Source organism: Phodopus roborovskii, unplaced genomic scaffold, assembly GCF_943737965.1.
Source record: "Phodopus roborovskii unplaced genomic scaffold, PHOROB, whole genome shotgun sequence".
NCBI classification, from domain to species: Eukaryota; Metazoa; Chordata; class Mammalia; order Rodentia; family Cricetidae; genus Phodopus; species Phodopus roborovskii.
The window spans coordinates 975711-1047799 of record NW_026126599.1 but is presented as its reverse complement, the minus strand read 5'-3'; the positions used below and the strand labels follow the sequence as shown (position 1 = coordinate 1047799).

The following is a 72089-nucleotide window of genomic DNA, read 5'->3' as shown; positions in this document are numbered from 1 at the left end:
CATAATAAAAAGTCACTGCATCATTATTTGGGAGCTGGTAGTCCAACAAAAGTCCAATACACACCTATACCATAAAGGCTACTGCCTATATTTTCTCCTAAAGTATCAGAATTTCAGGTTTCACATTGAGATCTTTGATCTATTTGGAGTTGGTTGTTTGCAAGGTGATAAATACAGGTCTCATTTCATTCTTCTGTATGTATATATCCAGTTTTCCTAGTACCATTGTTGAAGATGCTGTCTTTCCTCTAGTGAGTACTTTTGATGACTGTATTTACAGATGCTCATATTTGGATTATTTTGTTCCATTGATCTATATGTCTGTTGTTGTTGTTGTTGTTGTTACGTTGTTACCATTGCTCTGTATTACAGCTTCAAATCTGGTATTGTAAGCCTTCCAGCACTGATGCTTTTGGTCAGGTTGCTTTGTTTCTCTTGGGTTTTTTGTGCTCCCTTGTGAATTTTAGGATTTTTTTTTCTGTTTCAGTGAAAAAATGTCATTGGGATTTTGGTATGGATTGCATTAAATCTGTACATTGCTTTTGGTAAAATCATCATTTCAAAATATTCATTCTACCAATCGATAAGCACATGAGGTCTTTGTTTTTTATAGTGTCTTTCTTCATAAATTTAAAGATTTCATTGTTTCGGTCTTTAACTCCCTTGGTTATATTTATTCCTAGATATATTTTAAGCCAGTGTAAATGGGAATGTTTCCATGATCCCTCTCTTGGCATGCTTGTGATTGGTGTATAGACTTTACTGATTATTTCCTTTCCTTTTCTTTCTTTCTTCCTTCCTTTCTTTTTTTTTCTTCCTTCCTTCCTTCCTTTCTTTCTTTCTTTTTTCTTTTTCTTTTCTTTTTCTTTTTGGTTTTTAGAGATAGGTTTTCTCTGTATTGCTTTGGAGCCTGTCCTAGATCTAGCACTGTAGACCAGGCTGGCTTCAAACTCACAGAGATCCGCCTGCCTCTGGCTCCCTAGTACTGGGACTAAAGGCATGTGCCACCAATGCCTGGCTTACTACTGATTTTTGTAGCTCTATTTTTGGACTCTACCCTCCAATAGTCACTCCATTTACAGACATCACTTTCTATTATATTATTTCTCTTTCACACTTTATACAACCCCATTCTATTTTTCTATCTTTCAAAGTCCCTTTCTGTGGAAAACCTTTCTTCCCATGAGCACTTAAATAATTTTTTGACTTCTCTTTGAACTCCCAACAAGGCACAAACATCTAAACATTCAAAGATAACACAAACAAGAGAAAACATGTAGGTCTGTGTTGCCTCATTTAGTATGAGTGTTTCTAGTTTCGTCAATTTACCTGTGATTTTCATAATTTCATTTTTCTTAAAAGCTGAATAATATTTGATTCCATTTGTTGATAGATATCTAGGTTGTTTTTCTTTTCATCTGAATAATGTGAATAGAGCAGCAAAGAACATGAGTGAATATTTTTACTTATAAAATATTTCTAAGATAGAGAAGCAACTAGAAACACTAATTTTGTTAAACACAAAAAATACATTAGACATGAAGACATGTAGTATATATTGCATGGTTTTGTATCAAAGGATTATAGATTAGTGTCTTGTAGAAAAGATGAATATTAAAACATGGATTTATAAGTTTCTCTCTCCTAAACACAATGAGAAAGCTTTGGAACACGTTGGACCCAGAAAAGATAAATATACTAATCATAAACTAGAGAAAACTTTAATTGGAGGTGTTTGTTCTGAGCTAGAGTTTTAGATCTCTGGACACCAGGAGATTCCATGGAGAAGTAACAACAGCAACAAATGATTCACATGGCAATAACCAGGTGTCTTGGGGAGAAGGGAATCAGCAGGAAACAAATTGGTTTCTATTAAGAATCACACCCCATGGGGAAATGATTGGTGGAATGGTGGAATAATCAGATGGATGTACCTAATGAGCAGATATGTTCCTTAGTGTATACAGTTTTGGTTTGCACATGGCGTGGTTATTTCTTTTAATGTCCTCAACATTTCAGGATCCGAGGATTGACTTGCTGTCATCCATTACACAGTGTCAGACTCCTCTGTTTAGACAACTCATCCAGGTGAGTCTCAAAGACACCACAGCAAAAACAGAGAAGACAAGAGTATTTGCCTAAAGACACTGAGAGTCAGTCCAGCCAAGCTGATCTGATGGATAGCTCAGAGGTGGCTATGTGGGTTTTCTTGCTTCTTCAAGGAAATCACAAATTCTTGTAACTCATATTCTAGGAACAGATGGGAACCTTTAAGTCAGCAATTCAGGGTTATTGTTGACTGTAAAGTGGTGTCAATGGGAGGCAATTGAGGGGCTTGAGGGAATTTCATGTAAGCAAGTCATAGGTCAAGGATTCTTGTGGGTCATTAGGTAGAAAGGAGAAATTTCTCATTACATACAGTGACTAAGAGGAGGAAGTTAGAGCATTTCTTAATTCTGAGTTCCAGTCCAGTACTGGTCTGAGTTGCTTATTATTGCTATCCTACAACTATTTCCTACTTAAAAGCATATCAGTAGAATTTTGTTTTTACTATTTATATATTTTTGTAGTTGCTATTTTGATCATATGTACTGAAAACAAATTCTTAAGTAAAATATGTCTATGTTTTTTTCTTCTGAGTTTTTCATCTCATCTAGTTCACCCATGAACTTTAGATTTTAATTAATTTATTCATGATTTTAAAACTCAACTAAAACATGTTCTTGACTTGTGATAAATGTCCACAAATAGCATTGCCAGTGCAGCTTCAGTGGGTCAAATTATTAGAAGGTCATTGTTCATTGAGTCTTTTAGTGTAGATTATTGCTAAGTAATAGGAAACAGATGGATGAATGAATAGATAGATAGATAAGATAGATGATAGATAGATAACATTCATTTATTGGTAATTTATTTTTATTTAATTCTTGCTGATGACCCTGAATCTATAAGGTACAATTGTTTGAAACTCTTTCACTTTGTCTATAACCCCTGACATTCTTTGCATGCCACAAATGATAATTTTCTTTTTCTCACTGTTGTTGTTCTCTACAATGCATACATATTCACTACCACTGTGAAGGTGCGAAAGTGAGCAAAGGAAGTGAGGTCTACTCAGAGATCTTGCACCTCAATGTCCAGTCTTAGGATACAGTGTGTGTGTGTGTGTGTGTGTGTGTGTGTGTGTGTGTGTGTGTGTGTGTGATGTGATGGCAGCAAGGATTATCATGTACAAAATTGAATTAAGTGTGAAGGAGAGGTTTTCTGGTGAGTGCAGGATTTCAGAGAACATGTTGTTGGAAGGTTTTTGCATACTGGAGGAAACAAGAAGCAGAGCTGGAATAGTCTTATTGGATTTTGTAAAGATTTCAAAATGAAAGTTTCAGGATAACATTGGAAGCACGACTATAGTGTGACTGAGACAAGAAGCACATGATGTCAATAAGAGACCAAGAACCACATGAGAGCATGAGACTTGCTTTGTGACTTGTTTTCAAAAAGTATGTGCATTGATGTGTGTGTTGTGTATGTGTGTGAACGTGCGTGCACGCGCACGTGTGTGTGTGTGTGTGTGTGTGTGTGTGTGTGTGTGTGTGTGTGTGTGTGTGTAGTCTATCTGACTGTGAGAGCAGAAGTAGATTTGATAGGACAGTATATTCCAAAATATGACACATAGACACATATAATAGATGCCAGAACACACAAAAAAAGTGACTTATGTAAATAGCAAACAGGCAATTTCAATTGACAAAACACCTTTTCAGACACAGTAAGATGAAAATGAAACTAGTGATCAGAGTCACTACTGGTATCCTTATGTCTCAGTAGCATCAAGGGTTCTTTGCTTCTCATCATTTTCCCCTGCCACAAGTTCTGATCATTTGTGACTTTGAAAGACTCTATTTTTAAAAAATATTTTAAAATGTTTTATGCAATATACTTTCATCCTATTCTTTCCTCTCTCATATATTCATCCCCTCTCTACCCACCTTACTCCACATTCTTCTCCGTCTTTCATTCTCCTGGCTAAAAGCTTAAAACATCTGCAATCTCTTCCTTGTTTTTCTTCATGAGTTGTTCTTTAGAAAAATACATCACCAATTGTGGTACAGGGCATGTGGAATAACAAGACACTGAGTCATGGTTGATTTGGTCCTGGCCTTTTTACCTTCCTTGTTTAAAGCCTTCCTGTAAATGTAATGGAAGATAGCATCTTCTTTATAGAGACTAGAAAGGTTTTGGATTCTCCTACCAATTTTGGCCCCTGTTTCCTTATACAAGAATCACCTTCCCATTGAGTTGGCAAAAACATATCAATCACCAATCCAGACAATACCCTAAAGGCTTGCCAACAGGTCAATCTATGGAGGCTTCTTCTTTTTTTTTTCCTTTTTCAATCAAGATTCTCTTCCCAGAAACATCTAGTTTTGTGTCAAGTTGAAATCCCCATCCAGCAAACGGGTAAATGTTTAAATATTTACATTTGTAACTTATTGAGAAAAGGCTGCGAATGAGTGAAGATTTGCACATCAGAGATGGTTAGGGTGAGGAGTATGTAAGACTAGACTTATGTGCAAAACACAAGAATTCAGGGGTTGATTGTAGAATATGATAGTGTATCTACATTGTTACATAATTATATCATTACATTTTTTTCTATTTTTTTTTATTTTTAGTAACGCAAACCACATGGAGCCAAAGAATGACACACAAATTTTACAATTTCTTCTTCTGGGAATTTCAGAGGACCCAAGGTTGCAGCCTGTCCTCTTTGGACTGTTCCTGGCCATGTACCTGGTCACAGTGATAGGCAACCTGCTCATAATCCTGATCACTTTCTCAGACTCTCACCTGCACACACCCATGTACTTCTTCCTCTCCAACTTGTCATTTGTGGACATCTGCTTCAGCTCCACAACTGTACCAAAGATGCTAGTGAACCTCCAGTCACATTGTAAGTTCATAGTGTATGAAGACTGCATCACCCAAATGCTTTCCTTCATATTCTTTTCAGGACTGGACATCTTACTGCTTACCGTAATGGCTTATGACAGATATGTGGCCATTTGTCACCCCCTGCATTACACAGTCACCATGAATCCCAGACTCTGTGTGCTGATGGTTCTGGTATCCTGGATAGTAAATGCCCTGCATATCTCATCACAAGGCTCCATGGTGCTACAGTTATCCTTCTGCACAGAGTTGAAAATTTACCACTTTTTCTGTGAACTGAATCAGGTGTTACAACTCACCTGTTCTGGCAATTTTGTTGCTGTTCTAGCCATGTATCTTTTACCTGTGTTGATGGCAGCTGGATCCCTTATTGCCATCCTCTGCTCTTACTACAAAATAATTTCCTGCATTCATGCCATTTCATCAGCTCAAGGGAAGTACAAAGCATTTTCCACATGTGCATCTCACCTCTCAGTTGTATCTTTATTTTATTGCACAGGAATAGGTCTTTATCTGAGTTCTGTTGTAACAGAAAACTCACAGTCAACTGCAAGAGCTTCAGTTTTATACAGCGTGGTCACACCTATGCTGAACCCCTTCATCTATTGTCTGAGGAATAAAGACATTAAAAGTGCTGTAAAAAGAGTTTTGGAGATAGAAACGAAATTACACCTGTTGAGCCTCAAGAAATCCCCATGACTGCTGGACAGATCTGAGATGTATTGATCTTATTGTAGAAGTAGAATATGCTCCTTCTATTGTATTCTTGGAAGCTCTCTTTAACTGGGTGTATCTTCACTCCTCATTTTATAATCCTATTTATCATACTTCATTATCACTGAAATATGAACTATCCCCATGTAGTAATTTTCTGTGTTTTGTCAACAAATACTTCAACATATTCAAAGACCTGATACAGCATGTTTAAGTATAATTTAAACTCAAATGACATATATAACAAACTTTCTCTTCTTTAAAATACTAAAAAAAATTTTTTTACTTTTAAGGAAAATTGTACTTGGCGCACAGAGCTCTGTATATAAATTCATGGTGAAGTAAAATCAGAAACTTTGGTTTTTCAATATGTTTCCTTCATCTCACAGTGTATGATGAGCTAATTGCACTTTCTTGTAATATAATATTAGTATGTTATGGCTGAAAATTATATTTTATTCTTATGTTTAAAATTCCATGTCTATTTCAGCTCACTGTCCTGTGTATACCATCGTGTCATCCAATCCAGTGTTTGAAGTCCTAGCTACAATAATGAGACAATTTGGTAGCTTCTATGTACACTAATAAAGAACTTGGTAGAGCAACAAATTGGGGAAATTATCACATTCATGATAGGTACAAAAATAATGTACTTAAGAATAATCATATCCAAAGAAGAGAAAGATCTCTAGAACAAAAACTTTAAGACACGGAAAAAAGAAAATAGAGATAGAAATAAGACCTTCAATGATCTAGGGTTGACAGAATTAATATTGTGAATATTGCCAAAAATCTAATGCAATTTCCATCAACATTACAGTACTATCCCTCACAAAAATAGAAGAAATTCAAACTACACATGAAAATACAGAGTCACATAGACAAAGCTATTCTAAGCAGAGAATACTGCCCAAGATACCACAATATGTGACCTCAAACTATACTATAAAGCCATAATAAAAAGACAGAATTTGACAGCATTGGCCAGGCAGTGGTGGTGCATGCCTTTAATCTCAGCACTCAGAAGGCAGAGGCAGGCAGATCTCTGTGAGTTCGAGATTAGCCTGGTCTACAAGAGCTAGTTCCAGGACAGCCTCCAAATCCACAGAGAAACCCTGTCCCTAAAAACAAACAAACAAACAAAAAACAGACAGCATTGTATTGGCACAAAATGTACATATAGAGTAATGAATCACCATAGTTGCTTAAATGAGAATATCCTCATAGGCTTTGACATTTGAACTATTTCATTCCAAGTTGGTTATGCAGTTTGAAGAGGCTTAAGATGTATGGCCTTGCTGGAGGAAATATATCATTGGCTGTAAGCTCTTGGGTTTAAAAGCCTTGTGTTCTCCCCAATTTGCTCTCTGCTTCTTGCTTCAGGATGTGACCATTCCTGGTTCAGTATGTGAGCATTCTGCTTCTGTTCCTGACACAAGGCCTGCCACCTGCTGCCTTCATGAAATCTTAAACTATCTAGAATTACATGACAAATAAAATCTTCTCTCTCCAGGTTGCTTTGGTGATGCTGTTTATCACAGCAATAAAAACATAACTAATATAAATAGAACAGAGGCTCTCCTTTTGTTGTCTTATTGCCTTAGCTAGAACTTCAAGTACAGTATTGAAGAGATATGGAGAGAGTGGACAGACAGCCTTTACTTGTTCCTAATTTTAGAGGAATCACATTGAGTTTCTCTCCATTTATTTTGATGTTGACTGTTGGTTTACTGTAAATTGCTTTTATCATGTTTAGATATTTTCCTGTTATCCCTGAGCTCTCTAAGACCTTTACCATGAAGGGATATTGCATTTTGTTGAAGGCTTTTTCAGAATCTTGTGAGCTGATCATGTGGCTTTTTCTTTTTCAGTTTGTTTATGTGGTGGATTACATTGCTGGATTTTTGTATGTTGAACCATCCCTGCATCTCTGGGATGAAGCCTACTTGACCATGGATGATGATTTTTTTCTGATGTGTTTGTGGATTCCATTTGCCAGTATTTTACTGAGTGTTTTTGCATCAATGCTCATAAGGGAGATTGGGTTGTAGTTCTCTATCTTAGTTGTGTCTTTTTGTGGGTTGGGTACAAAGGTAATTTTAGCCTCTCCAAAAGAGTTTGGAAATGACATTTCTGCTTCTATTGTGTGGAACACTTTGAAGAGTATTGATATTACCTCTTCTTTGAATTTCTGGTAGAATTCTGCACTAAAACCATCTGGCCCTGGGCTTTATTTTTATTTTTTGGTTGGGAACCTTTTTTTTTTTTTTGTTTTGACAATATTTTTTTATTTAATTTTATATAACAAAGTCCAATTAAATGAAAACAAACATTTATTCACAATATTTGGGAATTTGGATGTCGTTCTTTTCAAACTACTTCCTGCTGGTAAGGGGCACTGTCTTCGGGGGATTCGAAGAAGATTCAGATATGGTTGGGAACCTTTTAATGAATGCTATTCCATTAGGGTTATAGATCTATTTAAGTTGCTTATCTATCCTTGATTTAATTTTGTTAAACAATATCTATCCAGAAAAAAGTGTCCATTTCTTTTAAATTTTCCAACTCAGTACTCCTTAAGTTATTCCTCACAGGAGATTCATTGCCAAACTCTTTTTTACAACGCTGCAATTATGTTGGTACCCAAGCCACAAAAAGACACAGCTAAGCAAGAAAACTACAGGCAAGTCTTCCTCAAGAAAATTGATGCAAAAATACTCAATAAAATACTGGCAAATCGAATTCAAGAACACATCAGAAAAATCCAAGGGGTACAGGAATGGTTCAACATATGAAAATATATCAATGTAATCCACCATATAAATAAATAAAAAAGAAAAACTGTATGATCATCTCACTAGGAGCTGAAAAGCCTTTGACAAAATCCAGCACCCTTCATGATTAAGGTCTTGGATAACAGGGATAACAGGAATATATCTAAATATAATAAAAGTAATATAGAGTAAACCAACAGCCAACCTCAAAAATAAATGGAGTGAAAATTAATGCGATTCCTCTAAATTAAAAAACAAGAATATGTTGTCCACTCTCTCCATATCTCTTTAATATTGTAGTTGAGGTAGTACCTAGAGCAATAAGACAAGAAAGAGTGATCAAGGTGATACAAATTGGAAAGGAAGAAGTCAAAATTTCACTATTTGAAGATGATATGATAGTGTACATAAGTGACCCAAAAATTCTGCCATGGAGCTCCTACAGCTGATAAGCATCTTAAGCAAAGTGGCAGGATACAAGATTAACAACAACAACAACAACAAATCAGTAGTCCCACTATATACAGACCATAACGGGGCTGAAAAAGAAATCAGAGAAACATCACCCTTTACAATAGCCAGAAACAACATAAAATATCTTGGGATAACACTAACCAAACAAGTAAAAGACCTATATAGCAAGCACTTTACATCTTTAAAAAAATAAATTAAAGAAGATCACAGAAAATGGAAAGATCTCCCATCCCCTTGGATAGGCAGTAAAAATAGCTATCTTGCCAAAAGTAATCCACAGATTCAATGCAATCACCATCAAAATCTCAGCACAATTCTTCAGACCTTGAAAGAACAGTACTTAACCCTATATGGAAAAACAAAAGACCCAGGATAGCTAAAACAACCCTGTACAATAAAAAAACTTTCAGAGGCATCACCATCCCTGACTTCAAGCTCTACTATAGAGCCATAGTAATGAAAACAGTTTGGTATTGGCACAAAAATAGACAGGTAGACCAATGGAATTGAATTGAAAACCCTGATATTAATCCACATATCTAGAAATACCTGATATTTGACAAAGAAGCTAAAATTATACAACGGAAAAAGAACCTTCAACAAATAATGCTAGCATAACTGGATGCTCGAATGTAGAAGATTGCATATAGATCCATGTCTATTGCCATGCACAAAACTTAAGTCCAAATGGATCAAAGTCCTCAACATTAAATCCAGCCACACTGAACCTCTTAGAAAAGAAAGTGGTAGGTGCTCCTGAACAAACTGGTACAGGAGACTGCTTCCTGAACCTAACACCAGTAGCACAGACACTAAGATCAACAGTTAATAAATGAGATCTCTTGCAAGTGACAAGGTTCCTCCTTGTATCCTAGTTTCTCTGGTGGTGTTAATTATAGGCTGGTGATCCTTTGCTCTAGGGCTAAAATCCATATATAAGTGAGTACATACCATGTTCCTCTTTTTGTGACTGGGTTACCTCATTCAGGATGGTTTCTTCAGTTCCATCCATTTGCCAGCAAATTTCAAAATTCCATTTTTATTTTTTTCCACAGAGTAGTATTTCATTGTATAAATGTGCCACATCTTCTTTATCCATTCTTCAGTTGAGGGGTATCTAGGTTGCTTCCAGATTCTGGCTATTACAGGTAATGCTGCTATGAACATAGTTGAACCGATGACTTTGTTGCATAGATGTGAATCATCTGGGTATATTCCTAAGAGTGGGATTGTGAGGTCCTGTGGGAGACCGATTCCCATTTTCCTGAGGAACCGCCACTCCCACCAGCAGTGTAGGAATGTTCCCCTTTCTCCACATCTCTTCAGCATAAGTTGTCATTGTCAGCAGTAAGATGGTATCTCAGTTGTTTTGATTTGCATTTCCCAGATAGCTAAGGATGTTGAGCATTTTCTTAAGTGTCTTTCAGCCTTTTTGATTACCTCTATTGAGAATTCTCTCTCCAGTTCTGTACCCATTTTTTAATAGTGTTATTTGGTGTTTTAGTCATCATTGTTTGTGCTACTTAAAGTTATGTTCAGGAAGTGGTCTCTTCTACCAATTTGTTGAAGGGTACCTCCCACTTTCTCTTCTAAGAGGTTCAGTGTGGCTGTATTTTATCGCGGTTAAATAAGAATCAGGATAAACAAATAGGCCGAATAGATGTTTATTCAGGGAGAAATAACTTACAACCTAGACAGATGAACACCAGGAAATTCAACCTGATGCTCTCCTGTCCGAGTCACGCCAACAAGAGAGCTTTTCCCGGCTCTCTCTCCGACCTCCTTCCACAGGTCACTTCCGCCCATGGCTCCACCCCCCAATGGGCGTGGTCAGTGCCACAGAAGGACTATCTCACTACAGTATTTATGTTGAGGTCTTTGATCCATTTGGACTTGAGTTTTGTGCATGGCAATAGGCATGGGTCTATCTGCAGTCTTCTACACGCCGTCATCCAATTGTGCCAGCATCATTTGTTGAAGATGCTTTCCTCCTCCCATTGTATACTTTTAGGTGGATAGGTTAGTTGTTGATCTCACTATCTGGGAAGGGCATTTATGGTAGCCTTTCCACGGTTGCTCAATCTTGTAGGTCTCTAGACCTTTCTTTAGGTTCAGTTTTCTCTTCAAACCAATAATGGCTCCCTCTTTTATGTTTGTTTTCTCTGTGTGTGTCTCTGTCTCTGTCTCTCTCTCTAAATCCCTACTGTCCTTTACAAGAAGTCTTCATTCAAATATTAGGCATCGGAACTTTATCTCAGGTAAAACAGAATGTAGAGAGAAATAGGTGTATGAGGCCTGAAGGCCAGAGATATTAAAACCTGATTAAAGATCTATTCACACTCTAAAGGAGATGCTTGTTAAACAAAAGAGGGATACGAGGACCCCAAGGATAGACTACATAATGATCTACTAACTTGAAAATGTTTAAACACTAATGAAACAGGGACAACAGCTGCTGAAAGATACTTGATTGTGGAAAAAAATTGCTGAATTAGGTCATCCTATGTAAAACCAGGGAAAGTGTTAAGGGGCCGAGGGTAAGCTTATGTTTCTACAAGAGATCAAAGGTTATGGATACCATCAAAATTGATAAAAATCTGTCATGAGAAGAGGAATCTCTCAGATGCTTCTGCTGCTGAGATGCCTCTGGGAAGGTAAAGATACAGAAGGACTTTGGGGCAGAAAGTGAATCCATCAACCTGAAGACAGCTTAAGAATTTGTGTGACAAAGGGGAGGCAATAATTCAAATGACCCAGTAACCTTTAAATTCTTAGTCCGTTGCTATGGTATAGGTGGTATCTGGGCAGGTTATGTACTGATCATAGTTATTGGGCCTATACCCCCAATCGTCCAATTAACTCAGCAGCAATTCGGGTGGTTAATGAATTTTTTTGGCTACCTTGTCCTGATGACACCTGAGGTCCTGCTCAGCCAATCAAGGAGGGTATAGAGATTTAAAATTATACTGTGGAAGTACAAGGAATTCTCACTTGTAAGGGAAATGGAATTTAATGTCTAAATAAAAATTCGCAAATATGACTATCTATAGTCAATACTAGCTAATACTATCCTACTAAGTTTTATATGCTTAATGCATCTGGCTTTAAAGGACAGGAGATTAATGCTACTAGTTCCATAAATCTACCCTTCTGTTATATGTGGGTTACCAGCAAGGAATCTGACTGAGTACATTAGCAACAATGTAAGAGTGAGAAACCTCGAGTGCTTATCAATATCTCCCATGGAGAAGTCATTCACTGGAGCCCTTGTGGCTTCCCTTGAGGAAAGTGTTCTCACTCTGAATTAAGATGGAAGTGGTAAGATTTGAAAGGATCTGTGGAAATTAGTTCTTCTGTTATTGATCCTATCAATTGTCACGGAGTTAGGATGTAAAGTCCTCTCCTGAAGTTTTGCAATTCTGTTCAGACTAACTTATGGCAATTAGCAAATGCCTTCTACCCTTTCAAAGCATGGGAAGGAAATGTAAGCATTATGGATGATAAATATACTTTGTCTTGTAGACTAACTTGAAGCCATCCTTTTATAGTATGCATACCATTACCTAACTTGCTACTGAAGAGCCTGTAAAATGGCACCCTAATAATTACAACACTACTTGAAAATGCTGTGCCTTTCATACCTGAATTAGTTCTAGTATGCCTCTAAATTTAACTTCTGCAAATTTATGCATTCTCAGAGCAAGGTAAGCAATCTGAATAAAGGTGAAGTTGTTGAGGCCATCCCAAAACTCAACAGAAGCTTGCTGAAAGAATATTAAGAACATGTAGAATGGTTGAACTGTAATAATGGGAATTATTGCATTGACTGCTAGTGCTGCGCCAACCAGGGTGGCCCATCACTAAGAAATACAAGCTGCTGAGTTCATTAGAGACTAAACTAAACATTTTACAGAACTTTGGATGGAACAAAGTAAATTAGATAGTGAGATAGTTAATGAATTAGCTGATTTGAGTCAAGCTATTATACTGTTGGGAGATCAGTTAGAAATATTGAAGGAGCAGATAAAATTAAAATGAGATTAGAATGCTACACCCTATGTATCACACCTTTAAAGTTCAACAATATCAAGTATGACTAGGAGATAATAAAAGTACACTTGATTTATCATCCTACTCCTCAAATTATTTATAGCCAGAAATTAAAGAAATTTTTATCAAAAAATTTAACTTTTACGATAATAATGGATGTTACAGAAAACATTTCAGATACAATAGCCTCATTCATGCCTTTGAATCATTTTAATAGATTTCTTATTTTAGCAAGTGTTACTCTTGTGCTAGCAATAGCGACCATATTGGCTTTAAAATGTATTTTCACTTACTTATATAAGATCATAAAACAAAGGTTGTATTTGCTGTAAAGCTACAAAACCCCCAGCATAATTAATTGTTACATATACAAAAGGGGGACATATGACAGGCACTCCTGCAGATTTTTGCACTTGGTTTGATTCCGGATTGTCAGCATTTAGCTTTGATCTGCTTTTCTTGACAGCTACCTTTTGTCCTCTGTACCTTCTGTTTAAACCATGCAAATCTTAGCTGAGTGTTGTGAGAACTCATTCAGCCAATAGTCTATGAAGTATCAGCCCATTTTGGCCAGGGTCTCAGGTTCTACTTGTAAACTGGGAGCAAGTTCTCCTTCTCCCCCCTCCCCCTTTTCCAGTGGTGGTCATGGAGCAAATGGCAGCTTCCAGCACCTAAAGGCAGAAAAATTTCATTGTGTGAATGTTCCCCAACTAACATTTGTTATTCTTTTATTTGGTTATTCCTGGGCTTCCTTAATTCACCCACACCTGAGAGCATCCTAAGGGCATAAATCGTATGCAAAACTTGGGAAAAAATGCAGTATTCTTTAAGTGAGACTATGCATTTGGCATGGTCCCTTTGAAAAACTTAAATAAGAGGTTTTGGTATATGGAAATTAACTTGATAAAGATGTAAATTGAATAAAGAAAAAGCCTTTTGCTAAGTGTCAGTTCATGAGAAGCTATTTACCCCTGTATCTGGAAAGGTCATAAAATCATCCTTAGATCCATCTGTGAGTTCTTTCCATGGACCCCTGTGAACCCACACTTGTTACAAGAGCCAAGTAACATGGTTGCTTCCATCTTGATGAGGATCATATGGGTCATCAACCAGGTCATATTTCTGTTCAAGTTGAACTCAGCTACTGAATAAAGCTGATGAATAAAGCTACTGAATAAAGTAACCATATCCACCATCAGGGCATTCAAGGTTGACGTGTAATCCACTTTGCTAGGGAGGTTCCATGATCTTCCTAAGATCACCCAGTCATTGTGCTCTTCCTTGTACATCTCTAAGAGAAAGAGATGGCAATGGGACAGATGAAAGATTGTTCAAAGAACTGTGCTTGGGTGGGGGATGTTTAAACCTCTCTCAGTGCAGATCCTAATGTTGCTTTAGGATTGATTCATGCAACTCAGGTAGATGTCTCCATGAGCATCATTGGTCCTTAATTAGAACATCTGAAAGGCTGCAGTCTCTCCACCCATGTACAGACAGAGTTGGTGTGGTGTGGATGCCTTGAGGTGTTATAGTACAGAATGGGGGAGACTTTAAGAATGAAATTTTCTATATGCTGCTTATTTCACTAAAACGTCAAAGAATTAGGGGGTTTTGTATGTGTTTCTACTTACCAGAAGATTCCATGTGTGATATGAGTTAACTTTCCTGTCCAGAAATTTTTGATCCATCCAGGCTTTTATGTAATAAGGTCACCACTTACTATGATTGTTGGCATTCAAATTACAACCATTATCATGATGGCAAAGATTATTTTTGTAGCTATGTAACATAGAAAGTATAAAAGCCATTGTATCATACTGTAAGAACATGTGAGGCCCCATCATAAATATTAATAATTCTCTGTAGGTTCAAGGCAAGGAGCTACCAGGTTTCTTTGGCCTTCATATTTGCCATTGAGGAAATCAACAGAAACACTCACATTTTACCTAACACATCTCTAGGTTTTGATCTCTATAATGTCAACAGCAATCAATGGAATACTCTGGAGGCACCTTTCATTTGCCTCACAGGCATGGGAACAATGATTCCCAATTACACATGTAGAAGGCAGAAGAAGGCTGCTGCTTTACTGACAGGGATATCATGGGCAACATCTGCACATATTGGGAGACTGCTGAATCTCTACAAATATCCACAGGTGAAGGACAAGGTTGTTAGGAAACAAAAAACCTGTATTAAAAATATCAAAATATACAGAAGTTAGTATATGTCATTCATCAATCAAAGTGAATTAACCAGGAATTTGGTTATATAGCCTCACATACTTTGCTGGAGATGGAGGATAGGAAGAGTTTGGAGCCTATTTTTGGTGTTTAGAAAGTGCTACGTCTTGTGAGACAAGATAGGAGATTAAAACATCATGAGCAGATGTTAATCTTTACTATTCCAAAGTGCTGCCTCAGGTTCAAGATTGTATTTTATGTTTCCTATTTGAAATTTCCTGCAGGTTACTTTTGGCCAATTTGACACTATCCTGAGTGACAGAAGACAGTTCTCTTCTCTCTACCAGACAGCATCCAAGGAAACATCTCTGTCACATGTCATTGTCCTTTTGATGCTTCATTTCAGCTGGACATGGGTGGGGCTGGTTCTTGTAGATGATCATAATGGTGCTGAAGTTCTCTCAGACTTGAGAAAAGAGATGGACAGGAACAGAATGTGTATAGCTTTTGTAGAAATGATTCCAGACAATGTAGTTCCCTTCTACTATAATTCTTTAAGGACTTTCAAGGAGACCATGAAATCAACTGCATATGTGGTTATCATTCATGGTGACACTGAATCTTTAACTGGTATATTTCTGTACATAGGGGAACATTTGGTGAACTGGAAAGTCCGGGTCATGAAGTCACAATGGGATCTGAGTACTGTTTCTTTTTATTTCATGTGGGAGTCTGATTTTCACACCTCACCATGTTAAGATTTCTGAATTAAGAAGTTTATCTGGGCATATAATCCTTCTAAATACCCAGATGACCATTATCTTGCTCATATTTGGAATGAACACTTCAATTGCTCTTTTTCTGGACCTGATTGTAAAATACTGTGTAACTGTCCACTCAATGTTTCCTTGAAAATGTTGCCTAGAGATATTTGGGAAATGGACATGACTGAAGAGAGTTACAATATATATAATTCTGTGTATGCTGTGGCTCACAGTCTCCATGAGATGACTATCAACCAAGTACAAAATTACCCCCATGGAAATGGGGAGGTAAATACTTACCCTTGGGAGGTAATTTCTCTCCTTGTATATTTTAACAATAGCATTGTGAGTTATGAGGATATTTAAAAGCACTCAATACATGATTATGCACTCTGCAAATTTTACCAAAAGGCACCTAAGATATTGTATGTCACTTATCATCTAGAATTTGCTGCAGACATATATGTCATTGTTCCTGATGAAGGGAGGACAAGAAAATGTTTAAATGTGTAAATGTCATTATCTACTTTGTGTTACAATTAACTTTATAATCTACTCATTATAATGAAATAAGTTTGAAAACTCATTATCTCTAAGTATATTTCAGAGCTGAAATAGGAGAAGTAGATACTAAATGCTCAAATTTTGCTAAATCATTAAAGTTCAAATTCTGAAGTTATGTTTGTTACCTAACAGTATCTGACCATTATCATTAAGTTTAGGCATTAAACACCCTTGCTTACAAGTTAAAGCATTGAGTGGTGGCTAACACTTCAAGAAGTTGGGCATTTGTCTGAATCAACAATCACTGATTAAGGTTTAGTGTGTGTGTGTGTGAGAGAGAGAGAGAGAGAGAGAGAGAGAGGAAGGGAGAGAGAGAGAGAGAGAGAGAATTATTTCTTCTGAAACTGATGTCAGTCTAGAAATATGATATGTTCATTCTTGGTCTTCATCCAATAAAATGTTGATATGTTGACATAGTTTGCAATTAATGTCAGGAAATTGATATAGTGAGACACATTGTTTTATGATGTTGTGTTTAAATTTTCTGGGAATGAATTCAACATCAGATTTTACATCTCGTTAGCTTCACCATTTTCTCAAAAATACCCATTTCAAAAATGCTTCTGGAAACCTTGTAGTTTTGAAGTCACAAAGGAAATTAGATACACAATATGATATTCTCAACTTCTGGAATTTTCCCCTTGGTCTCAGACAAAAGATGAAGGTTGGAACATTTTCTCCAAAAAGCCCCACAGGGCCAAGAACTGCTTTTGTCTGATCATATGATCCAGTGGGCCACAGGATTTACAGAGGTGGGTTGAATCTTACATCATTGCATTGATCTCTTTCAATAAACAGTTGTTTGTGGATGTAATGGTTGTTGACACCTTACTCAGTGACAATCTGTATGCACAAAGCTACTATCATCTGTGGAACTTTTTGTTCCTTCCTCTGAGTAATGGAATTTTTTTTTCAATGGGCATTTATTTCCAGTTATAAAATCAGTGACTATTTATAATGATTTCATCCTTGTGCTGAAACTACCTGAGAAGACATTAATTTGACTCCCAGATTAGAAAATTTCAGTGCATGTTCAATTGGCTTTTGGGCACCTGGCAATATGTAATATCATTGAGGGCACATAAATGTGGGCATATTACATGTCTTCCTGCTGAGAAGGGAACCAATTGTCAAAAAAAGGGTGGGGGGAACATAACTTTACATAGACTTCTGGTCACACTTGGTGTGTGTTTCAATAACTATGTAGGCAAGAGCCTGAAAAAAAGAGTATCTTCAGTCAGGTACTACATGCTGATGAACACTGCTCTCTGTTTCCCCTTTTGCTTTTCATTCAGTCCATAACAAAAGAAAATGAAAAGGTGCTACTTTCTTATAGAATATGTTTTCACTTCATGTAACATACTGTCCATTATTTTTAACAGACAGTCACAAAGAACAGTTTATTTGGTAAATCTGAATCTTTCAAACTCGAAATGTAAATTAAGCATCACCATTGGGAAACAAAGCTGCTCACTCCAGCTGTCAGGAAGTTCACAATAGGATCACTATAGCATTACAGTTGCCCTTTTAGACATGTACTTAGTGACCTAACATTTTTTCTTATTTTGCCCTACCTCTAACATTTCCAGAACTGTTCATAATTCTGTTGTTTTGCATCATTGATTAAATACATTGAACTTCATAATTCTTATTCTATATTGAAATTAGAAGCTATGTGTCAAAACAAAGATCTACAATTAATAAATATAATAACTTGCCATCTTCTTGTTGGAAAATAATATTTTTATTGTCTTACAACTGTCCACTCCTGAGTATTTTCACCATGTATTTGATTCTCAGCTTCCTCACTCTGTGTGCAGTGAGAGCTGTTTTCCTGGATTCAGAAAATCTTCCCAGGAAGGGAGGCCTGCCTGTTGCTATGATTGCACTCGATGACCAGATAATGCGATTTCCAATGTCACAGGTAAGTGTTGGACTCACTGGGGAATTTCCTACCTCTCTACAGTTTTTGGTAATGTCTAAACTGATGAAATGATTCTGTGAAGGAACAGTAGAGTCCTGTTCTTTTATCAGTTAGAAGTAAAAATATTTTGGTTCATTTTATCATCATTTAACTAATGCTTTGTCCATTGAAACTCATACTTGATTTATGTTGTTGATCCTCTACAGCCACTGATACTTTCATAGACCGGCTTTACCCATTGTGGAATATTCTGCTTTATTTCTCCCTAGCATTTAATGCACACACACACACACACACACACACACACACACACACACACACACACTATAAATTACTGACTTCTCTTGTATTTCATAGCATATTTAGTTCATAGTTAACACACATTTAAGAGCTGGATCCTTATGGTCCTTAGTTGCATATTTTCAGTCATGGTTCTAGCTTCATCAGAGGTGGTTAGAAACGTATTTTATTGACTCATGGACATATTATAAAATGTTTTATTTTACATGTTTGTCATTTTATCTGTGAGTGTTTTGCCTGCAATGTATGTACCCTTTGTTTACAGTGTGCCCATCAAAGTGAGATTAGAGTATCAGATTTCCTGAAAGTGTACTACAGACACCATAGGGGGCTTTTAACTGAACCCAGTTACCTGAAGTGTAACAGGTTCACTGTTTTCTTCCATCTTTACATGAGTACCAGAAACATCATAGCTATGTAACTTCCAAGGAGAGGGACATCCTTAAATCACATAGATATGAAATAGTTAATACATGTTTAGATCCAGAAAACATCCACTAGGGTGATACATCAAAAACCTCTTGTGAGAGTTTCATTGAACACAAATATTTTTAAATCAATTGTTGCTATGGTTCATTAACTTAAATACATATGTGTATTTCTTTTGAGTTATTTTATTAATGTAAGCTAATTAATGTGGTAAATAGTCATTGTATACAAATGACTATTTTCTAAAAGAAGTTAATGGAAAAAATATTAAACATAGAAGAAGAAAATTATGGAATAATTTTGTGACGACTAGGTGAAAATGGCATATGACCACTTCCATTAATGATAATACTGTGAATAAGTCAGACATATATACAAATGTTTATACAATAAGGAAGGACACTGCTTTTAAAGTATCGTCTTTTCCAGGCAACTGGGAACATAGTTAGGAACCTTATGTAGTTGCTAGATTTTTACTCTTTGGCTCTTTGAGTGCCTGCTACCCAACTCCCAAATAATTACATGAAGGCTTCTTTTTTTTTTTTTTTTTTTTTTTTTTTTTTTAACAAATGTTGGGCCTTAGCTTGACTTTTTTTTCTAGCCAGCTTCTCTTAACTAAAATTGTCATGTCTACCTTATGCCTCTGAGTGTTGATTTTCTCAAGTGTACACATCTTTTAAAAATTCTTTCTCCCTGGCTTGCTGTGTAGCATGGTGGCTGGTTCCCTATGTCCTCCTCTTTTTCTCCTTCTTTTGCTCCTTGGTTCTTGTCTCCAAGATTTCTTCTCCTAATTATTCTTTCTACCTGAAAGCCCTCTCTAACCATTCTCTTTCTGCTATTGGTCATTCAACACTTTATTAGACCAATCAGGTATTTTAGAGATGAAAAGGAATACGACCATACCATAAAAGAATGCAACATACCTTTGTATCATGAAACAAATGTTCCACAGTATAAACAAATGTAACACATACTCATCTAATATTCCACAAAAATATTATGTCAAAATATATCTAAGGAATAGAAAGTAGGCATGAGACAATTGAAAAAAGCGAATTGAAGGAGCACACTTAGACAAAATATTGAATATTGAGAGAAAATCAAAGAGGATTCCTTAACCTTAATATTAATGTCTAAGGAGATTCTTCATATATTAATTGGAATGTTTTCAACAACATATGGCTTCCCTGAACACTCAGATGTGATAACATTACTTCATAAGGAGAGAAAGTTTTAAAGTTTTGGTGAGTTTAATTTGCCTAATTTTAAAATGTGCATATTGAGACCTCCTATACACATAGCCAAAGACTTAATGTGAATATAGAGACTTTGTGTATATTGAGCCATGCTATGTTCATGTTAAATATATTCACTAGGGGTAACTAGAACCATCAATAATCATCAATATCAAACACTGCATGGTTGAAGTTTAAGGAGACATTTCAAAATTTATTTAGTAAGAAAAAAGAAATTAAAATATAAATACCAAATATTTCAAAACAGTAGTCTCATACTGCAAAACATATAGGATGACATGTGAATATCTTTATATTATTTTCAATTGATAAAAAAGTATTTGTCATGACATATGCAGCCTGTGCTTTTAATAAGGAATTTAAAGGATTATGATTCTGAAGCATTCATGCTCAGTTAAAATCCATAGAAGTAAACACAGATAAAATAGAAGAGACAGGATTGCCTTGAGAGTGACAGGGTATTATGAGTAAATAACAAATAAAATGCTGATAATGGTAATAAATGACACAGTAGGCAGTAACAAAATGATTAATGCAAATTATCAACAAAAACCAAATTTAAATGTCTACTTTGCAAAAATACTGAATATTTTTAATTGGATGAAAATATGGTATTAATATAGTTATTTATAACTTTTGAATTGAAGATGAAAATCTAAAATTTAAAGTAATAAAGTATCACATAATTACTCCATGATCAACTACAACTAAATAAGAGTTTTATAGCTATCTGTTAAGTTGATCATTTCTCCCTGGAAGTGACTAATCAGTTTCACAAAAAGAAGTTTTTCAAGCTTTGAAGAATTTAATAGTTCTCATTCCCATACACACTATCAGAGAAGGAAAATGCAGGAGAATTCATTCAATAAAAACTATAGAAATAGATAGATTTGGGTGTGATACCTGAGAATATTACAAGAAAATCCTAAAAATTACAAACCCCTTATACTGAACTCACAGGACAAAGTCACACAAGGGAAATCAGAATGAGGTGATCTTATGATCATATATTAGATTTATAGAAATTAAATTGGTAATTTGTAAGTATAATATAAATATTAAATTATTACTTAATTGAAGATGTATTTAAGCACACTAATATAAAATAGACTGGTTAATTTTATGTCCTATAAAAAAGATCAATCTAGAATGATTAATTGGAGAGCATTTGGGAATTTGCACTATTGAGCACTGATTTACTTGAGTCTGAAACAAAAAAGGAAATGTGGGCAACACCAGAGAGCTGGTAATGCAAAGTGGCTTCCTGAGCAGAGACTCACAATAACTTTAATTCCCGAGTAAATATGGATCATTGTGTGAGGTGTCCAGAAAGTCACTATGCAAACACAGAGCAGAGCCACTGCCTCCAGAAAGCAGTGACCTTTCTGTCCCATGAAGACCCTTTGGGGATGGCACTCACCTCCTTGGCCCTGGGCTTCTCTGCACTGACAGCTGTTGTTCTTGGTGTCTTGGTGAAGTACCACCACACTCCCATCGTCAAGGCCAACAATCGGTCTCTCACTTACATCCTGCTCATCACTCTGACCTTCTGTTTTCTCTGCCCCTTGCTCTTCATTGGCCGTCCCAACACAGCCACCTGTGTCCTGCAGCAGAGCACATTTGCAGTTCTGTTCACAGTGGCTTTCTCCACAGTCTTGGCCAAAACTATAACTGTGGTTCTGGCTTTCCAGATCACAATCCCAGGGAGACTGATAAGGTGGATAATGATATCAAGGGCTCCTAACTTCATCATTCCCATCTGTACCCTTATCCAACTTGTGCTCTGTGGAATTTGGCTAAGCGCCTCTCCTCCCTTTGTTGACTCAGATGCTCACACTGAACATGGACACATAATTATTATATGCAACAAGGGCTCCACTATTGCCTTCCACTCTGGTCTGGGATACCTCTGCTCCCTGGCACTTGGTAGCTACACCATGGCTTACCTGTCCAGGAACCTGCCTGACACATTCAATGAAGCCAAATTCTTCTCTTTCAGCATGTTGGTTTATTTCAGTGTTTGGGTCACTTTCCTTCCTGTCTACCACAGCACCAAGGGGAAACTTGTGATGGCCATGGAAGTCTTTTCCATCCTGGCTTCCAGTGCAGGCCTCCTAGGTTGCATCTTTGTCTCCAAGTGCTATATTATTTTGTTTAGACCACATAGGGATGTGCTTAAGTATGTCAAGAACCAAAGCACACTCTAGAAGAAAAGTTGATTATAAAGCTTAGTCCATGTTTTTCTAAATTATATAGATGCCTTCAAGCCTATACAATTGACAGAGATAATATAGCAATTAAAGATTTTATATTTATTAGATTTATTTAGTAATAAATCCGTTTTTATTTCCTCATCTTTACTTATTTCTCTAATTGGGAAGCTGACTTTCATGAATATTCATTGTATCTCTCAAATAATATTAAAGAAAAGATTAATGAGATATGTAGCCATTCTTCACTTCTTCAACATTGTATAATTCTGCATTTATATTACTAAAAGTTTTCCTGTTTATCCACTTGTTTTTGATGCTGGTGGTATGTTTTCTGGATTCCTTGTACTTACATTTCATGTAAGTTTGCTATGAAGGAAAGCACGTTTTTATAATGAATATGAATTTGACATAAAGGAATTACTTCGCCAAAAGATTACTAGAGAACAATGAAGACAAATTTATCTTATAATAAAAACACCAGACTGATAGCTGGGAGGCCAGCATGGGACTGACTCAGGCCCCCCTGAATATGGGTCTCAGCCAGAAGGACTGAGCAGTCTAAGGGACCTCAGACAATGTAGCCAGGATGTATGCCTGATGCACAAAAGGATGCCAACACATCCCCCCATGGAGGAATAACTGCCTTAATCTAGAGACAGGAGAGAAGCCCTAGTCCCTACTTCACATGACCTGTCAGATCTACATGACCACAACTGGATGGCATTCCCCTACATATGGAATTGGGGTGGGGGATGGGAGGGGAGGGTGGTTAGAGTGTATGAGAGAGGGCAAAGAGGGTAAAAGGGAATGAAGGAGGAAAGGAGGGAGGGAGGGAGGGAGGGAGGGAGAGGGAATTGGGATGGACATGTAAAATAATAAATTAAATAAAAAAATGCTTTGACTCCAAAATTTAAGTTCAAGGACAAGTTACTGGGGGAAAGGATTTCTATTCTTGTTTCCACAGAAAATGAAAAGATGTGGATTCCTTCCAGACTAATATGGTTTGATCAAGCCAGACCACCTGAAACAGAGTACCAGGTGATTCTACATTCAAAACAGGCGGACAAAGCAGTCTTACAGATTACAGCCAGGATTTCTGCATTTTCTTAGAATCCCCCATGACAGCGCCCCTTACCAGCATGAAGTAGTTTGGAAAGAACGACACCCAATTTCCCAAATATTGTCTATAAATGTTTGTTTTCATTTAAATGGACTTGGTTATATAAAATAAATGAATAAATAAAATTTTAAAAAAATGAAAAAACAGTGGCTAGCTTTTTCTGAGAGTCATATTGTGCAAACTATCAGTCCTGGTTTCCATGTTTTCATTCATGGTGATCTATCTTTCCAACATCATCAGGTCCAAAAATGAAGACCTTATCCATATTGATCACCTCATAAAATAACCCATTTTTAATCAGAGTCACAGGTAGCAGAGATTAATTACCTAACAGAAACATCTGGGAGAAACAAGACTTGAGTCACTCTATCAAGAAAAAGAATCAGAAGACCCCTGTGATAGTCATTAAGTGGAATTGTATTCAGAAGTTTCTCCTTTATACACAGGAGATGTATAGTGGATGTGTGTAGCAGTGCTCAGATTAGAAGCTATCTGATATACTCAACTTTGCCACTTAGAGTAGGTAAACAAATAAAATGGAGCTTATGTAAAACTGTGGCTGAGATTTAGTTATTTGTGCACTTGTGAAATTGTTCAAACCCTAAATGTACTGTAATGACACTTTCAGTTCTTCAGAATAACTTCATTTAAAGGATTCTGAATGAACATTTAATAGTCATGTGTGGAGTATATAAGCCCTTATTTATTTTATTTGAGGAAAACGTAAGGGGAGCTTTCAATAGTTCATAGTAGAAGAAAAGCATATAAAGTGCCTGAAATCTCATTGTCTGGATATAGGAGGGATCAGGATCTTATATTAAATGGGTGATTTGTGACACAATAGCCCAGTAGGTTAGGCTTCAAAAAGCAAACAGAATTCCTCATCTCATCATGGATTGAGCCATTGATTTGGAATTCATAAATTATCACGTCAGTTCCCAAGGAATGAGAAAGAAAATATTTTGTGCTACAGAGAGACATGAAAGAAATATTGGTGTGCAGACAAGCAAGGTTTTTACATAAAATGTTTTCAGACTCTTCAAGTTAGATTGGCATAAGCAATAATAAGTTTTAAGGAGCAAGGTTTCCTACTGATTTTCACTGGGCCAACCTGGTTGGAACTATTTCAGGGTGTTTTCCCTGTCCCTTGGCATCCTCCCTTGTGAGGACCTTGCATCATCCTGATTCAACATTTTGTGGTAAAGAACTCTGGGCAGGTCAATTCAAGATGAGTCGTCCCTTGGGTCTTGCTGTCTGTCCTCTTAGATGAAATCATGGGACCTGTGATTCAAGAAGGTCCCAAATGTCTTTTGAAGCTTGTTTTCATCTTGAATTCTGGGGCCCAGATGGGAAGTCTAAGGGAGAATAGTTTGCCAAAATTCTCCATAGAGTGTAGATGAGGCTTGTCAAAAACTCCCCCCTCCAAAAAAAAAAAAACAGAACAAAACAAAACAAATTGTAAGTGACTAGAATGATGACTTCAGTCAGCAAAAAACATTACAAACCCTTGTGTTCATAAATGAGCTCTATATGTAGCTGCTGAACACATTGGGACCAATGTCTTCCATCCTTATAACTGTGGTAGACAGTTCTTTTTTCCAATGATGTTCTCTTGGATTTTTCTTTTCTGGTTGCTGCAGAATCCGGTTCCTTTTTACTCCTTTAATTCTTTACAATGCAATTCAAAAGAACAAAAGCATTTATATCATGATGGAAATGTGGTGATTGCTGTATTTTTTCCATTTCTTAGTTATGCTCTTGAGCAGAACATTGATTTTACAAGTAAAATAGGTCCTTTCATGCAATAAGTGCTTTGTTTTCATTTTTAAAATTTATTTTTCTTATTTTACATACTGATCCAAGTTTCCTCTTCATCTCTCCCTCCCTCTCTTCCACCTTCCCATGCCCCCCCCACTCCTGTTCACCCTCCATCCTATCCCTCCCACTCCACAGGTAGGGTGATGCCTTCCTGGAGGAGTCAACTAAATCTGTCAAGTCATTTGGAGTAGGTACTAGGCCCTCCCTCCTGCCTTTAGGTTAATGGAGTATCTCTCCGTGGGAAATGTGCTCCCAAATTTCTTTTGTGCACCAGGGACACATCCTGGTTCTACTGTCAGAGGTCCCTTAGACTGCCCAGGGCTTCTAACTGAGACCCACATTCAGGGGGTCAGAATTTGCCCAATGCTGATTTTCCAGTTATCAATTGGGTCTCCATTAGCTTCCCCTTGTTCAAGTCAGCTGTCTCTGTTGGGTTTCTGTAGCCTGGCCTTGTCCTCCGTCTCTGCATCTGGATTCCAGTTCTGCTCAGTGTTTAGTTGTGGGTGTTTGATTCTGTTTCCATCAGCTACTAGAAAAGGGCTCTATGATGGTGGGTAAGTTAGTAATCAATCTCATTATCAGGGAAGGGCATTTAAGGTAGCCCTTCCACTGTTGCTCAAATTGTTAGTTGGGGGTCAGTCTTGTAGGTCTATGGACATTTCTCTAAGTTCAGTTTTCTCTTCAAACCTGTAATGGCTCCCTCTTTTATGGTATTTCTCTCTTTTTCTCTTGTCTATTCCTTCCCTGACTCAATCTTCCTAGTCCCATGTGCTTTCCTCTCCTCCCCTTCTCTTTCTCTTAGCCCCCTTTCCACTCACTGCCCCCTTCACCCCCCATATGCTCAAGAGATCTTTTTCCTTTCCTCTTCTGTGAGGGATCTTGAATGAATCTTTTAGAATACTCCTTGTATCCTAGTTTCTTTGGAGATGTGAATTATAGGCTACTGATCCTTTGTTCTATGTCTAAAATCCATATATGAGTGAGTACATACTATGTTGCTCTTTTTGAGTTACCTCATTCAGGATGGTTTCTTCAAGTTTCATCCATTTGCCTGAGAATTTCAAGATACCCTAGATTTTTTTTTTTTTTTTTGGCTTGGTTTGGTTTTTTTGTTTTGTTTTGTTTTGTTTTGTTTCCCGAAGAGTAGTATTCCATTGTGTAAATATGCCACATCTTTATCTAATCTTCAGTTGAGGGGCATCTAGGTTGCTTCCAGGTTCTTGCTATTACAAATACTGCTGCTATGAACATAGTTGAACAGATGTCTTTGTTGCATTGGATGCGGATCATTTGGGTATGTGCCTAACAGTGGGATTGCCGGGACCTGAGGTAAACTAATTCCCATTTTCCTGAGGAACTGTCATACTGATCTCCAAAATGGCTGTCCAAGTTTGCACTCCCACCAGCAGAGTAGGAGTGTTCCCCCTTTCTCCACATCCTCTCCAGCATAAGTTGGTAAGTGCTTTTAACACATTTCTTTTCACTACTCACATTTCATTGTTCTCAAGTAAGTTTTGATTGACATAAATTTAATTTTATTTCCATCTTGGTGTTCCCACTCTTGTACTCACAAACCTCTTTTTCAGGGGTGTCTTCCCATTCCTTTTTTCTTCTCTCAAAGAAAAAGTATTCCTTTAAGCTCATGTTATTGTACACATTTGATATTCTGAATCTCTCTATGTTCCTCTACATTGCTCTCTGCTGTCCGGGATCGGGACATTTTTCACGATTTTCTCTGCAGATGAAATATCTTAAAATTTCACATATTGCTTTGGGCCATTTTCAAAGTGTAGTTGTTCTCCATTCAGAAGAAATGATGCCAGTGATCACAGTGACTCCGGAGTCCCTATGTGTTGATGGTAGAGTGACAGGGACTGCCTGTGCTATCTGCTGCTCATTATGAAATCAACTATGAGAATTTTAACTTTGGGGCTCTTCTTTTAAAATGCTTTTAAGATGATTGACAATTTTGATCTATAGTTTTGATTAGTAATCTTATAGGTTCTGTCAATTTTGCTCCTTTTGTTCCCTATCATTTCTGTGTTTCTAATTATTAAAATTGGTATGGATGTATCTTGGAGGTACATGGGTGTTGATGATGAACTCTGAGTGAAGTATTTCAGTTTTACCTTTCATTTTAGAGGACAGTGGCAGTCAGGTTACTAGATGGTCATGGGATACACTGTAGGAAAATGCCAACACAGAATTCATTGTGAAGGAAGTAAGTCCTCTTTTATTAGATGCAAACTCTTCTGTAGCTGTAAGATCCATGAGACCTGAGACTGATGAAAAGATCTTTTACTCTGTTTAGTACAATGATGGAAAAATGGAAGTGCAGGAGCAAAGTTCAAGTAGAGAGTCAGTACACAGTCAAGTAGAAGTGAAGATGAATTTAGGACTTTGTGAGACGATTGTGTTTCTACTGAAACCTGGATGAAGTATTCAGCTAAATCTTCAGCACAGGGAATGTAGAATAGGAGACATGATCAGAGAGGAAATGTTGATACATACATGTATCTTTTAGACAACTTAGTCTGAAACAGACTCAGCAAATATAGTGACAGAAATCCAAGAATGTGCCTATGTGACTATATGTGGAAAAAAAATTTGTTGTTGTTGTTTGCTCTCTCACTTGATTTTTCTCACATTTTGATTGGGTTCACATATGCATGTTCTTTCTGATAATTAATCAAAAATGGATATGGAATGTGTGTCCAGCAATATATTCCATTATAATATTTTTCTTAATCTCTAAGTTTATTTGATATTTGTGAGATCATAATTTAACACATGATAATAAAGCATCATATATATAATATACCTATTATATATTTATTATAGGCATATTCACATATACATTACATACATATATTTATCAAAACTATGACCTGTGAGATTGATTCTGGTTTACATATATTAGCAGGATGGTTCATATTCCTCCTTGTTACTTAGTTTGTCTGTGTTTGTGACTTGTAGCATAGTTAGACTTTGTGACTAATATCCACCTATAAGTTAGCCCATACTGCTTTATTTCTGGGTCCAGGTGACCACACACAACAACATGATCTTTTCTAGTCCCATCCATTTGCTAGCAAATTTCATGATGTTTTCATTTTTAACAGCCAAGTAACATTTCACTGTGTTAATGAACCTTATTTTCTTTATCAATTCTTCAGTTGAAGGGGCTCTATGTTGTTTCCAGTTCATGACTACTATGAATAAAACAATTATGAATGTAGATGAACAAGTCTCCTTGTCATAGAGTAGAGTGTCCTTTGGGTGTATTTCTAGTCACAACTGGGTCTTGAGGTAGATCTATTCCTAAGTTTCTAAAAAACCATTAAAAAGATTTCCAAAACTGTTGAACAAGTTTGCATTCCCCACAACAATCAAAAAATGTTCCCCTTGCTTTACATCCTCCCCAGCTGGAGCTGTCACTCAAATATTTGATCTTAGCCACTCTGACAATTTAAGATGGAATACCAATATTGTTTTCATTTATGTTTCCCTGATGGCTAAAAGTGTTCAACATTTCTCTAAAAGATACTCAGCCTTTTTGATTCTTCTGTTGAGACTTTTTGTTGAGGTCTTTTGGTCATTTTTAATAGCATCATTTGGCATTTTGATATGTAGATTCCTAGGATTTCATATAATTTCGATATAAACGCTGTGTAGAATGTGGAGTTAGTGAAGAGCATTTCCTATTGTATAGGCAGCTATTTTGTCATTTTGATGATGTCCTTTGCCATACAGAAGATTTTCAGATTCATGGAGAATGTATTCCTTGAAAATTAGGGCTTCACCATGTTTCCAATGAAATACTTTGTTCCTAAAACTACATGGTTCATGTTAAAGGACATAACATTTCCTTGGCAGTTATTCTAAAAATTCTTACAATTTTATCTTGATTTTTCTTTCATTATTATTATTATTATTCTAATTTTTAAAAGTTTATTTTATATAACCAAGTCCATTTAAATGAAAACAAACATTTATAGACAATATTTGGGAATTTGGGCGTTGTTCTTTCCAAACTACTTCCTGCTGGCAAGTGGCGCTGTCATGGGGGATTCTAAGAAGATGCAGAAATCCTGGCTGTAGTCTGTAAGGCTGCTTTGTCCAGCTGTTTTGAATGTAGGATCACCTTGTACTCTGTTTCAGGTGGTCTGGCTTGATCAAACCACATTAGTCTGGAAGGAATTCACAGCTTTTCATTTTTTGTGTGTGTAATTTTGATAGGTCTGCCTTTATATTTACCTGTCCTTTTTCCTTCACTGCTCCTAATATTCTTTCTTTATTATGTATGCTAGGTGTTTTGATTATTATATGTTGAGGGGTCGTTTTTCTTTGGTCCAGCCTATTTGGGGTTCGGTATGCTTCTTGTACTTTCATGGGCATGCCCTTCTTCAGATTGGGAAAGTTTTCCTCGATGATTTTGTTGAATATGTTTTCGGCACCTTTGAGCTGGGCTTCCTCACCTTCCTCTATGCCTATTATTCTTAGGTTTGGCCTTTTCATGGTGTCCCACATTTCCTGGATGTTTTGTGTTAAGGATTTGTTGGATTTATGATTTTCTTTGGTCGATGAATCTATTTCTTCTAGTTTATCTTCTGCGCCTGAGATTCTCTCTTCCATCTCTTGAATTCTGTTGGTTATGCTTGTGTCCATAGTTGCTGATTTTTTGCCCAGCTTTTCAATTTCCAGCATTCCTTCCATTTGTGTTGCCTTTATTTTCTCTATTTCAGTTTTCAAGTCTTGAACTGTTTCCTTCTCCTGCTTAATTGTTTTTTCTTGGCTTTCTGTACTTTCCTTAAGGAATTTGTTCATTTCTTCCACTTTTTTGTTTGTTTTTCCTCCATTTCTTTATGGGATTTTCTCACATCTTCTTTGAGGGCCTCTATCATTTTTATGATGGTAATTTTAAAGTCGTACCCTTCTGCTTCCTCTGCTTTGTTGTTCCATTCTAGTTGGTGTAGATTCCCTAGATTCTGGTGGTGTCATGCTTGTCTTTCTGTTGTTAGGTCTTCTCTTGTATTGCCTTCTTCCCATAGCTTCTTCCAGTAGGTGTTGGTGGGGTCTCCCCCTCTCTCTATGGTACTTCCCTGATGGGCTTATGTGGGTCTGAGATTCAATATCTGTAGCTCTATGTGGTCCAAGCTCTTTAGGAGGTTTCTCCGCAGACAGGGATCCAGGGATGGGGTCAAGGATGAGGATCCAGAAGAAGATGCCAGCAGGTACTCAATAGTGGTCCTCTGGCCAATAGCTCTGGCCAATAGCTGGCAGAAGAGGGCAAGGGCTGGGCTGGAACTTGAGAAGGTTTTGCAGGATAGTCGGATCTCACTGGAAACTGGCATTCTCCAGCTGAGACCTCTTTCTTTGGCAGAGGCCAGGATTTGGGGCTCAAGGATCTTGCCAGCAGGAACTCAGAGTGCACCCCCAGAGATAGGCAGATCTCTGGGAGGGGCCCGGGACTCCAGCAGAGGACTGGAGGCGGGGTCAGAGACCAAGCTGGTGGAAATTACAGGTGGTCCCACATGGATAGTCAGGTCTCCTTTGTTCAGAGTTGCTCCGAGAAGTCTCCGAAGTAGGGTGGACTGTTGGCTCCACCCTCTGTCCCTGTGCTCAACCAGAGCTGCAGGACCATGAGTGGGGTAGGGCACAGGGTAGGGGGGGTAGGCTGGCAGTGGGGATGGGTGGGGGTGTATAAGAGCTCCAAGGGTGCTCTCGATGGGGACTGGAGACAGGAGCAGCAGGATTGTTAATTCTTGTTGTTTTGAATTTTTTGGTAGGGGTGGTATTATGTGTGGATTTCCCCCTCATTTTATTTTGGCTTTTGGTAAAGTGGGATTATATATTGCCTATGTTTTTGTAACTGTAGTTAATTCCTTATGTAGAACTTTTGCTTCCAATACTTTCTGTAGGTCTAGATTAGTGGATATGTATTGTTTAAATATGGGCTTGTCATGGAATATCTTGGCTTCACCATTTATAGTGATTGAAAGCTTTGCTGGGTATAGTCGTCTGGTCATGTCCTTTTCGTCTGCATCTGGATTCTGGTTTGACTCAGTGTTTGGGCATGGATGTTTGCTTCTGTTTCCAACAGGTATTAGATGAAGACTCCATGGATAAGTCAGTTGTTGATCTCACTATTGTTAGTTGGCGACAGTCTTGTAGGTCTCTAGACCTTTCTTTAGGTTCAGTTTTCTCTTCAAACCAATAATAGCTGCTTCTTTTATGTTCTCTCTTTCTCTCTCTCTCTCCCCCCCTCTCTCTGTTCCTACCCTGCCTCAATCTCCCTAGTTGCACGTGCAGTCCTCTCTTCCCCTTCTCTTTCTCCTACTTCTCTCTCCATTCACTGCCCCCCTGCCACTTCCCCTGTGCTCTGGGGGACTTGTTCCTTCCCAGTTCTGTGAGGGGCTTTATATGAATCTCTTAGAATACACCTTGTATCCTAGTTCCTCTGGTAGTGTGAATTATAGGCTGGTGATCCTTTGATCTAGGTCTAAAATCTATATATGAGTGAGTACATACCATGTTCCTCTTTTTGTGACTGAGTTACCTCATTCAGGATGGTTTCTTCAAGTGCCATCCACTTGCCTGCGAATTCCAAGATACCATTATTTTTTTCTGCAGAGTAGTATTCCATTGTGTAAATGTGCCACATCTTCTTTATCCATTCCTCAATTGAGAGGCATCTAGGTTGATTCCAGGTTCTTCCTATTACAAATAATGCTGCTATGAACATAGATGAACAGATGTCTTTGCTTGCAAAATGATTGACAATTTTGATCTATAGTTTTGATTAGTAATCTTTTAGATTCTGTCAATTTAGCACCATTTGTTCCATATCATTTCTGTATTTCTAATTATTAAAATTGGTAGGATGTGTTCTGGATGTCACAGGGTTATTGATGGTGAAGTCTGAGGGAAGTATTTCAGTTATGTGTAAGGTGTATGGTTTTTTTCTGCCTGCCACCACTGGTCTTGTCCCACCGCCGCGCCTGCCCCAATTAACACACAGAGACTCTGTATTTGATATAATCCTGTTGGCCAGTTACTAGTTTCTTATCGGCTAGCTCTGTCTTAATTATTAACCCATTTCTATGTACTTCCACGTGGTCTTACCGAGAGTGGAGGAATGGCGGTTCAGTTCTCTCCAGGCTCTCCATGCTGACTCCTCCTTTCTCCTTCCTATTTCCTCCTTGTCTCCTAGTCCCTCCTATCTTTCCTTCCTATTGGCCAACAGTGCTTTATTATTAACCACTATGAGAAACTTATATACATAATGGCATCTCCCATCAGTTATGTGCCTTTCATATTAGAGGGCAGTGGCTATCAGGTTAGTAGACGGTCTTGAAATGCCAACATGGAATTCTTTGAGAAGGAAGAAAGATCTATTTTACTAGATGCAAACTCTTCTATAGCTGTAATATCCATGAGACCTGAGACAGGCTCAAAGATCTTTTACAATGGAAATGCAGGGGGAAGTTTCAAGTAGATGTAAAGATAAATTTAGGTCCTGGTGATATCATTCTGTTTGTGATGAAACCTGGATGAAGGACTAAGTCCTCAGCACAGGGAATGTAGTGCCAGAAAAAATGATCAGAGAGGAAAAGTTGATGCATATGTGTATCTTTCAGACAACTTAGTCTGAAACAGGTTCAGCAAATATGTTGACCAAAATCCATTTACAGGAATGTGCCTATGTGACTACCTATGGAAAATGGGTTTTATTTTGTTTTGGCCTCTTGATTTTCCTCACATTTTTGATTCAATTCTCATATGCATGTTCTCTCTGATAATCATTAAAAAAAGGGCATGGAATGTGTGGGCAGCAATATATTCCATTATAATATTTTTCTTAATCTCTAAATTTGACATTCATTAGATCATAATTTAAAATATGGTAAGTAAACATCATTTATATACACCTATATAGTGTTTTATATATATATAGATACATAATATGTATATTAATATATTACAATGTATACATATATTTATGAAAAATAAAACCTGTCAGATCAATTATGGTTTACATATATTAGCAGGATGGCTCATTTCCTGGTAAGGTGCATTTTAAGTTCTTTTTGAATGGATGTTAATATCTCCTGCAAGAGATTACAAATCTAGGTATTACATAATCTAGATTACATAATCTAGGTATTCATATCTGAGTATCATTTTTTCACATTTACTTAAAGGTACAGTTGATACAACAAGTTCATGTGCCACTATAACCATACAATTACAAGTATATCCGTTGTGTTCAGAGCATGAAACATAAGGATGCTTCCCTCCACCTTGATTCCTCCTTATTAATTAGCCTGACTGTGTCTATGGTTTGTAGCATAATATTATTTATAATATCCACCTGTAAGTTAGCCCATACTGTGTTTTATTTCTGGGTCCAGGTGACCTCACACAACATGATGTTTTCTAATGCCATCCATTTGCCAGCAAATTTTACGGTATTTTTGTTTTTAGCAGCCAAGTAACATTTCATTGTTTCACTGTAGCTTATTTTTTTGGAATTCTTCAGTTGAAGGGCATCCATGTTGTTTTAGTTCCTGGCCACTATGATTAAAGCTTATATGAATGTAGATAAACATTTGTCATTGTTATTTGGTGGAGTTCCAGGTATAGCTGCGTCTTGAGGTAGATCTATTCCTAAGTTTCTGAGAAACCATCACAATGATTTCCAAAATTGTGGTGCAATTTTGAATTGCCACAGCAGTGAAGGAGTTTTTCCCATCCTCCAAATCCTCACCAAAGTTTCTGATCTTAGTCATTGTGACAGTTTAGGATGGAATACCAATATTTTCTTGATTTGTGTTTCCCTGATGGCTAAGAATATTGAACATTTCCCTAAGAGATACACAGCATTTTAGATTCTTCTGTTGAGGATTTCTATTGAAATCTGTACCCCATTTTAATTGAATTATTTGGGGTTTTACTGATTTGCAGTTTCCTAGGATTTTATTCAACTTGTACATAAGCCTTCTGTAGGATGTGAAGTTAGTGAAGAGCCTTTCCCATTCTGTAGGCTACTGTTTGTTTCATTTTGATTGTGTTTTGCCTTATGGAAGGGCATTTATGGTAGCCTTTGATATTAAGGGATATTAAAAACCAATTATTGTTAATACCTGTTTTTATTTTATTTTTTATATTTTGGTAGTAGAGTGTTTATGTCTCCCCTTGATAATTTTCAGGTATGGGATTATCTATTGCCTGTGATTTCATTTGTACAGCTAACTACCTTGGAATGGAGGTTTCTGTCTACTGATTTCTGTAGGTCTTATTGGTAAATACTCCAACTATCACTATATAGCCTTCATCTAGTAACTGATGGAACCAGATGCAGAGATCCACAATGAAGCACCAAGCTCTGTTCCAGGAATCTAGGCAAGAGAGAGATGAGGGGAAATGTGAGTAAAGGATGTCAAGATCAACAGAGACAGCTGAACCAAGGTTGTGGAAGCACGTAACTATACAACAACAGCTATGAAGACTACATGAGATCAAATTAGGCCCTCAATATGCAGGAGACAATTTTCAATCTTGGACTATCTGGAAGGCCCTGGAAGTAGGAACAGTATCTATCCCTGGTGCATGAGATTGGACCTTCCCAAACTTAATGTACCAGACTTTTTTGATACAACAAGGGTGCCCTTGATGTCCTTACCCTTTGGGACAAGTGTGTGGGTGGGGGTGGGAAACTATTAGGGAAAGAGAAGAGAGACATCAGGTGGCAGGGTCATGGAGAGAACTGTACTTGGAATGTAAAATGAAATTAGAATGAATAAATTTGAAAACACATTTTCCTGTAGAATATGTTTGTTCTCCCCCATCTCTTCCAAGTTTCTCCTCCTTAAATGACCACCTATCAAATGTCACAACTTCTTTTTCTCTCTCTTTTAGGAAATAAGCAGAAAAACCACAAAACCAAAGCAAAAAAAGTAAAACAAACTGAAAAAAAAAGGATGAAGGTTAAATGAAAACACAGACATAAACATACACACACACACACACACACACACACACACACACACACACACACACACTTACACACATGGTAGTCCAGCATACAACAAAATCTAGGGTACATTGGCACAGAACTTTGAGGAGTAACCAAAGACCATCAAATTGAATTTATTTTTATATATATTTATTATTTTTTCTTATTTCACATATTAATCCAAGTTCCTTCTCCGCCCCTTCCATTCCATTTATCTCTGACTCCATAGAGAGGATGATGCCTTACAAGAGGGATCACCAAAATCATTTGGACTATGGGCTAGGACTTTCCTTCTGCCTCTAGGCTAAGGGAGTATACCTCCATGAGGAATGTGCTCCCAAAGTTCTTCTGTGCACCAGGGATACATCCTGGTTTAACTCTCACAGGACCCTTAGACTGCCCAGGTCTCCTAAATGAGACCCATATTAAAGGGGTCTGAGTTAGTACAATGCTGGTTTCGCAGCTATCAGACTGGGGGGTCCATGACCTCCCCCTGGTTCACGTCAGTTGTCTCTGTGGGTTTACATAGCCTGGTCTTGACCCATGTTTTTTCTTATCACTCCTCCATCTCTGCACCTGTATTCCAGGAGTTAAGCTCAGTGTTTAGCTGTGGGTGTCTGCTTATGTTTCCATCAGCTACTAGATGAGAGCTCTATGATGCCATATAAGTCATAAATCTCATTATCACGGAGGACAATTAAATTAGCCTTTCCACTGTTGTTCAAATTGTTAGTTGGAGTCATCATTGTTGGGCTTTGGATTTCTCTAACACCAGTTTTCTCTTCAAACCTATAAGGACTCCCTCTATTATGGTATCTCTCTTTTTTTCTTACTCTTGTCTATCATCCCCTGACTCAAGCTTCCTAGTCCCACATGCTCTTTTTCATCCCCTTCTTTCTCTCCTAACACACTCTCCACTCACTGCCCTCTACCCACTCCCAATATGCTCAGGAAATCTTGTTCTTTTCCCCTTCTGTGAGGGACTTTGTATGAATCTCTTAGGTTCCTCCTTGTATTCTAGTTTCTCTGGCAGTGTGCATTATAGGCTGGTGATCCTTTGCTCAATGTGTAAAATCCATATATAAGTGAGTACATACCATGTTCTTCTTTTTGTGACTGGTTTACCTCACTCAGACTGGAACTTCAAGTTCAATCCATTTGCTGGAGAATTTCAAAACTCCATCCCCCCTCCCCGAGTAGATTTCCATTGTGTAAATGTGCCACATCTTCTTTATCCATTCTTCAGCTGATGGGCATGTAGGTTCTTGATATTACAAATACTGCCTCTATGATCATAGGTGAACAGATATCCTTGTTGCATGGATGTCGATAATTTGAGTATATGTCTAAGAGTGGGTTTGCAGGGTCCTGTGGTAGAATGATTCCTGCTTTCCTGAGGCAGAGCCATACTGATCTCCAAAATGGCAGAACAAGTTTGCACTCCTACCAGCAGTGGAAGAGTATTCCTCTTTCTCAAGATCCTCTCCAGCATAAGTTGTCATTGGTGTTTCTAATTTTAGACATCCTGATAGGAATAAGATGGTATTTCAGAGTTGTTTTGATATGCATTTCTCTGATGGCTAAAGATGTTTTCCATATAAAGTTGAATATTATCCTTCCAGGATCAGTGAAGTGTTGTGCTTGGATTTTAATGGGGATTGGATTGAATCTATAGATTGCTTTTGGCAAGGTTGCCATTTTTACTATGTTTATCCTACCTGTCTAAGAGCATGGGATTTCTTTCCATTTTCTGGTATCTTCTGTAATTTATTTATTTAAAGACACAAAGTTGTTGCTATATATGTCTTTCACTTGTTTGGTAGGCATTACCCAAGATACTTTATATTGTCTGTGGCTATTGTAAAGGGTGATGTTTCTCTGATTTCTTTCTCAGCCCCTTTGTCATCTGTATATAGTAGGGCTAGTGATTTATTTTTAGTTTCTCTTGTATACTGCTAATTTCCTGAAGGTCTTTATCAGCTGTAGGAGTTTTCTGGTAGAGGTTTTGGGGTCCCTTATGTTAACTATCATATCATCTGCAAATAGTGACAGTTTGACTTCTTCCTTTCCAATTTGTATACCCTTGATCTCCTTTTGTTTTCTTATTGCTTTAGCATGAAATTCAAGTATAATACAGAAGAGATATTTAGAGACTGAGAAGCCTTGTCTTGTTCTTGATTTTAGAGGAATTGCCTTCAGCTTCTCTCCATTCAGTTTGATTACGGGTGGTCCCAGGTGGATAGGAAGGTCTAGTGTGCTCAGAGCAGCTCCAGGAAGTTCCACAGAAGTGAAGGGGTTGTTTGTTGAACCTGCACTCTGGCCCAATGCTCAACCTGAGCAGTGGAGCAGCTGGCCCTGTAGGCCAAAGGTGTGGGGAGGGCAGTTCAGAAATATCCATTCTAATATAACATCATTTCTCTGCATCAAAATCTTTGAAGGATATTCTCTAGATGGTAATATAGCCAGAATACAGTCTAGTTTAGGATCCACACAGTCCACATGTGCCTCTAGTATCCTCTTTTCTACCCATTCTAATTCTTTCTCAGCTTCAGCTGATCGTATTCATGGATTATTTAAGTCCTTATACCATTTTAGGGCCATTTTCAAGTTTTTCAAATCATGCCCTTCTACTCCAGTAATGGACTGTGGTTGAGCAATCTCTCCTAGTAATTTTTGAAGATCATTAAGAGTCTGTCTGGTGATCTATCCTAATCTGTACTTTTTCTGGTCTAATTTTCCTTAAGCTAATCTTATATCCTATGTACTTGATAGAATCTCCTTTGTATTTTTTTTTTCAGGAACAATTTGGAATCCCCAGTAAGGTAAACTTCCTTTAATTCCTCAAATATTTTTTTCTAATGTTTCTACTTTAGAATCTGCCAACAATAATATATCATCCATTTTGTGGTAAATTATGGATTGTGGAAACTGTTTACAAATTACAAAAATATTGGCACAAGGTAGGGCTATTTAGCATTCCCTGTGGTAAAAACTTTCCACTGATACCTCTTGACCAGCTGAGAATTATTGTAATTTAGTACCTTGAAGGCAAATTTTTCTTTATCTTTTTCTTGTAAAGGTATAGTGAGGAAGCAATCTTTTAAATCAATGATGATAATAGGCCATTCTGTACGTGTCAGAGAAGGCAAGGTCATTCCAGGCTGTAAAGAACCCATAGGTTGGATAACTTTATTGTTAGCTCTCAGGTCTGCAAGCACTCTCCATTTCCAGATTTCATTTTTTAACCCTTCATAACAAAATATTTGTTTCAGAAGACTAAAGAGATATCTGAGGTGTTAAGCATTAAAAATTACACTTAATCATTGGGAAACAGTAAGTTTTCTTTTCTAGCTCTTTAAAGCTATTTTAACCCTGCAGAATCAACACAGTGTACTCTAGCACAATAATAAATTGTTCCCTCAGGTTAACTGGCTTTCATTAAGTTACAGGGTGCAATAGTTATTAAACACAATAGTTATAAAAAAATCTAAAGGATGTCTAAATATATTCTTTTAGAAACAATATACAGAAGTTAGCAACAGAAACTATTGCTCTTTATACTTGTGTGGCATAGCTCTGCTATGCAGTTACAGAATTATGAAACAATCTTAAACTATCATACACATCCAGAAACTGGTTACAGTTTATACCATATACACATGGTGTTTGCAGTAACAAACATGCAAAGCATTGGGTAGTTCACAGTAGAGCTGAATAGAGTACAGAGAAGGTCCAGTGACTCCTAGAGGATTGGAGCCCGTGACAAGAAAACCCACCTCTTTATGAGAATCACATCCATTTCACTAAAATATTTGAAATATAGGAGATCCAATAACTATCTTTTTTTCCCTCCTCTGGCAACACAAAGGATAAACCAGTATGTCGATTAGGAAACAAATAAAAACTTTTTATAAAAGCTTAATTGAAAACTTACCCAAGGACATAGCATTCTGCTCAGTTGTTTCTCACTTTGTAATTTCTCTCATTGCATTGGTTTACTCTGTGTGTGTGCATATGCACGAGTGGGCATGCATGAGAGTACCAGGATGCACTTGTGGAGGCCGAAAGGAAACTGGCAAAAATCAGCTCTCTCCTGGCATCCTACAGCTTACAGGGATCAAACTCGGGTTGTCAGGATTAGTAGCAAGCACCATTACCCACTGAGCTATCTCTCTGGCCCTTACTATATTCTTAGTTTTAATGCCATGAAATACTATGCAGACATCTAGATAGTGTGGGAGACAGAAACTCCATTTGCTACCTATTACCGAGTCATCTTAATAACCCTGATTGTCTGCACATAAAGAGAATTTAATTTGGTACTGATCGTTTGATTAATTCCATTGGCCTTATTTAAATGTCATTGTGGAACTCACAGTTCACAGAGAGTATTAATGGGTCTACTTCTACACCAATTGCTGAGTGCCTCGGCACAGAGTACCCAGCTCATCCTTACAGGGGCCATCTTGGAGGCCAAGACTTATTATTTAAAATGGTCATGTCAATGTCAGTGTCCACGATCCTCTCTACCAGTCTGTTATTCATCTTAGCTCTCAATCTAGGTCTTTGACAGTTTATTGAAGTCTGCCAAAATATACATTTTGTGTTTCCTTCATTTATGTTTGATTCACCTTCCATAGCTAATTTGTCATCCAGAGCAGTATGAATTTCTTTTTACAGTAGGCACTAGATTTTCTAATTATCCTAGGGAAGATTGTCCTCTGTGGTGACTTGGAATGCCTGGACCACCTTTGACACAGGGTATTTGAGAGCCCCCCAAGGAGTTTCCTGATTGTAAAGGGTTTCCTTGCTTGTCTCTGGTCAATCTACATTCATTGGTTCAGTGTTGGCCTTTGCCACATCTTCTAAATATCCAGAAGGCTGAGGCATTCTGTCTGATTCATTCCTAGGCGTGTTATTCCTAGGAATGCTTTGCCTACAATTTCTTCTTAGATGTCCTAGCCTACCACAATTAAAATATCCTAAGTTTTGATGACTTTTCAAACCTTTGGAGATTGGTTCTCCTACCCAAGCTTCAGTGCCATGGTCATTATACTCAATGTTGGCTGTATACAGGATCCATTCATCCAATGGTGCTGATCTGAATTTTAAGGGCCAAAGCACTTATTTGCATTGTGGATTCACATTCTCATAAGCTAATGATTCTATGAGTATTCACCTAGAATCTGGGTCTGCTGCCTCTAATTATATTGCACTAGACAATCTTTGTAGAAATATGGTAAATCATTCTCTCAGTCCCTTCCTCTCCCCTGGTTCATGAACCTTATCCCAAGTATTCAAAGGTGCTGTAATGCATAGAGACAAGATGTGATCATCATATGCAGCCTGAGTTTCTGGATCAGCATGAAGACTGTCACCAAGAATTTTATCTTGGGGAGCTTTATAACCTTTCTTTAAGCCCTGAAGTTCAAAAGCTTTTGCTTCTTTCCACAAAGCGCTCCATTGTAACTGAGACACGTTTTCAAACACAGCTGATATTAATTGATACCAATCCTTAGGGGGTTAAATTTTTATTCCTTGCCCATGATTCTACTAATTGCTTTACATATGGTGAGTGCATGGCATAAGGGACTACTGTTTCCTTTATTCCTTTTAAATCTTTCATACTTATTGGTTCCCACTGATAAGCAATGAAACCTTTCGATGTTTTTTCATTGTTGGATTTTCAGTACGAGATACAGCAAAAGCCATTGGAATTGACAAATTGACCTTAGGCAAGTCTCCCATGACACTGAAATGTGTAGGAAATTTTAAATCTTTTTCATGCCCTGTTACCTGTACCTCTTCTTCTGGTGTATCAGACTGAAAGTCTTCTAAGGCCTGTAATCTATTCACCATTGTTTCTTTGAGTGTTTAGCTATTATTTAGAGTTTGTTTTAATCATTTTGTAAATGACTGCCATGTGGGATTGTGTGGTATGCCTGTAACATGCTTTAAATTAAAATAAGTAAACAATGTCTCCTTTTCTTTGAGGCATATGCAGAAACATTGTCAGCTTTTTTTGTCCATGTATACCAATGATGGAAATAACTTCTAGCAAATGTGTAAGTACTGAATCAAAGAAAGCAGGAAAATAAAAAGGAACCAGAGCAGATATGAAGAAATGGAGAGAGAAAGAACAAAACACCAGTTTTCACAAGAGAAAATGACAAGATGAAATGGGAAGGCTGTATTTGGGGTGGAGAGGGAGGTAAATACAGGACAGAGAGGAAGGAGAACTAATTGAAATGATGTGTAACAACTTCAAAAGTAATCATACTAGTAACTGTCTATATAAAAATACTTGTAATGCATGAAAGTCAAAGCATAAATATACATGAACGGTTCATTAGTATTTAAGTCCCTGCCACCAGAAAGAACATGGATTTTGAAATTGTGCCCAGACACACCTAAGTTAAAAACATTTTAAAAAATTGTTCTTCCCTGAAGTCTTGCTTCAGTGTAAGAGAAGATGTAATGTAAAGAAAAAAGGAGAAATGTTATGTTAAGGACTTCTGGTAGCAGAAGAAATCTCTCCCCTGGAAAAGAGCACACAACTTTACAGAAAGAATCTAAAACAGGACATATTTAAAATGGAAGGTGCTAGGTATGGTGGAGCAGAAGAGTATTCCAAGGTTGTGAAAAGACTCCTCCTTACTACTTCTTCTTTCCTCCTTGTGTCCTAGTCCCTCCTATCTTCCTTTCCTATTGGCTAAGAGTGCTTTATTCATTAACCAGTATGAGAAACATATATACAGAATGACATCTCCCATCACTGGGGTGAAGAACTAAAAAGAGAATACTTAATAGATGACTGAAAAACACTTAAAAACCCTTAAGAAAACACTCAACATCTTCAGCCATCAGGGAATTGCAAATCAAAACAACTCTGAGATACCATCTTACACATGTCAGAATGGCTAAAATCAAAAACCCCAGTGACATTTTATGTTCGATAGGATGTGGAGAAAGAGGAACAGCCCTCCACTGCTGGTGAGAATGTAAACTGGTACAGCCACTTTGGAAATAGGTTTGACAGTTCCTCAAGAAAATGCAAATTAATCTACTACTCTTAGGCGTATACCCAAAATATGCACATCTATGCAACAAAGACTTCTATTCAACTATGTTCACAGGAGCATTATTTGTAATAGCTAGAACCTGGAAACAACCTAGATGGCCCACATCTCAAAAATGGCTAAAGAAAATGTGGTACATTTAAACAATAGAGTACTACACAGTGGAAAAAACAATGGAATCTTGAAATTTTCAGGCAAATGGATGGAACTAGAAGAAATCATCCTGAGTGAGGTAACCCAGCCACTAAAAGATGGACATGGTATATACTCATTCATATATAAATTTTAGACATAGAGCAAAGGAACACAAGCCTACAATCCACACCTTTAGAGAAGGTAAAAAACAAGGAGGACCCTAAGAGAGACATGCATATTCACCCACAAAAGGGGAAAGGGACAAGATCTCCTGAGAAAATTGGGGGTAGGGGTGTGAGGTAATAGGGAGTTAGGAGAAAGAAAGGGGAGAAGAGGAAGGGAGAGTAGAACATGAGAAAGCAGGGTGATTGAGTAGGAGAAAGAATTGGGGAGAGCAAGAAAAGAGATACCATAACAAAGGGAGCCATTACAGGTTCAAAGAGAAATCTGGCACAATGGAAATGCCCAAAGACCCACAAGGATGACTCCAACTAACAATACAGCAATAGCAGAGAGGATACCTTAAATGCCCTTCCCCAATAATGAGATTGATGACTACCCTATACAACATCCTAGTGCCTTCATCCAGTAGCTGATGGAAGCAGAAACAGATACTCACAGCTAAACACTGAGCAAAACTCCTGGAATGAAGTTGCACAGAGGGAGAAGTGATGAGCAAAGGGGTTGAGAACAGCCTCTAGAAACTCACAAAAACAGCTGACCTGAACAAAGGGGAGCCCATGGACCCCAGACTGATAGCTGGGAAACCAGCATACGAACTTTCGAGTATCCGTCACTAAACTAATAAACGCAAATAGAATATAAGTCAGCTATATAGAGCAATTGTATGGCTAATTTTGAATTGCCTAGGAGACTATTTGCTAGAAAAGATTTGCACCCAGTCCACCTATATTTTTCTGGTACTGCTACAACACAAAACCAAAAAGGAGAGTTTTAAAACATGAGGATTCTATTATCCCACAATTCTAAACAGATGAATGCAAATTGAATGTTTCCCTGGCCTTGTTAATATCTGTACCTCTGAATAATTATGAGCTTATTCTGAGAGTCAGATAATGAAAATATCAGTCCTGGATTCCATGTTTTCTGTCTTGGTGATCAGTCTTTCCAACTACATCAGGTCAAAAATAGACTTTATGCATACTGATCGTTTCATAATATAACCCATTATCAATCACAATCACAGATATCAGAGCTTAATGGCTTAACAGATAAATCAGGAAGACACAGGTCTTGAGTCACTTATGAGCTCAATCAAGATAAAGTTCAGGACCCAGTGACAGTCATTAAGTAGAAGAGTATTCAGAACTTTCTCCTTTATACACAGAAGATGTATATTAGACATGTGTGGCAGTGATCAGGTAAGAAGCTATCTGATATATTTAACTTTTCAACTCAGAGTAAACAAGTAAAATGGAACTTAAGTGAAACTATGGGTGAGTTTTAGTATTATGTGCCCATGTTCAAACTTTAAATTAACTATCATGGCCCATTCTTCTCTTCAAATTAAATTAATTTAAAGTATTCAGAATGAACATCTTGTACTTTATGGATTGAGGGTATAAGACCTTACTTATTTTATTGGAGGAAAGTGTAAGGGGAGCTTTCAATTCTTTATATTAGAAGAAAAGCATATATACTGCCTTAAACCTCATTGTTTGGATAAGAGAGGGGTCATGATTTTATATTAAATGGATGATTTATTATTGATAAGTAACACAATAGCCTAGTAGGTCAGAACTCATAAAGCAAACAGAAACCCTCTTCTCATCATGGATTGGGCCATTGATTTGGAATTCATGAATTATCCTGTCAGTTTCAAAAGAATGAGAAAAATGTGTTGGACTACACTGAGACATGAGAGAAGTATTGGTATGAGCACATGCAAGATTTGTGCAAAATAATGGTTTCAGACTCCTCCACGCCATTGACAAGTTAGATTGGCATAGGCAATAATCACTTTTAAAGAGCATGGTTTGCAACTGATTTTCACTGGCCCAGTCTGGTTGGAAGTATTTCAGGATGTTTTCCCTCTCATCTCCCTTGGTGTCCTTGCTTGCAAGGTCCTTGCGTCATCCTGATTCAATGTCTCATGTAACTTTAGTGGTAAAGAGCTCTAGGCAAGTCTATCCAAGAGGAGTCATCCCTGGGGTCTGGCTGTGTGTCCTCTTAGATGAAATCAATAGCTTTGTGGTTCAAGAAAATCCCAAATGTTTTTGAAACTTGTTTTATCTTGAATGCAGGATCTCAGAAGTGAAGTCTCAGGAAGGAACGTTTTTGCAAAATTGTCCTTGGAGTGCAGATGAGGCTTGTCAAAAGAATCATGTGATAAGAGTGATTAATTCAGTCACCAACAATATTACCAACCCTTGTGTTCACTAACAATTGAGCTCTATATGTAGCTGCTGAACACATTTTGATCTCTGTCCTCCATACTTACACTGTGATAGACAGTTTTTTTTTTTTTTTTATGATGTTCTCTTGGATTTTTCTTTTCTTGCTCTTGCAGAATCTTGTTCCTTTTTACTCTGTTGATTCTTCTCAATGCAATACAAAAAAACAAAAGCATTTATATCGTGATGGAAATGTGATCATTGCTGTGTTTGTTCCATTTTTCAGTTATTTTCGTCAGAAGACCATTAATTTTACAGGCGAAAAAAGTATTTACATCCAGTAAGTGCTTTTAAATTTTAATTCTTTTCACTGCTCACATTTTGTTGTTCTCAAGTAAATTTTGATTGACATAAACTTAATTTTAATTCCCATTTTGGCATACCCATTCTTCGACTCACAAATCTCTTTCAGGTGTATCTTCCCACTGCCTTTTTTGTTCTGCCAGAGAAAAAGTGTTTGTTTGAACTTATGTCATTTTACACATTTGTTATCCTGGCTTTCTCTGTGTTCCCCTGAAGTGCTGGCAGGTATCTGGGGCTGGATCATTTTCATGATTTTCCATGCAGGTGGAATAGCTTACTATTTGACATGTTGTTTTGGGGCACTTTCGAAGTGTAGTTCTTCATTCAGCAGAAATGATGCCAGTGATCACAGTGACTATAGAGTCCCTATGTGATGATGGCAGAGAGACAGGGACTGTCTTGCTATCTGCTGCTCATTATGGAAACCAATGTGAGAATTTTAACTGTGGGAATCTTCTTTTTAAAATGCTTTCAAAATTATTTACAGTTTTTCCCTAATTTTAATTAGTAATCTTTTAAGGTATGTCAATTTTGCATCATTTTTCCAATTCATTACTATATTTCTAATTATTAAAACTGACATGGATGTGTTCTGGATGTCACATGGATGTTGATGGTGAAGCATGGGAGTAGTATCTTAGTTTTGTGCCTTTTATATTAGAGGAAAGTTGCAGTAAAATTACTAGAAACACTTGGACAATGCTATAGAGAATTCATTGTGAAGGAAGTAAGATCTATTTTATTACATGCAAACTCTTCTGTAGCTGTAAGATTCATGGGACCTGGGATTGAAGAAAATATCCTGTATTCAGGTTTAATACAATGGTTGAAAATGGAAATGCAGAGGCAAGTTTCAAGTGGAGAGTCAGCACACAGTCAAGTAGAGGTGAAGATGAATTTAGGTCCTTGTGATATGATTGTGTTTGTGATGAAACCTGGGTTAAGTGCCAAGTCCTCTGCACAGGGAAAGTAGAGTAGGAGAAATGATCAGATAGGGACAGTTGACACACATAAGTATCTTTTGACAACTTAGTCTGAAATAGAAGCAGTAAACATGGTGACAGATTTCCATTTACAGGAATGTGCCTACGTGACTATATGAGGAAAATGGGTTAATTTTGTTGTTTGCACTGTTGATTTTCCTCACATTTTGACTGAATGCACAAATGCATGTTTTTTCTGATAATCATTTTAAAAAGGACATGGATGTGGTAAGAAACATATTCCATTATAATATTTTTTAATCTCTAAGTTTATTTGACATTTTGAGATCATAACTTAAATATAAAATATATATTGTTATATGTGTACAGTTAAATATACTTATAATTATATTCATATATATTACAATTCAAACTATATTCAGTATTCATATACATATGTCAGTTTAACGCTGGTTTACACATATTAGCATGATAGCTCATTTCCTCTTCAGGAATATTTTAACTGTCATTTTGTAAATGTGTGTTAACATCCCCTCCTAGCAATTACAAACAGACAATCTTAATATTCATATCTGAGCATCATTTTTTACATGTACTTAAACATAGAGATGATATCACAAGTCCAAGTGCTATTTTAACAATACAATTACAGACTTGAGTCTATGAGCTCCCAATTGTTCAGGTCAACTGTATTTATATGGGTTTTTTCAGCCTGGTCTTGACCCCTTTGCTCATCACTGCTCCTTCTCTGCAACTGGATTCCAGGAGTTTGGCTCACTGTTTAGCTGGGGGGTCTCTACTTCTGCTTCAATTAGCAACATGTAGGCTCTTGGATGGCATATAAGGTAATCATCAATCTCATAGTAGGGGAAGAGCATTTAAAGATGCCTTTATACTATTACTTATATTGATAGTTGGGGTCATCCTTGTAGGTCTCTAGACATGTCACTATGCCAGGTTTCTCTTAAAACTTATAATGGTCCCCTCTATTATGGTCTCATTTCTTGCACTCTCTACTCTTTTTCTGACCCAGTCTTCCTGCTCCCCTATGCCCCATCTCCCTTTCTCTTTCCCTTAACTCCCTCTCATTTCCCCCCATGCTGCCAACTTGCTCTGGAGTGGGTGACCATGTAGATCTCTCTTAGGGTCCTCCTTGACACCTAGCTTTTCTGACAAGATTGATTGTAGACTGATACTTTTTTGCTCTATGTCTAAAATCCATATATGAGTGATTACATACCATGTTTGTCTTTTTGTGGTTGGGTTGCCTCACTCAGGATGGTTTCTCCTAGTTCCATTCTTTTTCCTGCAAATTTAAGATCCCATTGCCTTTTGTCTTTCTACCAAGTAGTACCCAATTATGAAAATGTATTAAAGTTTTCTCCATCCATTGTTCAGATGAGGAGCATTTAGATTTCTTCCATGCGAGCAGTGGGCCAGCAGGATCGAGGATGAGGGGAAGGCAGATTCTGGGTGGTGCATGGACCAGTGTACCAGGAAAGAACCAGTCAGGCCAAATTTATAGTGGAGAAGGAGATGTGGGGCTGACCCAAGGTGTTTCCAGGGAAGGATGTGAGGGGATTCGTCCTGGACTGGTCCCAGACTCACATCTGGCAGAGGGCAGGCGATGAGTCTAAAGCTGTTTGTGTTTTTCCTTTGTACACTATCTGTGAATATATTTACACCATTGTTGACTGGAGGCTTTATTGATGCCATTTACAACTTCTTCAGTAAAGGAAATCTTTTGACAACAGCCCTGCATCTAACGAACAAATGGAAAATGTTTCTCCCTATATGATGTTCTGATGACACTTCCCATTACTACAGAAAATGTTTTCATTTTCTGGTAGTGTAATCTTCATTATTTTTTAGTTCTGTCTTTTGATATCTGATGCTAATCTGTATGACATTGGTAACCTCTTCAGTAAGTTTTGATATACATCAATATATTGAGAAATACAAGGTATAAGTTCTTCTACCACTTTCAATAGATTGTGATCCATTTAAAGTAGATTCCCATACTGTGTGGAGAATAATGGTCTAATTTAACTCCACAGCTTGTTGATATCCACCTGACTATTGCATTTGTTTTGTAGGCCATCTGCCCTCAACATCTTATTTTGCCTCCTTGGTTAAAAACTTACAGTTGGCATTTCCTTTTGTGTTTAAGGGAAAACAACTATCTAGAAGTACCACCATATCAGAGTTTATTGATTATCATCAAGAGACCAACCTAATTTTTTTCTTTAAAAACTTAAAGTTATTGTCATACAGGCATTTCACTTTTTGGGTTAGAGTTATACCACAGGCATTTCACTTTTTGGGTTAGAGTTATACCAAGCTACTTTATGTTGTTTGTAGTTATTGTGAAGAAAGATATTTCTCTGATATCTTTCTCAGCCAGTTAATCATCTGTATATAAGATGGCTACTTTTTTTGTGAATCTTATACTCTGCCACTTTCATGAAGGTGTTTATCATCTGTAGGAGTTCCCTGGTAGAATGAGTTGGGTCATTCATGTATGTGATCATATCAGCTGAAAATAGTTAAAGTTTCACTTCTTTCATTTCAATTTGTATCCCATTGATCTCCTTTGGTTATCATATTGTTCATACAGATATGGACGGACTGTAAAACCTTTTATCATCGCTGATTTTAGAGGAATCATATTGAGTTTCTCTCCATTTAGCTTGATGTTGGCTTTTGACTTTCTGTATATTGCCTTTATTTTGTTTAGATATGTTCCTTTCATTGCTGATCTCGAAGACATTTATCATGAAGGGGTGTTGGGTATTGTCAATATTCAGCTTCCAATGAGATGATCATATGGTTTTTCTTTTTCAGATTGTTTATTTGGTGAATCACATTGAAAGATTTTTTCTTATGTGGAACCATCCCTGTATCTCTATGTAGAAGTATACTTGATCAGGATGAATGATTTTTTCTAATGTGTTCTTGGATTCAATTTGCCAATATTTTACTTAGTATTTTTGCATCCATGTTTGAGAAGTAGATTGGTCCTTAGTGCTTTTTCTAAGTTGTGTTTCTGAGTGGTGTAGTTAAGAAGGTAATTGTAGTCCCTTAAAAAGAGTTTGGCCAAGACCCTTCTGCTTTTATTGTGAGGAGTATTGGAATCTCTTTTTTAATTTCTGAGAGTGAATATGTCCCATGTTGATTATATACCTTTTATAAATTTCCCTCTACATTAGAAGCAATAAGATTTCAAAATATCTGGATGGCAATATTATCTGAAACGTCTGTAGCAATAGTTTCCTTATTGTATGAAATTCTTTATTATTTGATGTATATACTAGCATAAAATGCAAAACTGTCCAGTAATTTACATCAAATTAAATCCTCAGAAAGTCATCCATGCCTCTTATTAGTCTTAAGTTTAAGTTGCAATGTTTGGCTAGCAAGTGTCATAGGTTTAAAACCAAAGCAAGCCAAAAAACACTTAAGCTCAGGTCTGACTTGTCCGAATGTTGTCCATCCTTCTGTTTTAAGCAAATCTCAAATGACCCAAATGTATGTTTGTTAAGATGAAGGGAAAACAAGAGCAAACTATGTGCTGATTACCAATTACCCATCAGGATGCAGTGGGTGCATGGAGGGTGTAAAGAAGGCTGAAGCCATGACCATATTGGATGTGCTGGTTCTGGAATGTCTTGAGGTCTGGGAAAGTGTCTTTTAGCCCAAATAAAAGCTAAGTCAAAGAAAAACATAATAAGGTTTGTGTAAGCTTCTGGCAACAGCTTCAGGGGAGTAGCAGTGAGTCTAATAAACTAGGACTTTCTCAAGGCCTGACTGGATCATTTTGAGGCAACTTGCCCCTGTCCTGCCAAAAATGTTCGGCCCCATGTTGGGGACCAAAGTGTAAATGGAGTTCTTAATTGGTCTAAGTAATAAAATCATGGAGATGGATAAAGAAGAAAATCTGAGAGACGAGAAAGAAGGAGCAAACAACCACCAGACCTCTCTACCATCTCAGCTGATGAGAGAGGGAGTTTATGCTTGTCCCTGCATACATCCTGTTTCTGCCAAGATACCACATGTTCTCTCTGCCTATACAGGCTTCTAGACCCATCATAATTAGCTAATGGCAAGCTTCATTCTCTGAAATCAGACAGTCTTTATTTGTAGACGCAAGACATCACCACAAAGCTATATGCTTCATGTCTGTGCTAATTCTAGTATATCTCTAAACTTAACCTGAAAGTTTATCATTTCCTAGAAAAGGGCAATCTAGATACTGGTAGAACTGTCAGGTCCATGGCAAGACACACTCATGATCATGCTGGTACAGAGGCCTGCTGAAAGAATATTAAGAAGAAACATCAAATGGTTGGACTAATTATTGATATTATAATGGGAATGATTGCATTTAGTGCTAGTTCTGTGACATCAAGAGTGGCTCATCACTAACAAATACTAACTGCTGATATCATTAGACACTGGAATAAGCACTTTTCAGAGATTCAGACACAACAAAATAAAATAGATAGTGTGACAGTTAATGAGTTAGCTGATTTGACACAAAGTGTTATACTGTCAGGAAATTAGTTAAAAATATAGGTAGTATAAACATATTAAAAATGACAATCTTTCCAAAAGCAATATAAATATTCAATGCAATCCCCATCAAAATCCCAGCACAAACTTCACTGACCTTGAAAGGATAATAATCAACTATATAGGGAAAAACAAAAGACCCAGGATAGCCAAAGAAAGCCTGTACAATAAAGGAACTTCAGGAGGCATTACCATCCCCAACTTCAAGCTCTACTATAGAGCTATAGTCCTGGAAATATCTTGGTATTGGCACAAAAGTAGGCAGGTCGACAAATGGAATCAAATCAGAAATCCTGTTATTAACTCCCACATCTACAAACACCTGGTTTTTGACAAAACAGCTAAAAGTATACAATGGAAGGAGAAAAGCATTTTCAACAAATGGTGCTGGCACAACTGGAAGATGGTGTGTAGAAGGCTGCAGATAGACCCATATCTATTGCCATGCACAAAACTCAAGTCCAAATGGATCAAAGACCTCAAAGTAAATCCAGGCACACTGAAACTCTTAGAAGAGAAAGTGGGAGCTACCCTTGAACAAATTGGTACAAGAGACTGCTTCCTGAACATGAATACAGTAGCACAGACTTTGAGATCAACAAATAATAAATGAGACACCCTCAAACTGAGAAGCTTCTATAAGGCAAAGGACACATTTGACAAGACCAAATGGCAACCCACAGACTGGTAAAAGATCCTCATCAACTCTACATCTGACAAAGGGCTGATCTCCAAAATATACAAAGAACTCAAGAAACTAGTCACCAAATGACCATATTCAAAAATGGGGTACAGAACTGAAGAGAGATTTCTAGATAGACAAAATCAAAAAAGCTGAAAGACACTTAAGAGAGTGTTCAACATCCTTAGCTATCAGAGAAATGAAAATCAAAACAACTCTGAGGTACCATCTTACTTCTTCCAGAATGGCTAAAATTAGAAACACCAATGACAACTCATGCTGGAGAGGATGTGGAGGAAGGGGAACACTCCTCCAGTGCTGGTGGGAGTGCAAACGTGTACCTCAGGAAAATGGGACTCAATCTACCCAGCAATCCCATTCTTAGGCTTATATCCAAATGATCCACATCCATGCAAGAAATACATCTGTTCAACTGTGTTCATAGCAGCATTATATGTAGTAGCAAGAATCTGGAAGCAACCTAGATGCCCCTCAACTGAAGAATTAATAAAGAAGATGTGACACATTTGCACAATGGAATATTACTCAGCTGAAGAAAAAAAATGAATCTTTAACTTCTCAGACAAATGGGTGGAACTTGAAGAAACCATCCTGAATAGGTAAGCCAGTCACAAAAGAGGAACATGGTATGTACTCACTCATATGAATTTTAGACACAGAGCAAAGGATCACCCACCTACAATTCACACCATCAGAGAAACTAGGATACAAAGAGGAACCTAGGAGATTCATACAAGGTCCCTCACAGAAGAGGAAAGGAACAAGAACCCCTGAGCATATTGGGAGTTGGGGAGGGCAGTGAGTGGAGAGGGAGATAGAAGGAGAAGGGGACTAGAGGAAAGCATCTGGGATTAGGAAGATTGAGTCAGGGGAGGAATAGATGAGAGAGAGAGAGAGAGAGAGAGAGAGAGAGAGAGAGAGAGAGAGAGAGAGAGAGAGAGACCATAAAAGAGGGAGCCATTATAGGTTTGAAGAGAAAACTGACTCTAGAGAAATGTCCAGAGACCTACAAGACTGGCCCAAAATAACAATTTGAGCAACATTGGAAAGGCTATCATAAATGCCCTTCCCTTGTAATGAGATCAATAACTAACTTATCCACCATCAGGGAGCCCTCATCTAGTAGCTGCTAGAAACACAAGCAAACACCCACAAGTAAACACTGAGCCGAATTGGAATTCATATGCAGAGAGGGAGGACAAGACCATGCTGTGGAAACACATAGAGACAGCTGACCTGAACAAGGAGGAGCTAATGGGCCCCCAGGCTGATAGCTGGGAATCCATCATGGGAATGACTCAGACCCCCTGAACATGGGTCTCAGCTAGAAGGCCTGAGCCATCTAAGGGACCTCAGACAATGGAACCAGGATGTATTCCTGATGCACAAAAAAACTTTGGGAGCACATTCCCCATAGAGGGATACTCCCTTAACTTAGAGGTAGGAGGGAGGGCCTAGTCCCTACTCCAAATGACTCCCTGTGGAGTGGAGGGGAATGGAATGGAAGGGTGGTTAGGGTGCATGGGAGGGAGTGAGAAAGGGAGGGAGAGGAAATAAATAAGCAAATAAATAAATAAATAAAAAGAAATATTCATGAAACAGATAAAATGCAAATGTGATCCCAATGCTACATCCTATAGTATTACACCTTTCAATTTCAAGTTCAACAATAGCAAGTATGACTGAGAAGACTTAGATGCATTTGATGAGTCACCCTAATTCTTCTATAATAATTTACAATTTACAGCAAGAAATTGAGAACCTTTTACAAAACAGTTACCTGATAGTAAAGGAATGAGTGTTATGGAAAACTCTTCAGAATCAATAGGCTCATTCAACCATGTGAATCACTTCTGATTACTTGTTTTAGATAGTGTTACTCTCCCACAAGGCATAATAATAAACATATTAGCTTTAAAATGTCATTGCTTATTTACATAAGATTGTAAAAGAATGACAGAAAATGCTGAATTTGATGAGAAGCCTCAAAGTCTTCAGAATATTTAATTCTAACATATTTTAAAAAGACATGTGTGGCAGGATACCCTTTAGAAGTGTACAGCTGATTGGATTCTGAGTGGTAACAACCAGCTTTGATATGCATTTTGTGACTACTAACTTGGTCCCTAGTGCCTTCTGTTTAAAGTACATATATTGTATCTGAGAGACTCCTAAGGACTCAAAGTCTATTCAAAACTTGCTTAGGAAAATCTAGGAAATCACAGTATTCATTAATCAGGATATTACATTTGGCATTGTCCCTTTGGGAAGCTTAGATAAGAGAGTTGGTTATGTGGAAATTAACTTGTTAATGTATAAATGGGATAACAGTAAAAAGCCTTTTAATAAGGGGCAGTGAGTCAGTCCATGAGATTTTGTTGACTCCTACAACTGGAAAGGCTAGAAAATCATTCTTACAGTGTATCTGTGTGGGCTTTCCTGTAACCCTCTGGACCCACACCTGTCACAAGGGCCAAATCACATGGTTACTCCCACCTTGATGATGATCCTCAAATCATATGGGCAACAAACCAGGTCATATTTTCCATTAAGTTGAACTCAGCTACAAGGTGATCTACTCACATCCATCATCAGGTCTTTTAGGTTGTTGTGTAATCCACTTTGATTAGCAGGTAGAACACCATGAAGGCATAGAAAAAGTGGAAGGCAGATTAAGGAAAATACAGTATATGTGTACACAATGCCCACACACACACACACACACACACACACACACACAAGGTCAAATCATGACATTGGCTGCTAATCCATAGGAAGGTCACTCAGTCATTGTGCTGTTCCTTCTATGGCTCTCAGAAAGAAGGAGATAGTAATAGGAGAGTAAAAGTTTGTTCAATGAACTGTGCTTGGGTGGGGGATATTTATATTCCTCCCAGGTGCATTTACTCATGTTGCTTTAGGACTGATGCATACAATTCAGGCAGACAAGCCACTGAGCATCATTGCTCCTTAATTGCAACCACTGAAATACTGCAGCTCTTCTTCTATGTACAGACAGAATGTGGTTTTAGATATTGAGGTGTTAGAGTACAGAACAGGGGAGTCTTAAAGATTTGAGTTTCCATCTGCTGGTTATCTCACATAAGCAACAAAAAAATGGGGGTTTTGTATGTTTCTACTTACTAGTAGATTCCATGTGGGATGTAAGTTCAAGTAAACTTCTTCCAGATATTTTTGATCCACCTGAGGCTTTTAGGTAATTTAATCACCAAGTACTATATAACCTGCCACTTAGATTGTAACCATTACATGATGACCAAAATTTTTGTTAGTAAATATTAAGAAAGAAGGTATGAGAGCCATTACACCATACTGTTTATTATAAGAGACCTTTTTATGAATGTTGATAATCCTTCTCTGCAGATACAGGACGAGGAGCTACCAGTATTTTTTGGCCTTCATATTCGCCATTGAGGAAATCAACAGAAACACTCATATTTTACCTAACATATCTCTAGGTTTTGATCTCTACAATGTCGACAGCAATCAATGGAATACTCTGGAGGCACCTTTCATTTGCCTCACAGGCATGGGAACAATGATTCCCAATTACACATGTAGAAGGCAGAAGAAGGCTGCTGCTTTACTGACAGGAACTTCATGGGCAACGTCTGCACATATTGGGAGACTGCTGAATCTCTACAAATATCCACAGGTGAGGGACAAGGCTGTGAGGGAACAAGAAACCTGTATTAAACTGCAGATCTTCAGGTATATCAAAATGTACAGAAGTTAGGATATGTCATTCATCAATCAAAGAAAATAACTCAGGCATTTGGTTATAAAGCCTCAGATATTTTGCTGGAGATAGTTAAGAGGAAAAGTTTGAAGCCTATATAAGGTGTACAGAAATTGCTGTGTCTGGAAAGAAATTGTCTATAGATGATCTCAAAGCAAGATAGGAGATTAAAACTCCATGAGCAGAAGTTAGTCTCTACAAATACAAAGTGTTGCCTCAGGTTTAAGATTGTGTTCTATGACAATGTTTTCCCTCTTGTTTCCATTGGAAATTTCCATCAGCTTACATTTGGCCCATTTGACACTCTCCTGAGTGACAGAAGACAGTTCTCTTCTCTCTACCAGACAGCACCCAAGGACACATCTCTGTCACGTGCCATTGTCCTTTTGATGCTTCATTTCAGCTGGACATGGGTGGGACTGGTTCTTGTAGACGATCATAATGGTGCTGAGATTCTCTCAGACTTGAGAAGAGAGATGGACAAGAATGGACTGTGTATAGCTTTTGTAGAAATGATTCCAGACAGTGAGAATTCATTTAATCATAATTCTATCATGACTGTCAAGAAGATTATAAAATCAACTGCAAATGTGGTTATCATTTATGGTGACATGGAAGATTTAAGTGGTCTAATCATAGCTATGGTGGCCTTTTCAATGATTTGGAAAGTCTGGGTCATGAAGTCACAATGGCCTCTACATAGTCTTAGTAACTGTTTCATGTTGGATTCAATACATGGGAGTCTCGTTTTCACACATCACCATGCTGAGATTTCTGAATACAGGAATTTTCTCCAGGCATACAACCCTTCCAAATACCCAGATGATCACTATCTTGCTCTCATTTGGAATGCACACTTCAATTGCTCTTTTTCAGAACCTGATTGTAAAATTTTGGGCAACTGTCTGCCCAATGCTTCCTTGGAAATGTTGCCTAGATATATTTGGCAAATGGATATGACTGAAGAAAGTTACAATGTATATAATTCTGTGTATGCTGTGGCTCACAGCCTCCATGAGATGACTATAAATCAAGAACAAAATTATCTCTATGGAAAGGAAAAAGCAAATAATTATGTTTGGGAGGTAATTTTTCACTTTGTGGATTTTACCAATAGCACTGTGACATTTTTTAATTTTATACAATCAATCATTATATGATAGCACACTACACAGAATTTGCCAAAAATAACCTGAGAGACTGCTATAATTTATCACCTAGAATTTATTATAGACATCTATGTCAATGTTCCTGATGATTGGATGGCAATGACAGGTTTAAATATGTGTATGTCATTATCTACTCTGTGTTACAATTAACCTGAAGATTTATAGTAATAATAAAATAAATTTGAAAATTCATTCTCAAGTATATTTCAAAACAGAAATTTGGGCACTAGACACTAAATTATCAAATTATACTAGAAACTTAAAGTTCAAATTTTGAAGTTATGTTTGTATTACCTAACTGAGCATCTGTCCATTTTTATACAGTTTAGAAATAAACACTCTGATATAAAAGTTGAAACACTTAATAGTGAATAGCACTTCAAGAGCATGGAAATTTCCCTGAATCAACAATCATATAATAAATCTGATGTGTTTGTTTGTGGAGGGGGATTAATTCTTTCATCTGAAACTGGCAGCCTAGAAACATTATGCTCATTTTTGGTCTTTATCCAGTAAAACATTGATAAGTTGATATAGCTTGCACTTTTAATGTCATGTATTTAGGATAATGAGACACATCCCTTCATGAGGTTGTTGTGAACTTCCATGGGAATGAAATCATCATATGATTCTGCATCTCTTTAGCTTCACCTTTTTCTCAGGAACATCCATTTCAAAAATACTGCTGGAAACATTGTGGTTCTAGATTCACAAAGGAAATTGGAAGCAGAATACAATATTCTCAACCTCTGGGATTTTCCATTCGGTCTCAGACAAAAGATTAAAGTTGGAATATTTTCTCCAAAAGCTCCAAAGGGCCAAGGACTTCTCTTGTCTGACCATATGATACAGTGGGCCACAGGATTTACAGAGGTTGGTTGGATTTTATCACATTCTTTGAACTCTATCAATAAACATTTGTTTGAGGATGTAATGGCTATTGGTTCATTGGGGAGTACAAATCTGTATGCACAAACTTACTCTCATCTGTGGAATTATTTATTCACTATTCTGGATACAGGGACTGCTTATTTTTCCTTCATTTTTCTATGAGCACTTATTTCCAGTTATATATAGAGTGTCTATATAATAAGATTTCATCAATATGCAGAAACCACCTGAGGAGATAATTAATTTTACCCCCAGGTTAGAAAATGTCACCAGATAGATATTTTGCTTTTTGGTACCTGGCGGTATTCAAAAGCATGAAAGCCCATGAACAGGAGTGTATATATATATATATATGGGTGTGGATGTGGATGTGGGTGTGGGTGTGTATCATATCAATCCAAGTTCCCTCTCCCTCCCCCCTCACACCCCTCCCATCCCAATCACCCCACTCCAAAGTTAGGGTGATGCCTTCCAGGAAGGATCATCCAAATCTGTCAAGACTAAGGGAGTATCCCTCCATGGGGAATGTGCTCCCAAAGTCCTTTCATGCACCAGGAATACATCCTGGTTCCACTGTTACAGGACCCGTAGACAGCCCAGGCCTTCTAACGAGACCCATGCTCAGGGAGCCAGAGTCGTTACAGTGCTGGTTTCCCAGCTGTCAGTGTGGGGGTCCATGAGCTCCTGCTTGTTCAGGTCATCTGTCTTGTGGATTTCTGTAGACTGGTCTTGACATCTTTTCTTATCACTCCTCCCTCTCTGTAACTGGATTCCAGGAATTGATTCAGTATTTAGCTGTGGGCGTCTGCTTCTATTTCCATCAGCTACTAGATGAGTGCTCTATAATGGCATATCAGTTAGTTATCAATCTCACTATCAGGGAAGGGCATTTAAGGTAGCCTTTCCACTGTTACTCAGATTGTTAGTTGGGGTCACCCTTGTAGGTCTGTGAACATTTCTCTAGAGTTACTTTTCTCTTCAAACCTACAATGGCTCCCTCTATTATGGTATCTCATATATTTGTTCTCATCTATTTGTCCTCCTACTCAATCTTCTGAGTCCCACATGTTCTGCTCTCCTCCAATTCTCTTTCTCCTAATGCCCTCTCCACTCACTGTACCCCCGCTCCCACTATGCTCAGGAGACCTTGTTCTTTTCCCCTTCTGTGAGGAACCTTGTATGAAACTCTTAGGTTCCTCCTTGTATCCTAGTTTCTCAGGCAGGGTGAATTATAGGCTGGCTATTCCTTGCTCTACATCTAAATCCATACATGAGTGAGCACCATGTTCCTCTTTTGTGACTAGGTTACCTCACTCAGGATGGTTTCTTTAAGTTCAATCAATTTGCCTGCGAATTTCAAGATTCCATTGTTTTGTTTCCCCCCCACACACACACTGAGTAGTTTTCCATTGTGTAGGTGTGCTACATCTGTTTATCCATTCTTCAGTTGAGGGGCCTGTAGGTTGCCTTAGGTTCTTGCTATTAGAAATAATGCTGCTATGAACATAGTTGAACAGATGTCTTTGTTGCATGGATGTGGATCATTTGGGTATATGCCTAAGAGGGGGATTGTCGGGTCCTGTGGTAGATTGGTTCCCAATTTCCTGAGGAATGCCATACTGATCTCGAAAATGGCTGTACATGTTTGCACTCCTCCAAAAGTGGAGGAGTGTTCCCCTTTCAACACATCCTGTCCAGCATAAGTTGTCATTGGTGTTCCTAATTTTAGCCATTCTGGAAGAAGTAAGATGGTATCTCAGAGTTGTTGTTTTGATTTACATTTCCCTCATGGCTAAGGATGTTGAGCAATTTCTCCATATATATATATGTATATGTATATGTATATGTATATGTATGTATGTATGTATGTGTTTTTTTTTTTTTTTTTTTTTTTATGTATTGTATATGTATATCCAAGTCCATTTAAATGAAAACAAACATTTATAGACACTATTTGGGAATTTGGGCGTTGTTCTTTCCAAACCACTTCCTGCTGGTAAGGGGCGCTGTCATGGGGGATTCTAAGAAGATGCAGAAATCCTGGCTGTAGTCTGTAAGGCTGCTTGGTCCAGCTGTTTTGAATGTAGAATCACCTGGTACTGTTTCAGGCGGTCTGGCTTGATCAAACCACATCCACAGCTTTTCATTTTCTGTGGAAACAAAAATAGAAATCCTTTTCCCCAGTAACTTGTCCTTGAACTTATATTTTGGGGTCAAAGCATTTTTTATTTAATTTATTATTTTACATGCCGATCCCAATTCCTTCTCCCTCCCTCCCTCCATCCTTCCCTCCCTTTTACCCTCTCTGCCCTCTCACCTGCACTCTAAACACCCTCCCCTCCCATCCACCCACCCCAACTCCATATGTAGGGGAATGCCATCCAGTTGGGGTCATGTAGATCTGACAGGTCATGTGAAGTAGGGACTAGGGCTTCTCTCCTTTATCTCCTAGATAAAGACAGTTATCCCTCTATGGGATCTTGCCAAAAGCAATCTACAGATTCAATGCAATCCCCATTAAAATCCCACCAAAATTCTTCACTGACCTTGAAAGGATAATAATCAACTTTATATGGAAAAACAAAAGACCCAGGATAGCCAAAACAACCCTATACAATAAAAGAACTTCTGGAGGCATCACCATTCCTGACTTTAAGCTCTACTACAGAGCTATAGTTCTGAAAACAGGCTGGAATTGGCACAAAAATAGACAAGTAGACCAATGGAATCAAATTGAAAATCCTGACATTAACCCACCCACCTATGAACACCTGATTTTCGACAAAACAGCTAAAATTATACAATGGAGCAAGGACAGCATCCTCAACAAATGGTGCTGGCACAATTGGATGAGGGTGTGTAGAAGACTGCAGATAGACCCATGTCTGTCGCCATGCACAAAACTCAAGTCCAAATGGATCAAAGACCTCAACATAAATAAAGCCACATTGAACCTCTTAGAAGAGAAAGTAGGAGGTACCCTTGAACAAATTGGTATAGGAGACTGCTTCCTGAACATAACTCCAGGGTCACAGACACTGAGAGCAGTTTCTTAATTGTCTTTTGTCCATTTTGGATTCCTCTATTGAGAATTCTCTATTCAGTTGTGTACTCCACATTTTAATAGGATTATTTGGTATTTTGTTGACTAGTTTCTTGAGTTCTTTGTATATTTTGGAGATCAGCCCTCTGTCAGTTGTGGGCTTGGTGAAGATCTTTTCCCAGTTTGCAGGAAGCCGTTTGGCCTTGTCGAATGTATCCTTAGCCTTACAGAAGCTTCTCAGTTTCAGGAGGTCCCATTTATTAATTGTTGATCTCAGTATCTGTGCTCTTGGAGTTATGTTCAGGAAGTAGTCTCATGTAACTATTTGTTCAAGGGTACTTCCCACTTTCTCGTCTAAGAGGTTCAGTGTGGATGAATTGCTGTTGAGGCCTTTGATCCATTTGGACTTGAGAATTGTGCATGCCAATAGACATGGGTCTATTTACAGTCTTCTAAACACCATCATTCATTTGTGCCAGCACCATTTGTTGAAGATGCTTTCCTCCTTCCAATGTATAATATTAGCTATTTTGTCAAAAATCATGTGTTCGTAGGTGTGTATATTAATATCAAGATGTTTGATTTGATTTGTTTTATTACTTTATAACAGTCCATTCCTGAGTATTTTCATCATGTATTTGATTCTCAGCTTCCTCGCTCTGTGTGCAGTGAGAGCTGTTTTCCAGGATTCAGAAAATCTGCCCAGGAGGGGAGGCCTGCCTGTTGCTATGATTGCACTCAGTGTTCAGATAATGAGATTTCCAATGAAACAGGTAAATGTCATATTTTACTGGGGACTTTCCTACCATGCCACATTTTTTGGTAATATATCAGTTCATGTAAAGAGACAGTAGAGATAAACCCTGTTCTTCTTGATTTGGAAGTAATAATACTTTTGTTCATTTTATCATCTTTTAAATGGTGCCCTGAGCATTGAAACTCATGCTTGATTTATGTTGCTGATACTCTACAGCCATTGTTCCTTTCATAGAATAACTTTACTGTTTACAAAGTAGTCTTCTTTATTTCACCATGGGATGTAATACAGAGAGAGTATAATTAACAGGCTTCATTTCTTTTTCAAAGCATGTTTAGCTGATGGTTGACACATATTTAAGGGTTGGATCCTTATGTCCCTTGGTTGCATATATTCAGTCATGGTTCTGGCTTCATCAGAGGTGTCAGAAAGATTCGTATTTAATGTACTCATGGACATCTGTCAAAGTTATTATTTTATATTTTGTCAATTTTTATCACTGGTTGTGTTGCCTCCCTGTATGTATGTACACTTTACTTATTTGATCTACATAAAAGTTAGAATAAGGCATCAAATGTCCTGGAGGTGGAGTCACAGATAGTATTGACCACCATGTGGGTGCTTACAACACAACCCAGGTCCTCTTAAGGGTAACAGGTTCCCTGAACCACAAATTATTTATCTACCTTCGTCTTTGATGTACAGCACTAATAATGTTCAACATTATTAGTATGTGTGTGTTCCTCCATCTGTATAAAGTACCAGAAACACTAAAGCTTTATTTTCCAAGGAGAGGGATATATGAAGATCTAAAACATGTTTTGACCCATAAAACATCAATTAATGTGGTATGTCAAAATACTATTACATTACTCTTCCATGGAACATAAATATTTTTTAAATCAATAGTTTGTATGTATATGAGTAAATTTGATTAACCACCACTAAATAATGTGGGTAAATAGTCATTAACTCATTGTAAACAAATGACTTTATTTTCTAAGTAACAATGGAAGCATTATTACATATAAAAGAGGCAAATTATGGAACTATTTTTTGTGACAGCTAAGTGAAAATGCTATATCACCACTTGCATTAATAATAATATTGTGAAAAGGCCAGGAACACATACAATTCTGTTAATAGAACAAGGCAGAACACTGCATTTGAAGGATCAACTTTTCAGGCAAAGATGGACATAGTACAGGTAGCTTAAATAGTTGGTCGCTATTTACTCTTCATCTCTTGGGTGCCCACTACTCAGCTCCCAGATACTGACATGGAACTTTATACTTACTTAATATAGTCTGACCTTAGCTTGACTTGTTTTTACTCAGCGCTTCTTAAATTATCATGTCTACCTTATGCCTCAGGGCAATGGTATTTCTCAATTCTATATTCTTTGATAAATTCTTTACAATGACTTGCTGTGTAATTTGGTGGCTGGCCTCTGATATCCTCCTCTCCTCCTTCTTTTGCTCCTTGATTCTTCTCTCCAAGAGTTCTCCTCCTACTTATTCTTTCTACCTGCCAGCCCTTTCTGTTTGTTGGCCATTCTGCTCTTGATTAGACCAATCAGGTATTTTAGACAGGAAAAGTAATACAGCTTCACGGAGTTAAATAAATTCAACATCAATGAATGAAACATGCTTGTATCACAAAAGAAATGTTCTACAGAATAAACAAATGTAACATATCTTCATCTAATATTTCACAATGATATTATGCCTAAATATATCAAAGGAAGAGAAAATTGGCATGAGACAGTGGAAACAGCGAATGGAAGGAGCACACTTAGAAACAATGTTAACTATGGAAAGAAAAATCAAAATGAAATCCTCGACATTAATATTAATTTCTAATGAGACATTTCATATATTAACTGGATTGTTTTGAATACCACACTGGCTGTACTGAACACTCAGATATGGTATCAAAAGCTCATAAGCAGAGAAAGTTTCAAATATTTGGGGACTTTTATTTGCCTAATATAAAATGTACATATTGAGATCTATTATACATGTCACCAAGATTTCATATGCATATAGAGACTTTGTGTACATTAGAGCCAAGGTAAGTTCATGAACACATTAAGTGTATTCATTAGAGAAAACTAGAATCATCAGTATCAAAACCTGAATGGTTGCAGTAAAATGAGACACTTCAAATTGTATTTAGTAAGAAAGAAGAAAGTAAAACATAAATGCTAAATATTTTAAAACAGTGAGTCCCATATTTTAAAACATATCAAATGAAGTGTAACTAACTTCATAGCACTTCCAAATTATAAAAACAAATCGGTCATGTCTTATACTCCATGCAATTTTCATAAAGAAGATACAGGATTTTGATTCTGAACCATTTCATGCTCAGTTTTAATCACCAGAAGTAAACACACAGAAAATAGAGGAGACAAAGTGCCTTGAGAGTGAGAGGGTAGCACAAAGACAGAAATATAAGAAATAACAAATAAAATGCTGATAATGGAATAAAAGACAAGGTAGTAGCAAAATGATGAATTCAATATCTTAATGCAAATTTTCAACAATCCATCAAATTGAAAAATTTACTTACAAAAACAGACTGTTTTAATTGAAAGAAAATGAGATATAAATAGAATGTTATTTATATCTTTCTGAATTCAAGATGAAACTCAAAAATGTAAAGGGATATAGTATCATACAAATACTCCCTGACCAATATGACTAAAACAAGAGTTCTATTTCTATGTGTTAAATTGATCATTTCTTCCTAGAAATGACTAATAAGTTTCAAAAAGGGAGTTTTTCAAGCTTTCACAAATCTGATAGTTCATGTTCCTGTAAGCACCATTAGAGAATGAACATATAGGAGGATTCAACCAATAAGCATTATGGGAATAGATAGTCTTGAGTGTGATAACTGAGAACATTACAAGAAAAATACCTTCAAATCACATTCTCCTTGCACTGAAATCACAGGACAAAGACACACAAGGGAATGACGTGATCCTATGATCAAGTTATGGTTATATAATTTAATTCAGAAATTTATGACTAAATAAACAAATGCAAGTTATTCTTAATTGAAAATGTACTTAAGTACACTAATAAAAAGAATAGAAAGGTACACTGCATGTTTAATAAGAAGATCCTGGATCATGAATTAGAAGGCATATGGAAATTTTCACTACTAAGCACTGATGTACATGAGTCTGAAACAACAAAGAAAATGTGGGAAAATACAAGAGAGTTGGTGCTGGGAAGTGGCTTGCAACCAAAGGGTAATCTGAGCAGAGACTCACAATATCTTTAATTCATAGATACGGATCATTGTATGAGGTGTCCAGAAAGTCACTATGCAAACACAGAGCAGAACCACTGCCTCCAGAAAACAGTTACCTTTCTGGCCTATGAAGACACTTTGGGACTGACACTGGCCTCCTTGGCCCTGGGCTTCTCTACCATAAGTGTTGGTGTTCTTTGTGTCTTTGTTAAACACCACCACACTCCCATCGTCAAGGCCAACAATTGGTCTCTCACTTACATCCTGCTCATCACTCTGACCTTCTGTTTTCTCTGTCCCTTGCTCTTCATTGGCCATCCCAACACAGCCACCTGTGTCCTGCAGCAGAGCACTTTTGCAGTTCTGTTCACAGTGGCTCTCTCCACAGTCTTGGCCAAAACCATTACTGTGGTTCTGGCTTTTAAGGCCACAGTTCCAGGGAGACTGATAAGGTGGATAATGATATCAAGGGCTCCTAACTACATCATTCCAGTCTGCACTCTTATCCAACTTGTTCTCTGTGGAATTTGGCTGAGCATCTCTCCTCCCTTTGTTGACTCAGATGCTCACACTGAACATGGCCACATAATTGCTTCATGCAACAAGGGCTCCACTATTGCCTTCCACTCTGTCCTGGGATACCTCTGCTCCCTGGCACTTGGGAGCTACACTATGGCTTACCTGTCCAGGAACCTACCCGACACATTCAATGAAGCCAAGTTCATTTCTTTCAGCATGTTGGTTTTCTTCAGTGTGTGGGTCACTTTCCTTCCTGTCTACCACAGCACTAAGGGGAAAGTCACAGTTGCCATGGAAGGCTTTTCCATCCTGTCATCCAGTGCAGGCCTCCTAGGCTGCATCTTTGTTCCCAAGTGCTACATTATTTTGTTCAGACCACATAGGAATGTGCTAAATTATGTCAGGAACAAAGCACCTGCTAGAGGAAAAGTAGATTATACAGTTTAGTGCATGCTTTTCTGAATTATATAGACACCTACAGGCCTCTTTGGGACCTGTACAATTCACAGAGAAAATATAGCCATTATAATTATTGTTTTCATTTATTAATGAATACATGCTTGGATTGCTTACTTCTCTCAAATGGAAAGCTGACTTCCATGAATATGCATGGTATTCTGAAAAATATTAAAGAAAATATGAAGGAAACATGTATTCCTTCTTCACCTCTTCAACATGGCATAACTTTGTATTTATAAAACCAAACGAACTCATATTTTCCATGGGCGTTTAATGCCATTGATATTTCCTGAATTCTTCATGCTTATATTTCCTGTAGTATTAAATGTAAGACAGTACATTGTTATAATTAATATGAATTTGACATGCAAATTACTTGTCAAATGATTATATAATGAGCTGCATACTAGAGTAAAATGAAGACCAATTTATATCTTAATAATAACACAAAGGCTGATACCAGTAATCAAATACTTACCCTAAAAGACAATTACATGAAACTTCCTATAAGTCTGTGAAGAATTTGAAATGCCCTGCTTAAGCAGTACTGTAGAACTTGCGCTCATATCTATCTTTACTATAGATATCTAAACATTTTGTTCACTTACTCATTCACAATTCAATTTTAATAAATTCCGCTACATTCTTTCAACAGGAACTGGTGTATTTTATAACTCTTGGGCATTTATTAGTACCCATTCCTCCATATTTTATCAACATTTCATAAAAGATATGTAATAATTTAGGAACAACAATTCTCACTCTTTTTTATTTATTTTATATAACCAAGTCCATTTAAATGAAAACAAACATTTATAGACAATATTTGGGAATTTGGGCGTTGTTCTTTCCAAACCACTTCCAGCTTGTAAGGGACGCTGTCATGGGAGATTCTAAGAAGATGCAGAAATCCTGGCTGTAGTCTGCAAGGCTGCTTTGTCCAGCTGCTTTGAATGTAGGATCACCTGGTCCTCTGTTTCAGGCGGTCTGGCTTGATCAAACCACATTAGTCTGGAAGGAATTCACAGCTTTTCATTTTCTGTGGAAACAAAAATAGAAATCCTTTTCCCCAGTAACTTGTCCTTGAACTTAAATTATGGAGTCAAAGCATTTTCTTTATTTAATTTATTATTTTACATGTTGATCCCAGTTCCCTCATCCTTCCTTCCTCCATCCTTCCCTCCCTCCTTCCCTCCCTCATTTTTACCCTCTCTGCCCTCTCACATGTACCCTAACCACCCTCCCCTCCCATCCCCCCACCCCAATTCCATATGTAGGGGAATGCCATCCAGTTGGGGTCATGTAGATCTGACAGGTCATGTGAAGTGGGGACTAGGGCTTCTCTCCTGTCTCTAGGTTAAGGCAGTTACCCCTCCATGGAACACATCCCTCCATAGGGGATGTGTTTGGAAGGTCCTTTTGTGCACCAGGGATATATCCTGGCTCCACTGTCTGAGGTCCCTTAGACTGCTCAGTCCTTCTGGCTGAGACCCATATTCAGGGAGGCTTGAGTCATTCCCATGCTGGATTCCCAGCTATCAGTCTGGGGGCCCATTAGCTCCTCCTTATTCAGGTAAGCTGTCTCTATGTGTTTCTGCCGCCTGGTCTTGTCTTCTCCATCTGCATCTGGGTTGTAGTTCGACTCAGTGTTTATGTATGGGTGTTTGCTTCTGTTTCCAACAGGCATTAGATGAGGGCTCAATGGATAAGATAGTTGTTGATCTCACTATCCGGGAAGGGCATTTATGGTAGCCTTTCCACGGAAGCTCAAATTGTTAGTTGGCAGCAGTCTTGTAGTTCTCTAGACATTTCTTTGTGTTCAGTTTTATCTTCAAACCAATTTTGGCTCCCTCTTTTATGTTCTCTCCCTCCCTCCCTCCCTCCCTCCCTCCCTCCCTCCCTCCCTCCCTCCTCTCCCTCCCCTCCCTCTCTCTCTCTCTCTCTCTCTCTCTCTCTCTCTCTCTCTCTCTCGTCTTCTATTCCTAACCGGGCTCAATCTTCCTGGTCTCACGTGTTTTCCTTTCCTCCCCCTCATTTTCTCCTACTTCTGTCTCCATTTGCTGCCCCCCCACTTCCCCTGGGCTCCGGGGGACTTGTCCCTTGTCCCTTCCTGGTTCTGTGAGGGACTTTATATGAATCTCTTAGAATACTCCTTGGATCCTAGTTCCTCTGGTGGTGTGAATTATATGCTGGTGATCCTTTCATCTAGGTCTAAAATCTATATATGAGTGAGGACATACTATGTTCCTCTTTTTGTGACTGGGTTACCTCATTCAGGATGGTTTCTTCAAGTGCCATCCACTTGCCTGAGAATTTCAAGATACCATTATTGTTTTCTGCAGAGTAGTATTCTATTGTGTAGATGTGCCACATCTTCATTATCCATTCTTCAATTGAGGGGCATCTAGGTTGATTCCAGGTTCTTGCTATTACAAATAGTGCTGCTATGAACATAGTTGAACAGATGTCTTTGCTTCATGGATGTGGATCATTTGGGTATATGCCTAAGAGGGGGATTGTCGGGTCCTGTGGTAAACTAATTCCCATTTTCCTGAGGAACCGCCATACTGATCTCCAAAATGGCTGTATGAGTTTGCACTCCCACCAGCAGTGGAGGAGTGTTCCACTTTCTCCACATCCTCTCCAACATGAGTCATCATTGGTGTTTCTAATTTTACCTATTCTGGCAGGAGTAAGATGGTATCTCAAAGTTGTTTTTATTTCCATTTCCCTGATAGCTAAGGATTTGGAGCACTTTTTTAAGTGTCTTTCATCCTTTTTGATTTCCTCTGAGAATTCTTTCTTCAGTTCTGTACCCCATTTTTTAATAGGGTCATTTGGTGTTTTGTTGACTAGTTTCTTGAGTTCTTTGTATATTTTGGAGATCAGCCCTTTGTCGGATATAGGATTGGTGAAAATCTTTTCCCAGTCTGTGGGCTGCCATTTGGTCTTGTCCACTGTGTCCTTTGCCTTACAGAAGCTTCTAAGTTTGAAGATGTCCCATTTATTAATTGTTTTTCTCAGTGTCTGTGCCCCTGGAGTTCAGGTTTATCTTTTAGACAGGAATAGAAAATGGTTGGGAAAGGTATGGTTTAGATGGGATATAGGTAGATTAGACTATTTTCTTGTGAATTTGAGTAAGAACGAGATAGTATTTTACAACTTACATTGTTAAATATTCTTATATTGGTAGGCTACGTAAAACTAAGTTTATATTTTGTTATATTGTGTGAAATCTTTCCACTTATGATGTTTTATGCACATTATTTTTACCATATTCTATGTATGTATACGTTTCTTGTATTCAAGACATTTGTATATTGATACAATGTGGGATATTTATCATGCTGCCCTTTATAGTTCTACCTCTTGTCTTAACATTTCTACTCTAATTCTATTTTAGGGATTTATATGTATGTATATGTATATAGTTACATTGTTTAAGTATTTGTTCCTGCTTTATTCAGGGAAGTTTTAATCAGTTTTTTAGCTAAGTTCCTGAGTATTACAGATTATCTTCACTCATGTTTCCTGTACCTATGAGATCAAATATAGCATCAAATATAGATGCTTAATCTTCAATCACTTCATAGACATACAGAACATAACATTTAAATGTTTTAATATTAGTACTCCGTTGACATGAGACACTGTTGCTCCTGACAGCACCGTAAACTTTTCCAAAAATATGTTGGACACTGTTGTTGCTCCTGCTGGAGTTCATTCTCGCCTCAGCTAATGGCCTGTTGGGCAAAGAACTGCCCCCACCTTGACCACTGATGTGGACATGCAGTCCTATGTGCTTGCAGGAGACAAATATAGAAGACTGCAGGACCTTGCCAAGTCAGGGTAAGACAGCCTTTCTACCTCCCTGCTGTTGTTGTGGTCTGTCAAGTTCTCTTGGCCTTAGCCAAAACTGGGTGTACCAATGTTGCTGTGAGAACTAGGGTGACTGACTAGGTAGCTTGCTGTTTCTGTCCTTGCTGCACCTTTTGGAAGTTGCCCATCCACACTTCCTGTGTACCCTAGTATCATTATTAAACTATCACAACTATTATTCTCTCTTCCTAGTTAGATATATTAGGTACTAGACTTATGTTTTCCAGCTTAGGACAACTCTATTGTAAACTCCGTTAAGCCTTCACCCTAGGACTAGATATGTAGGTCATTTTGTTCTCGATTTTCCTTTTCTTAGAGCATACTTGTTATTCACTGTTTTGTACATAGTTTTGTATTAAGCCTAAATCTTTTCTTTAGACTAAAAGGGGAATTGTAGGGAGATAGTCATTCTGTGGCACTGACCAAGCCCATTGGGGGGTGGAGCCATGGGCAGATGCAACCTGTGGAAGGAGGTCTGAGGAAGAGCTGGGAAAAGGTCTCTTGCTGGCGAGACTGACAGGAGAGCATCGGGTGAAATTTCCTGATGTTCATCTGTCTAGGTTGTAAGTTATTTCTCCCTAAATAAACATCTATTTGGCCTATTTGTTTATCCTGATCCTTATTTAACCGTGATACAGTCTTCTAAACCAATTTGTTCAAGGGTACCTACTACTTTCTCTTCTAAGAGGTTCAATGTTGCTGGATTGATGTTGAGGTCTTTAATCCATTTGGACTTGAGTCTTATGCATGGCGATAGACATGGGTCTATCTGCAGTCTTCTACACACCCTCATCCAATTGTGCCAGCACCATTTGTTGAGGATGCTGTCCTTGCCCCATTGTATAATTTTATCTGTTTTGTCGAAAATCGGGTGTTCATAAGTGTGTGGGTTAATATCAGGATTTTTAATTCGATTCCATTGGTCTACCTATTTTGATGCCAATACCAGGCTGTTTTCAGAACTATAGCTCTGTAGTAGAGGTTAAAGTCAGGAATGGTGATGCCTCCTGAAGTTCTTTTATTGTATAGGGTTGTTTTGGCTATCCTGGGTCTTTTGTTTTTCCATATAAAGTTGATTATTATCCTTTCAAGGTCAGTGAAGAATTGTGGTGGGATTTTAATGGGGATTGCAGTAAATCTGTAGATTGCTTTTGGCAAGATTGCCATTTTTACTATGTTTATCCTACCTATCCAAGAGCATGGGAGATCTTTCATTTTCTGGTATCTTCTTTAATTTCTTTCTTTAGAGCCACAAAGTTCTTATTATATAGGTCTTTTACTTATTTGGTAAGTGTTACACCAAGATACTTCATGTTGCTTGTGGCTATTGTAAAGGGTGATGTTTCTCTGATTTCTTTCTCTGTCTCTTTGTCGTCTGAAAAAAGTAGGGCTACTGATTTTTTTTGAGTTTATCTTGTATCCTGCTAGTTTGCTGAAGGTGTTTATCAGCTATAGGAGTTCCCTGGTAGAGTTTATTGGGTCGCTTATGTAAACTATCATATCATCTGCAAATAGAGAGAGTTTGACTTCTTCCTTTCCAATTTGGATCCCTGATCTCCTTTTGTTGTCTTATAGCTTTAACTAGAACTTCCAGTACGATATTGAAGAGATATGGAGAGAGAGGGCAGCCTTGTCTTGTTCCTGACTTTAGAGGAATTGGCTTAAGTTTCTCTCCATTCAGTTTGATATTGGCAGTTGGTTTGCTGTATATTGCTCTTATTATGTTTAGGTATGTTCCTGTTATCCCTGACCTCTCCAAGACCTTTATCATGAAAGGGTGTTGAATTTTGTTGAAGGCTTTTTCAGCATCTAGGGAGATAATCATATGGTTTTTCTGTTTCTGTTTGTTTATATGGTGGATCATGTTGATAGATTTTCATGTTAAACCATCCCTGCATTCCAGGGATGAAGCCTACTTGGTCATGGTGGATGATTTCTTTGATGTATTCTTGAATTCGGTTTGCCAGTATTTTATTGAGTATTTTTGCATCGATGTTCATCAGGGATATTGGTCTGTAGTTTTCTTTCTTAGTTGTGTCTTTGTGAGGCTTGGGTGCCAAGGTTATTGTGGCCTCATAAAAAGAGTTTGGCAATGAACCTTCTGTTTCTATTTTGTGGAACAGTTTGAGGACTAGTGGTATTAGTTCTTCCTTGAATGTCTGGTAGAATTCTGCACTGAATCCATCTGGCCTTGGACTTTTTTTGGTTGGAAGGCTTTCGATGACTGCTTCTATTACATTGCGGGTTATAGGTCTCTTTAAGTTGTTTGTCTGTTCTTGATTTAATTTTGGTAAGTGATAGTTATCTAGAAATTTGTTCATTTCCTTTGAATTTTCAATTTTTGTGGAATACAGATATTCAAAGGATGACCTTAAAATTGTCTGGATTTCCTCTGTGTCCGTAGTTATGTTCCCTCTTTTCGTTTCTGATTTTTGTTAATTTGCATGTTCTCTCTCTGCTTTTTTGTTAATTTGGATAAAGGTTTGTCTATCTTGTTGATTTTCTCAAAAAACCAACTCTTTGTTGCATTGATTTTTTTGTATTGTTTTCCTGGTTTCTATTTTGTTGATTTCAGCCCTCAAGTTGATTATTTCCTGGTGTCTACTCCTACAGGGTGAGTTCTCTTCTCTCTGTTCTAAGGCTT

General features: G+C 37.6%; 3 protein-coding genes across 3 annotated transcripts; all 3 read left to right on the top strand.

Moving 5' to 3' along the window:
- Nucleotides 1-4658: 4658 nt before the first annotated feature.
- LOC127237326 (olfactory receptor 7A17-like) lies at nt 4659-5652 on the top strand. The gene has a single exon (XM_051205558.1). The coding sequence runs from the start codon at nt 4690-4692 to the stop codon at nt 5650-5652; it is 963 nt and encodes a 320-aa protein (XP_051061515.1). The 5' UTR covers nt 4659-4689.
- A 9354-nt stretch (nt 5653-15006) lies between these two features.
- LOC127237340 (vomeronasal type-2 receptor 116-like) lies at nt 15007-22592 on the top strand. The gene is given in 3 exon segments (XM_051205573.1): nt 15007-15123; nt 18277-18400; nt 21838-22592. Coding segments are annotated over 3 exon segments (996 nt in total).
- A 22667-nt stretch (nt 22593-45259) lies between these two features.
- LOC127237339 (vomeronasal type-2 receptor 116-like) lies at nt 45260-65554 on the top strand. Its single transcript, XM_051205572.1, has 6 exons — nt 45260-45462; nt 55089-55380; nt 55746-56549; nt 57279-57506; nt 61217-61340; nt 64626-65554. Exons 1-6 carry the CDS (start codon nt 45260-45262, stop codon nt 65552-65554), a joined length of 2580 nt encoding a protein of 859 aa, XP_051061529.1.
- The last annotated feature ends 6535 nt before the right edge of the window (nt 65555-72089 follow it).

Coding starts and splice junctions, on each gene's coding strand:
- LOC127237326 (XM_051205558.1), top strand. CDS start 4,690: ATGGAGCCAAAGAATGACACACAAATTTTACAATTTCTTCTTCTGGGA.
- LOC127237339 (XM_051205572.1), top strand. CDS start 45,260: ATGATGTTCTCTTGGATTTTTCTTTTCTTGCTCTTGCAGAATCTTGTT. Junction 57,507..61,216: donor GGGCCACAGGATTTACAGAG/GTTGGTTGGATT, acceptor TTTGATTCTCAG/CTTCCTCGCTCTGTGTGCAG. Junction 61,341..64,625: donor TGAGATTTCCAATGAAACAG/GTAAATGTCATA, acceptor TTTAATTCATAG/ATACGGATCATTGTATGAGG.